The sequence below is a fragment of the Entelurus aequoreus genome, linkage group LG17 (assembly GCF_033978785.1).
Source record: "Entelurus aequoreus isolate RoL-2023_Sb linkage group LG17, RoL_Eaeq_v1.1, whole genome shotgun sequence".
NCBI classification, from domain to species: domain Eukaryota; kingdom Metazoa; phylum Chordata; class Actinopteri; order Syngnathiformes; family Syngnathidae; genus Entelurus; species Entelurus aequoreus.
Window position 1 is genome coordinate 21,563,188 of NC_084747.1, and position 72,089 is coordinate 21,635,276.

General features: G+C 42.0%; 3 protein-coding genes across 8 annotated transcripts in view; 2 read left to right on the forward strand and 1 right to left on the reverse strand.

The window, feature by feature from the left end:
- Window positions 1-7,123: 7,123 nt before the first annotated feature.
- Window positions 7,124-32,556, reverse strand: ntng2a (netrin g2a). Of its 3 annotated transcripts, XM_062024122.1 has the most exons (11): window positions 32,378-32,556; window positions 25,168-25,540; window positions 24,850-25,108; window positions 24,631-24,776; window positions 21,667-21,905; window positions 21,422-21,594; window positions 21,330-21,353; window positions 9,174-9,341; window positions 8,959-9,102; window positions 8,809-8,895; window positions 7,124-8,746 (listed from the first exon to the last, which is right to left on the reverse strand). In XM_062024122.1, the coding sequence occupies exons 2-11, from the start codon at window positions 25,384-25,386 to the stop codon at window positions 8,616-8,618; spliced, it is 1,590 nt and encodes a 529-aa protein (XP_061880106.1). In that variant the 5' UTR covers window positions 25,387-25,540; window positions 32,378-32,556; the 3' UTR covers window positions 7,124-8,615. The 3 variants fall into 3 exon arrangements, with proteins under 3 accessions (XP_061880106.1, XP_061880105.1, XP_061880104.1); XM_062024121.1 differs by lacking the exons at window positions 21,330-21,353; window positions 21,422-21,594; window positions 21,667-21,905; ... (2 more) ...; window positions 25,168-25,540; window positions 32,378-32,556 and adding exons at window positions 9,880-9,954; window positions 10,045-10,113; window positions 10,199-10,492; window positions 10,571-11,526; XM_062024120.1 differs by lacking the exons at window positions 21,330-21,353; window positions 21,422-21,594; window positions 21,667-21,905; ... (2 more) ...; window positions 25,168-25,540; window positions 32,378-32,556 and adding exons at window positions 9,880-9,954; window positions 10,045-10,113; window positions 10,199-11,526.
- Window positions 32,557-33,756: 1,200 nt separating this feature from the next.
- Window positions 33,757-45,655, forward strand: LOC133631930 (mediator of RNA polymerase II transcription subunit 27). Of its 2 annotated transcripts, none has more exons than XM_062024124.1 (8): window positions 33,757-34,007; window positions 37,410-37,554; window positions 37,794-37,924; window positions 37,986-38,079; window positions 43,407-43,455; window positions 43,533-43,574; window positions 43,635-43,712; window positions 43,775-45,655. In XM_062024124.1, exons 1-8 carry the CDS (start codon window positions 33,766-33,768, stop codon window positions 43,870-43,872), a joined length of 879 nt encoding a protein of 292 aa, XP_061880108.1. In that variant the 5' UTR covers window positions 33,757-33,765; the 3' UTR covers window positions 43,873-45,655. The 2 variants fall into 2 exon arrangements, with proteins under 2 accessions (XP_061880108.1, XP_061880107.1); XM_062024123.1 differs by having other exon boundaries at window positions 43,348-43,455; window positions 43,775-45,592.
- Window positions 45,656-57,014: 11,359 nt separating this feature from the next.
- Window positions 57,015-72,089, forward strand: part of LOC133632659 (noelin-like) — a 47,728-nt gene continuing 32,653 nt past the window's right edge. For 2 of the 3 annotated variants that reach the window (XM_062025217.1, XM_062025219.1), the window contains exons 1-14: window positions 57,015-57,166; window positions 60,568-60,683; window positions 60,753-60,803; window positions 65,132-65,279; window positions 65,443-65,505; window positions 65,593-65,688; window positions 65,782-65,796; window positions 66,990-67,118; window positions 69,326-69,472; window positions 69,531-69,707; window positions 69,763-69,954; window positions 70,037-70,051; window positions 70,121-70,230; window positions 70,294-70,426. In XM_062025217.1, coding sequence (XP_061881201.1) covers window positions 57,134-57,166; window positions 60,568-60,683; window positions 60,753-60,803; window positions 65,132-65,279; window positions 65,443-65,505; window positions 65,593-65,688; window positions 65,782-65,796; window positions 66,990-67,118; window positions 69,326-69,472; window positions 69,531-69,707; window positions 69,763-69,954; window positions 70,037-70,051; window positions 70,121-70,230; window positions 70,294-70,426 — 1,425 coding nt within the window. In that variant the 5' untranslated portion in view covers window positions 57,015-57,133. Of the gene's footprint in view, window positions 57,167-60,567; window positions 60,684-60,752; window positions 60,804-65,131; window positions 65,280-65,442; window positions 65,506-65,592; window positions 65,689-65,781; window positions 65,797-66,989; window positions 67,119-69,325; window positions 69,473-69,530; window positions 69,708-69,762; window positions 69,955-70,036; window positions 70,231-70,293; window positions 70,427-72,089 lie in introns of all 3 variants that reach the window. The other variant, XM_062025216.1, reaches the window with a different exon arrangement.

Below are 72,089 nucleotides of genomic sequence, written 5' to 3' on the forward strand. Positions count from 1 at the left end.
TTCTTGATACTAGGGATGTCCGATAATGGCTTTTTGCTGATATCCGATATTCCGATATTGTCCAACTCTTTAATTACCGATACCGATATCAACCGATACCGATATCAACCGATATATGCAGTCGTGGAATTAACACATTATTATGCCTAATTTGGACAACCATGTATGGTGAAGATAAGGTACTTTTTAAAAAAAATAATAAAATAAGATAACTAAATTAAAAACATTTTCTTGAATAAAAAATAAAGTAAAACAATATAAAAACAGTTACATAGAAATTAGTAATGAATGAAAATGAGTAAAATTAACTGTTAAAGGTTAGTACTATTAGTGGAGCAGCAGCACGCACAATCATGTGTGCTTACGGACTGTATCCCTTGCAGACTGTATTGATATATATTGATATATGATGTAGGAACCAGAATATTAATAACAGAAAGAAATGGGGGGAGGGAGGTTTTTCGGGTTGGTGCACTAATTGTAAGTGTATCTTGTGTTTTTTATGTTGATTTGATAAAAAAAACATTTAAAAAAAACCCTGATACAGATAATAAAAAAAACCGATACCAAAAATTTCCGATATTACATTTTAACGCATTTATCGGCCGATAATATCGGCAGGCCGATATTATCGGACATCCCTACTTGATACGGATATATACTATCATCATAATACAGTCATCACACAAGATAATCATCAGAGTATATACATTGAATTATTTACATTATTTACAATCCGGGGTGTGGAGGGGGGTTAGGTTTGGTTGATATCAACACTTCAGTCATCAACAATTGCATCATCAGAGAAATGGACATTGAAACAGTGTAGGTCTGACTTGGTAGGATATGTACAGCGAGCAGTGAACAAAGCATAAGAACAAGTTTATACATTTGATTATTTACATTTGGTTATTTACAATCCGGGGAGGTGGGATGTGGTGGGGGGAGGGTGTTAGTTTAGGGTTGAAGTTGACTGGAGGTGTTGTTTTAGTGCGGTTTTGAAGGAGGATAGAGATGCCCTTTCTTTTATACCTGTTGGGAGCGCATTCCATATTGATGTGGCATAGAAGGAGAATGAGTTAAGACCTTTGTTAGTTCGGAATCTGGGTTTAACGTGGTTAGTGGAGCTCCCCCTGGTGTTGTGGTTATGGCGGTCATTTACGTTAAGGAAGTAGTTTGACATGTACTTCGGTATCAGGGAGGTGTAGTGGATTTTATAGACTAGGCTCAGTGCAAGTTGTTTAACTCTGTCCTCCACCTTGAGCCAGCCCACTTTGGAGAAGTGGGTAGGAGTGAGGTGGGATCTGGGTTTAACGTGGTTAGTGGAGCTCCCCCTGGTGTTGTGGTTATGGCGGTCATTTACGTTAAGGAAGTAGTTTGACATGTACTTCGGTATCAGGGAGGTGTAGTGGATATTATAGACTAGGCTCAGTGCAAGTTGTTTTACTCTGTCCTCCACCTTGAGCCAGCCCACTTTGGAGAAGTGGGTAGGAGTGAGGTGGGATCTGGGGTGGAGGTCTAGAAGTAATCTGACTATCTTGTTCTGGGATGTTTGGAGTTTAGATTTGAGGGTTTTGGAGGTGCTGGGGTGTTTATATGTGCTATATAAATACAGTGGATTGGATGAAGTATTTCAAGACTCCACTACTAGTGACCATAACAAGGATTGAACAGAGGAAGTTGTGTATCAAACAAAACTATCGGACGTGTAATTATTATATTAATATTATTAAATCAATCAATCAAAGTTTACTTATATAGCCCCAAATCACAAGTGTCTCAAAGGTCTGCACAAGCCACAACGACATCCTGGGCTCGGATCCCACATCAGGGCAAGGAAAAACTCAACCCAATGGGATAACAATGAGAAACCTTGGCGAGGATACACCCCCATACCATCACACATGCTGGCTTTTACACTTTGCGCCTAGAACAGTCCAGATGGTTCTTTTCCTCTTTGGTCCGGAGGACACGACGTCCACAGTTTCCAAAAAACAATTTGAAATGTGGACTCGTCAGACCACAGACCACTTTTCCACTTTGCATCAGTCCATCTTAGATGAGCTCAGGCCCAGCGAAGCGTTTCTGGGTGTTGTTGATAAATGGCTTTGGTTTTACATAGTAGAGTTGTAACTTGCACTTACAGATGTAGCGACCAACTGTAGTTACTGACAGTGGGTTTCTGAAGTGTTCCTCAGCCCACGTGGTGATATCCTTTACACACCGATGTCGCTTTCTGATGCAGTACAGCCTGAGGGATCAAAGGTCACGGGCATTCAATGTTGGTTGCAGATTCCCTGAACCTTTTGATGATATTACGGAGCGTAGATGGTGAAATCCCTAAATTCCTTGCAATAGCTGCTTGAGAAATGTTGTTCTTAAACAATTTGCTCAGGCATTTGTTGACAAAGTGGTGACCCTCGCCCCATCCTTGTTTGTGAATGACTGAGCATTTCATGGAAGCTGCTTTTATACCCAATCATGGCACCCACCTGTTCCCAATTAGCCTGTTCACCTGTGGGATGTTCCAAATAAGTCTTTGATGAGCATTCCTCAACTTTCTCACTCTTTTTTGCCACATGTGCCAGCTTTTTTGAAACATGCTGCAGGCATCCAATTCCAAATGAGCTAATATTTGCAAAAAATACCAAAGTTTCTCAGTGTGAACATGAAATATCTTGTCTTTGCAGTCTATTCAATTGAGTAAAAGTTGAAAAGGATTTGTTGTATTCTCTTTTTATTTACCATTTACACAACGTGACAACTTCACTGCTTTTGGGGTTTGTATTTACATGTACATTTGGTACACTATAATAATAACAATATTGTGTTACAGACAAATGTTTGATGTTATCAAAATGTCAACAGACGCACACAAACACTTCGACATAATACAGGATGTACTTTATTTATACCACAATGTAGATGTGGTTGCAGTGCAGATAGAAAAACGCCACAAAAATGAAGGTTAAAGGCCTACTGAAAGCCACTACTACCGACCACGCAGTCTGATAGTTTATATATCAATGATGAAATCTTAACATTGCAACACATGCCAATACGGCCGGGTTAACTTATAAAGTGACATTTTAAAATTCCCGGGAAATATCCGGCTGAAACATCGCGGTATGATGACGTATGCGCGTGACGAAGTCCGAGTAACGGAAGTTATGGTACCCCGTAGAATCCTATACAAAAAGCTCTGTTTTCATTTCATAATTCCACAGTATTCTGGACATCTTTTGCAATTTGTTTAATGAACAATGAAGGCTGCAAAGAAGACAGTTGTAGGTGGGATCAGTGTATTAGCAGCGGACTACAGCAACACAACCAGGAGGACTTTGTTGGAGCGCTAGCCGCGCTAGCCGCCGACTTCACCTTGACTTCCTACGTCTCCGGGCCGCCAAACGCATCGGGTGAAGTCCTTCGTCCTTCTGCCGATCGCTGGAACGCAGGTGAGCACGGGTGTTGATGAGCAAATGAGGGCTGGCTGGCGTAGGTGGAGAGCTAATGTTTTTAGCATAGCTCTGTGCAGTCCGGTTGCTAAGTTAGCTTCAATGGCGTCGTTAGCACAGCATTGTTAACCTTCGCCAGCCTGGAAAGCATTAACCGTGTATTTACATGTCCACGGTTTAATAGTATTGTTGATTTTCTATCTATACTTCCAGTCAGGGGTTTATTTCTTTTGTTTCTATATGCAGTTAAAGCAAGATGCTATCACGTTAGCTCGTAGCTAAAGCATTTCGCCGATGTATTGTCGTGGAGATAAAAGGCACTGAATGTCCATTTTGCGTTCTCGACTCTCATTTTCAAGAGGATATAGTATCCCAGGTGGTGTAAAATACAAATCTGTGATCTACAATAGAAAAAGGAGAGAGTGTGGAATCCAATGAGCCAGCTTGTACCTAAGTTACGGTCAGAGTGAAAAAAGATACGTCCATCGCTGCCTCTCAAGTCCTTCACTGTAACGTTCCTCATCCACGAATCTTTCATCCTCGCTCAAATTAATGGGGTAATCGTCACTTTCTCGCTCCGAATCTCTCTCGCTGCATTGTAAACAACGGGGAATTGTGAGGAATACTAGCTCCTGTGACGTCACGCTACTTCCGCTACAGGCAAGGCTTTTTTTTATCAGCGAGCAAAAGTTGCGAACTTTATCGTCGATTTTCTCTACTAAATCCTTTCAGCAAAAATATGGCAATATCGCGAAATGATCAAGTATGACACATAGAATGGATCTGCTATTCCCGTTTAAATAAAAAAAAAAATCATTTCAGTAGGCCTTTAAAACATGAAAACAAGATAGATAACATCAAAGAACACAAATTACATTAAAAAAAAGCGCAGAGCTGACGCAACTTCAGCGGTGCCATTACTTCATACAGCTACAAATGTAAAACACGTTGAAACCCCCCCCCCCCAAAAAAAAATTGCAAATAATAATTTATATTATTGCACCCTGCTTAGAGAAAACACAAACTACATAGACCACGGTGGTCTCTGCACTGCTCTACGCCATCCTCTGCTGGGGCGGGGGCTTGCACGGGACAGGAACACACCCAACAAAGCAACCAAGAGAGCCGACTCCGTCCCAGGCTGCCCACTAGCCCAGCAGTGGCGCTCCTGCAACCAGCAGCCACTACGCATGTGCCATCTTAGAAAAACGATAAGCATAATAATATATATCAAGTATATTGTTATACATCAATGACGTGCTCGTAATAGTAGTAGTGTCTGTACTTTGTGGAGAATGCATATATGTTTAAGAGTTCTTTCTTTATTCATAGTCATGTTTGGAGCAGCTAGTACTTTTCCATTGTATACGCTGTGTACCAGTTTCTCTTTGTCTGCAGAGGTCTGTTTAGTGTTTTAGACTTTGCAATGTGAAGAGGATACATCCCCCTCCTTGCCTTATCAGTGTTGGGGAAAGGGGGGGGGGGGCATTCTCTTCTGGGGGGTGACTGCTTTCCTTTTCAAGAAGTAGTTTTTTTCCGTTTGAATGTTGGACCAATTTGAGATGTATTGGTCTGGGCTGGTCTCCTGAAGCTTCAGTAAAACTTGATAATATTCCTATTCTGTCCTGATGGTCCTTCTTACTCAGCATATATGTCATCGAAAGAACTTGGGATTGACCAGTGACTTTAATTCCCCGGGAGGAAAAGCTGGTCAACTTCCATGCTGTAAACAACTGAATTTGTTTGTGCTGTGTGTTTATATATTTGTTCATATAGACAGGTACATGTGTATACACTCACTGTATATAAAACACAACAAAAATGTAACAAACCGCAAAATAGGAAGGCAAATGGTAATAAACACCTACAATATGATATATCGTCACGTAATAATCTGCTTCCACATCTGTGTCTGACACGTGTGTTTGGGGCTGGCTGCTCTGAAAACAAGCCCCGCCCACTCTGCTTTGTTCCTGGTCCAAACTGCTATGACCTAGATCAGTGTTTTTCAACCTTTTTTGAGGCAAGGCACATTTTTGTCATAAAAAAAATCCGGAGGCACACCACCAGCAGAAAACTTAAAAAAATGAACTCCACCAAGTCGTCGTGTCTTATTTTGAGTGTGTTGGTGTCTTCCTGTGTGTAGTGCTTTAGTTCTTGTCTTGCTTATTTTGGTGGCCCTTCCTGTTTTGCCGGTGTTTTCCTGTAGTGGCTTCATGTCTTCCTTTGAGCGCTATTCCGCGCACCTGCTTTGTGTTAGCAAGCAAGGCTATTTACGTTGTTGCTATCCTTCTTTGTGTGGCCATTGTTGATTTTTATGTCACGTACGGATGTACTTTGTGGACACCGTAAGTTTTTGCTGTCGTCCAGCATTCTGTCTCTGTTTACTTTGTAGCCAGTTCAGTTTGACTTTTGTTTTGCATAGCCTTTTCCTTTCGTTCATTTTGGGTTTAAGCATTACATACCCTTTTTACCTGCACCCTGCCTCCCACTGTGGTCTGCATATCGGGATCACAACAAACCATCCTCGTCTCACCCGACACATTCCGACTTTTACAAAGCAATGCTGCCACCTACTGACATGGAGTATTACGTGGTTACCCTGCCGAGTTTTACACAGCGCAGACACTAAGCAACGGCACATTATTGGCAGATTATAATTATTGATTTGCCAAAAATATTTTTGGGATAAATTAGGTGAAGTTGCATAATTTCCCACGGCACACCAGACAATATCTCACGGCACACTAGTGTGCCGCGGCACAGTGGTTGAAAAACACTGACCTAGATTACCCTAATAACTCCTATAATACCAAAAAGCGCAGATTTCGACCATTGAAATACTTTGTATTGTTCCGGTCATTTAAAAACAACACCGCACATCATAATGGCGGCGACAGTTTTGATGTTAAAGGTCTAAAAAAATGATGTCGAACGTTCGGCGGGCTGGATTGAAAATCATAACGGGCCGTATTTTGCCCGGGTCCGTCTTAGACACGTAATAAATGTCACACCTGGGTGAAGTCTGGTCTGGGTTTCGTCTGGTTTCATGTTTTGTCATTTCCTGTTTTATTTTGAAATGCTGACTTTCCCTCTCATTTCTGGTCACTTGCCCTTCCTCCTGTTTCCCTGGTCTGACGTCTTTCCTGATTGCCTGATTGCGCCCACCTGCATCACCCTCCCTAATGCGAATGAGATGATAAGCATTGCGCAAGTCAAGCTTGGTGAAAACCTTTGCCTGCTGGAGCTGATCAAAGACTGATGACATTAATGGAAGGGGGTACCGATTCTTTATGGTTGTGTCGTTGAGAGGACTATAGTCTATACATGGTCGCAGGGTCCCGTCTTTCTTATTTACAAAGAATCTCCCGTGGATCAAAAGTACAAACAAAACGTGGCAATGGCTGAAGACAAGACTGTGGCAAGGAACGCTGGAGGTACGCACAAGACTCTGGCACAGGACAGAAGGAGGATGAGACATTTATACACATGAGGGAGGGTGACACAGGTGGGCGCAATCAGGCAATCAGGAAAGACGTCAGACCAGGGAAACAGGAGGAAGGGCAAGTGACCTGAAATGAGAGGGAGAGTCAGCATTTCAAAATAAAACAGGAAATGACAAAACATGAAACCCAGACCAGACTTCACCCAGGTGTGACAATAAAGGTGTTTGTGAAATCCCCTGAGAGTTTTGATGCTAAACTGCTTCGACCTTTCCTAGAAATATGTCAAAGAAAAACAACTTAAAGCCTTGTCCAATTGTTTGCTGAAAAAAACAATCCATGTTTAAATAACTTTTACTGCAAATGAATAAAATCTCCAAATATCGGTGATCGGCCTCCTTGACTTCTAATAATCGGTATTGGCCCTGAAAAACTCATATCAGTCGATGTCTACTTTGTACCGTAGCACTTTAAGATTTATTTCAATGAAAAGTGTGTCGCAAATCAAATCTAATATTATTATTTCTACCGGGCGTTGTGTCCTACGCTGTCCAGCGATTCTTGAACGCACCGTACAAGTCCGTCTCCTTTTCTCCGTGTATAGAACCATGGCTGTTTTAAGAGAGCGCAGCCTTTAGGTTCAATGTGTCACGGCGCATGCGCAATCCCAGAAGCGCGCCGGGACACGCCCCTGCTCGCTCTTCCCGCATCGCGGCCACGCACCTGCACGGCTGCAGGCCATCATCAATCCGCGCAGCTGAGTCTGATGAGGGCAGAGAGCATAAAGACCAGCGGACCCGAAGATCCAGTGCCGGAACGTAGTTCACTCCCCGTAGTAAGCATCCCGTCTCTGGCTTCCCTCCGCGTACTTGCTCTCTCTGTGCTTTCCCTCTGCCCTCGTCCTATGTCCTTTGTGATCCCCGCAGTGTTCCCTCTGTTTCCCGTGATCGAGCTGTGTGCCTCGACTTCCCACCGGACTTTGGGCTGCTTCCCTCGATCCTCGACCCCCGCTTGGACACGGACATCGTCGCCTCTCTCCAGCCCCCGACCTCTCCCTTGCCCATTGACTGTCCTCTTGCCTTGCCTCCTCTGGTCTGTCGAAGGACTCATCCAACACGCACACACAACAACCTCTGGTAACATTCACATTGGTAATTCCTCACATCGTCTTGCACCATCCACATAGAGTAGCATTCACACCAAGTAACAGCAGAGTCAGTTTCAATAAACCTATTGAGCTGATCCCTGCCGTTGCGTCGTCTCCTTCCCCCGCCGTACGTAACACAATGTGCACAATTTAATATCTTACTTGCTCAGACAGCAATGTGTCTGTACAAGTTTAGATTGGGGAACGTCATTAATGTCTCTTGTTTTCATGTTAGCATTTAAGCTAGCCAGCTGGCGCCAGTCAGTCTGTGAGTTTATTAAAGGGCAGTTATCAATCACGGTTTTTCGATATTTTTAATTTAAAACAGCAATACTATCATTATTGCCACTTATCTGTACGTCCATAGGGCTGGGCCGATCAATAAATATAGCGGTAGACACATCATACATAAATACACACATTCGACAACCCTTGATCCCAACACAATGACTAAGAGACCCGTTCATATTTTATTGTTTTTTTTTCTTATCACCTCTGCAGTCAACTTACGTTCCTGTAACCGTGGTTACGCAGCATCACCGGGTTACAACATCCTCAACGGTGGGCGGGTCATGAAAAGGCGAAGACCAGCAGGCCGAGGCTCAGCACGACGAGCCGTGAGGTCACGGGCGAGGCGGAGCTCCCGTCGTCGCCGAGGCAAGTGTTCTTCTTCAAGCAGACGTTCTGCTCACAGTACGCACCTGCATGCGGACACCACGTCACCACCGCGCCGTCGCTCCACCATCATCGTCTGCGTGTTTACCTTCAAAGTCTTTGGGGCACTCGCAGCTCACGAAGTCCACGCAGGTCCCGCCGTTCTGGCAAGTCCGAGTCTCGTCGCATACGTTGACTGTTTGGTGTTGATTGGTGTTAATTGCGATGTGAATTAGGCCCCTCCCCCTTCCGCACCTACCTGTGCATCCAACTCCGGCCCCTCTCCACATGTACCCGGGCAGACAAGAGTCGCAGCGCCTCCCGGCGGCGCCCTCTTTGCACTGGCACGATCCCGACTGAGAGCAGTGTGGAGACGAGCTGCCACTGGCGTCGCACTCGCACTCTGACCATGACACAAATGTTAGATCCGCGAGCCCCGCCCCCACCTCTGAACGCTGAGTGTTTGGTACTGACCCACACACACGTTCTGGTCCTCCAGGGCCAGCGATGCGTTTCTATAGTAACCCAATCGACAGTACTGGCACCTGTTTCCTCGCGTGTTGTGTTTACAGCTCACGCACGTCACCACGTTCAGGAAGTCGATGAAGCTGCAGCGGTTGGAGTGTGCGTTACACTCGCAGTCTGGCACACACACACACACACACACACACACACACACACACACAAGGCATCAGCAACGACGCTAACACGTTTGCTAAAAAACGGTTAGCCATAATATAATGCTAACACACCTGACGTGACGGTAACATGCTAACATACAGGTTTGAATGCTAAAAACACAGTAAGATAATAGCATGCTAACATAATGACACAATGCTAACAGAGTGGTACGAACTGTACTGATATAATAATAATAATAGTACCAATGTGAAATAACTTGCTAACAATGGTATTAATGTAATAACACAGTAATAAGCATGGTATTTAAATGTAACAACATGGTTGTGCCAGGCGAACATAATGGTAGTGACACCCTAATAAACATGGTAATAACATGTTAATGCACACCTCTAACTTATTAATAACCTCCTGATTAGTTGACAATCAGTAACGTGAACCACTACACAACTATGGACCTTGTCATGACATCCTTCTGGGGGGTCAGAACCACACGGGAGGGGTCTAATTGTGGAAGGGGGGGGGGGGGTGACAGTCTTACCCTGGAAGGTGACATAGGCAATTTTGGACAGTTGACTGGTCTTTGGTCCTCCCGGAATCAGAATCTTTTGGGTCGCTTGAGACGCAAAACAAGATGGTAACTATGGCGATGTGTCAGCAGGACTGCTATTTCTATAACTCGTGCTAATGCTACGTTTTGTGTTACCTTTTTTCTCATATTCTTTTTCATCTTTCTCTTTTTTCTTTGAAGCTTCTTTGCGTTTGGACTCGGCAGCTGTTAAAAGAATGAATCCAGTCTGTCCACTCATCGTGATGACATTTCATGGCATGTCTCAGGAAAACAACTTTATGTAAATCACCTTTTTTGTCTGTTTGCTCCTCTGTCCTCCGTTTGTCTTTGTCTTCTTCCTTCTTTTGATCTGGTGAAGGATCTAATTTTGGTTCATTGACTGTTGGAGGAGAATCAGGGCTGGGATCAAGCTCTTCTTTCTTCTGATCTGGTGAAGAATCTAATCTTGGTTCATTGACTGTTGGAGGAGAATCAGGGCTGGAACCTAGCTCTTTTGTCTTCTGACCTGGTGAAGAATCTAATCTTGGTTCATTGACTGTTGGAGGAGAATCAGGGCTTGAACCTAGCTCTTTTGTCTTCTGACCTGGTGAAGAATCTAATCTTGGTTCATTGACTGTTGGAGGAGAATCAGGGCTGGGATCAAGCTCTTTTGTCTTCTGACCTGGTGAAGAATCTAATCTTGGTTCATTGACTGTTGGAGGAGAATCAGGGCTTGAACCTAGCTCTTTTGTCTTCTGACCTGGTGAAGAATCTAATCTTGGTTCATTGACTGTTGGAGGAGAATCAGGGCTGGGATCAAGCTCTTCTTTCTTTTGACCTGGTGAAGAATCTAATCTTTGTTCAGTCACAGTTGGAAGAGAACCAGGGCTTGAATCCAGCTCTTTTGTCTTCTGACCTGGTGAAGAATCTAATCTTGGTTCATTGACTGTTGGAGGAGAATCAGGGCTTGAATCCAGCTCTTCTTTCTTCTGACCTGGTGAATAATCTAATCTTGGTTCATTGACTGTTGGAGGAGAATCAGGGCTGGGAGCCAACTCAGGAGCTTCAGGATTTATTTCCAAAGTGTCTGATCCAGCCAACCCAGGTCTTCCCTTATCTGTTTGACTTGTTCCTCCTTCTGCTAAGTCTGAATCCGAGCTACTGTCAACTGACTCAGAAGCAGGATCTGGATCGGAATCCTCTGTTCCAGGAGGTGCATCAGGGCCAGTCAAATCCAGTTCCTCTGGAAAAGGGAAGGTGAAGTCGACTGGAGCCAGGTCACCAGCCGGCTCAGACCAATCTGGACCAACCTGTGCATCTTCTCCAAATTTAAAAGTAGATATGTTCATAGGTACATCAGGAGCTTGGGGGAGCACTTCAAAAGGAGATACTTCAGATGGGAGTCTAGCAGAAGGAGATACTTCAGAAGGAGAAATATCAGAAGGGGGATTTTCTTCAGGAGATCTGTCAACAGCAATTTCATCACGAGTATCTCCTTCAAGTGGAGTTTCATCTTCACTAGGAGGTTGCATGGTGGTAGGTCTTTCAGGTGGACCATTTATATAGGTGGACTGAGAATCAGGGGTGACATCAAGAGAGGCTGAATCAGGCGTTGGTAACTTAAGAAGTGTTTCATTGGTGGAGGGTACATCAGCGGGTTCATCAGGAAGGAACCCATCAGGAGAAGGAGCAACAGCAGGAGGTACATTAGCAAGAGAAACATCAGGAGCTTCAATGGGGAGCAGGTCATCAGGAAAATATTCATCAGGAGGAGGTCCGTTAAAAGTTGGAACATCAAAAGTAGGTGGAGCATCTCCATCAGGAGAAGATAATTCAGTAGTTGCAATATCTCCAGAGAGGACCATGTTGTCAGACTTAGTTACTTCCCATGCCAATGTCGTGACTGGTGGAGCTCCACTAGAACGTAGAACTGTACGTATGATGCTGGATGCACCAGTCTCTGGGGGGACAAAGTCTGTGCTTTGCGGTGACAAGTTGGAGTTAGGGGAAGTCACTTGGTCAGAAATGACCTCAGAGTCAGTACTGCTCTTTGGACTGGCGTTGCTGTTTGTGGTACCGGAGGTACCGATCGTGGTCCTTAGAGCCAGGGTTTCTGCTAGAATAGAAAATGGATTGTCTGTCCTCTGTCCTGCGACACTGCCAAGGTCAAAAAGCCTATCAAGACCTGGGGTGCTAACTGTACTACTGACAGCACTAATGACAGGAGGCGCGCCCCCTGTTGTCCAAGAAGAAAAGTCACCAGAAACTTCCAAAGTAGTCGCTGACTTTGAATTATCAGAGTCCACAAGAATGGTAGTCTGCAAGCTAGAGCTAGAAGACTTTGTTGTAGTACTTCCCTCCTTTGTCATCATAGTGCTAGCGTCAGTTGAAGAACTGTCAATAATAGAACTGTAAGCATTTGAAGTAGAATCAGCTGTAGTCCAGCTAGAAAACATGTCGCTAGTAGAAGTCATCAAAGTATCAGTAGTGTCCTTGTTGGTAACAGTAGAAGTCCTTAAAGTGTCAGTTATGTCCTTAACGGTAATGGTAGAAGTCATTAAAGTATTAGTAGCGTCCGTAGGGATACTAGTAGAAGTCATTAAAATATCAGTAGTGTATATCTTGGTAATAATAGAAGTCATCAAAGTATCAATAGTGTCTGTATCAGTAATAGTAGAAGTAATCAAAGTATCTGTACTGTCCGTAGCAGTAATAGTAGAAGTCATCGAAGTATCAGTAGTGTCCGTAGCAGTAATAGTAGAAGTCATCGAAGTATCAGTAGTGTCCTCATCAGTAATAGTAGAAGTCATCGAAGTATCAGTAGTGTCCGTAGCAGTAATAGTAGAAGTCATCGAAGTATCAGTAGTGTCCTCAGCAGTAATAGTAGAAGTCATCAAAGTATCAGTAGTGTCCGTAGCAGTAATAGTAGCAGTAGAAGCAGTGTCAGTGGTAGAAGTAGTCCAAGTATCAGTCATGACGACAGTAACAGTAGTAGAAGCGTCAGTGATTCCACGTGATGAAGCAGAAGTTCTATCAGAGTTTGAGTCATCAGCCGCTGTCAGAGAAGAACATGTGCGTCTTTTTAGTCAATTTGTCTTTTCTGCAAAATGCACAAATAGAACACACAAAAACAAGATAAAATACACACAATTCCAAACAGAAAAATAAAACTAGATGTTTTTTTCTGTGATAAACACTAAGAGTTCATGTTGGGTTTTCAACGAGAAACTAAAGCTTTTTGCAGAAGTACAACCGCAAGTTGAAACCTGTTTTTGCTAAAACTCACCACCACATTAAACACTTCACCAAAGCTCCTTCACAACCTCTCGCATGACCCGTAACATCTTTTAGAACCTCCTACATTAACCTGAAACTTATTTTAGAACCTTGAACATCCTTTGGAATCTCATATAAAATATTGTAAATTATTGAGACCATCCATTTCAACATCTTACATGACCTGGGATATCATTTTAAAACACATATGTGACCTGGAACAATTAGAACCTCATTCATGACCTGGTAAGTTCCTTTAGAACCTCATGCGTGACCGTGTACATCCTTTAGAACCTCATGCATGACCGTGAACATCCTTTAGAACCTCATAAACAACCACATACGTGACTGGGAACATCCATTAGTACCTCATGCATGACCTGGAACATCATTTAGAACCTCATACACAACCACATACATGAATGGGAACATCCTTTAGAACCAGATACAAGACCTGGGACCTCCTTTAGAACCATATACACAACCACATACAGGAACTGAAGCAATCATTTAGAACTTAATACATGATCTGGAACCTCCTTTAGAACATTGTATAAAACCTTACAAATTATCGAGACCATACATTTGAACCTCATACGTGACCTGGAATATCATTTTAAAACACATATGTGACCTGGAACACTTAGAACCTCATTCATGACCTGGTAAGTTCCTTTAGAACCTCATGCATGACCGTGAACATCCTTTAGAACCTCATTAACAACCACATACATGACTGGGAACATCCATTAGTACCTCATGCATGACCTGGAACATCCTTTAGAACCTCATACACAACCACATACATGAATGGGAACATCCTTTAGAGCCACATTCATGACCAGGGACCTAATTTGGAACCCTATACACAACCACATATATGTCTGGGAACATCCTTTTCAACCAGATACAAGACCTGGGACCTCCTTTAGAACCATATACACAACCACATACAGGAACTGAAGCAATCATTTAGGACCTAATACATGATCTGGAACCTCCTTTAGAACATTGTATAAAACCTTACAAATTATCGAGACCATACATTTCAACCTCATACGTGACCTGGAATATCATTTTAAAACACATATGTGACCTGGAACACTTAGAACCTCATTCATGACCTGGTAAGTTCCTTTAGAACCTCATGCATGACCGTGAACATCCTTTGGAACCTCATAAACAACCACATACATGACTGGGAACATCCATTAGTACCTCATGCATGACCTGGAACATCCTTTAGAACCTCATTCATGACCTGGTAAGTTCCTTTAGAACCTCATGCATGACCGTGAACATCCTTTGGAACCTCATAAACAACCACATACATGACTGGGAACATCCATTAGTACCTCATGCATGACCTGGAACATCCTTTAGAACCTCATCCACAACCACATACATGAATGGGAACATCCTTTAGAGCCACATTCATGACCAGGGACCTAATTTGGAACCCTATACACAACCACATATATGTCTGGGAACATCCTTTTGAACCAGATACAAGACCTGGGACCTCCTTTAGAACCATATACACAACCACATACAGGAACTGAAGCAATCATTTAGAACTTAATACATGATCTGGAACCTCCTTTAGAACATTGTATAAAACCTTACAAATTATCGAGACCATACATTTGAACCTCATACGTGACCTGGAATATCATTTTAAAACACATATGTGACCTGGAACACTTAGAACCTCATTCATGACCTGGTAAGTTCCTTTAGAACCTCATGCATGACCGTGAACCTCCTTTAGAACCTCATAAACAACCACATACATGACTGGGAACATTCATTAGTACCTCATGCATGACCTGGAACATCCTTTAGAACCTCATTCATGACCTGGTAAGTTCCTTTAGAACCTCATGCATGACCATGAACATCCTTTGGAACCTCATAAACAACCACATACATGACTGGGAACATCCATTAGTACCTCATGCATGACCTGGAACATCCTTTAGAACCTCATACACAACCACATACATGAATGGGAACATCCTTTAGAGCCACATTCATGACCAGGGACCTAATTTGGAACCCTATACACAAATGCATATATGTCTGGGAACATCTTTTTGAAACAGATACAAGACCTGGGACCTCCTTTAGAACCATATACACAACCACATACAGGAACTGAAGCAATCATTTAGGACATAATACACGATCTGGAACCTCCTTTAGAACATTGTATAAAACCTTACAAATTATCGAGACCATACATTTGAACCTCATACGTGACCTGGAATATCATTTTGAAACATATACGTGACCTGGAACACTTAGAACCTTGTGCATGACCTGGTAACATCCTTTAGAACCTAATGAATGACAGTAAACATCCTTAGATCTTCATACACAACCACATACATGACTGGGAACAACCCTTCAGAACCTAATACATGACCTGGAAGATCGCTTAGAACCCCATATACAACCACATATTTAACAACCATTTAGAACCTTATACATGACCTGAAATCTCATTCAGAACCACATGCATGACTGTGGACATCCTTTAGAACCTTATAAACTATCCCATACATGACCTGGTACAACTCTTTAGAGCCTAATACATGATCTGCAACCTTCTTTAGAAAGACTTTCTGCACAGTCAGTTGCTACAGAGCTCCAAACTTAATGTGACCTTCCAATTAGCCCACGTACAGTACGCAGAGTGCTTCATGGAGTGGGTTTCCATGGCCGAGCAGCTGTATCTAAGCCATACATCACCAAGTCCAATGCAAAGCGTGGGATGCAGTGGTTTAAAGCACGTCACCACTGGACTCTAGAGCAGTGAAGACTCCTTCTCTGGAGTGATGAATCACTCTTTTCCATCTGGCAATCTGATGGACCAGTCTGGGTTTTCGGACTGCATTGTGCTGAGTGTGAAATTTGTTGGAGGAGGAATTATGGTGTGGGGTAGTTTTTCAGGAGTTGGGCTTTGCCACTTAGTTCCAGTGAAAGGAACTTTGAATGCTCCAGGATACCAAAACATTCCATGCTCCCAACCTTGTGGTAACAGTTTGGAGCAGGCCCCTTCCTCTTCCAACATGACTGTGCATCATTGCACAAAACATGGTCCATAAAGACATGGATGACATCGTGGATGAACTTGACTGGCCTGCACAGAGTCCTGACCTGAACCCGATAGAACACCTTTGGGATGAATTAGAACGGAGACTGAGAGCCAGGCCTCCTCGACAAACATCACCAATGCGCTTTTGGAAGAATGGTGGAAAATTCCTATAAACACACACTCCGCAACCTTGTGGACAGCCTTCCCAGAAGAGTTGAAGCTGTAATAGCTGCAAAAGGTCATATTGAACCCTATGGGTTAGGAATGGGATGGCACTTCAACTCCGTATGTGAGTCAAGGCAGGTGACCAAGGTAGATCACCCCCACTTGGTCATTTGAACAGTAGCTTGCCTGCTGAAAAGGTGTGGGCACCCCTGATCTAGAACACCCTTCAGAAGCTCGTACATGACCTTTAGAACAGGATGTCAAACATCCGGCCCGCAAGATGAGTTTGCTAAGTGTAAAATTGAGCTGCATTTTTGAATGAAGGAAACGCCTGTTCTTAATGTGTCCACTGGATGTCGCAATAGCTCTACCGTAGCGATCAAGTACACCAAGTAAGAGGTACACCAAGTAAGAGGTACACAGTAACGTGGGGCTGCGACTCCTCCCTATCGACATGATGTAAAACAAACAATCACTTCATGAGACACTGCACATTGATGTAGTTCTGTGACAATTATTGTCGTCTGTGCAAATTTAAAGAAAGTGAGCAGTGTGAGATTTACTGCAAAACTGTCACTCTTTTAAGTTTTTATTGTTGCTTTGTTGAAATTGTTCACACATCGCACATCTTGTATTGTTCTATGGATACACAGTGATGCCTAGAAGGCAGGGAGTAACTCAACCCTCTTCAACAGTTTCTACCTCAGTCTTGTTGGTATTTTATTTTTTTTGTCACAATAAAATACAATCATGTGTGCTTACGGACTGTATCCTTTGCAGACTGTATTGATATATATTGATATATAATGTAGGAAGCAGAATATTAATAACAGAAAGAAACAACCCTTTTGTGAGAATGAGTGTTAATGGGGGAGGGAGGTTTTTTGGGTTGGTGCACTAATTGTAAGTGTATCTTGTGTTTTTATGTTGATTTAATAAAAAATATTTATTTTTTTTACATTTCTTGTGCGGCCCGGTACCAATCGATCCACGGAACGCGGCCCAGTGGTTGGGGACCACTGATTTAGAACCTTATACACAACCACAACAAACTGAAATCTCATTCAGAACCACATACACATAAGTGTGGACATCCTTTAGAATATTATACACAATCTGGAACATCCTTTAAAAATCCACGTATGACCTGGAACTCCCTTTAGAACCTCCTACACAACCTGGAACATCCTTTAAAACTCCACATATGACCTGGAACTACCTTTAGAACCTCCTACACAATCTGGAATTTCCTTTACAGCTCCATATATGACCTGGAACTCCCTTTAGAACCTCCTACACAACCTGGAACATCCTTTAAAACTCCACATATGACCTGGAACTCCCTTTAGAACCTCCTACACAACCTGGAACATCCTTTAAAACGCCACATATGACCTGGAACTCCCTTTAGAACTTCCTACACAACCTGGAACATCCTTTAAACTCCACATATGACCTGGAACTCCCTTTAGAACCTCCTACACAACCTGGAACATCCTTTAAAACTCCACATATGACCTGGAACTCCCTTTAGAACCTCCTACACAACCTGCAACATCCTTTAAAAATCCATGTATGACCTGGAACTCCCTTTAAAACCTCCTACACAACCTGGAACATCCTTTAAAACTCCATATATGACCTGGAACTCCCTTTAGAACCTCCTACACAACCTGGAACATCCTTTAAAACTCCACATATAACCTGGAACTCCCTTTAGAACCTCCTACACAATCTGGAATTTCCTTTACAACTCCATATATGACCTGGAACTTCCTTTAGAACCTCCTACACAACCTGGAACATCCTTTAAAACTCCATATATGACCTGGAACACCCTTTAGAACCTCCTACACAACATGGAACATCCTTTAAAACTCCACGTATGACCTGGAACTCCCTTTAGAACCTCCTACACAACCTGGAACATCCTTTAAAACTCCACATATGACCTGGAACTCCCTTTAGAACCTCCTACACAATCTGGAATTTCCCTTACAACTCCATATATGACCTGGAACTCCCTTTAGAACCTCCTACACAACCTGGAACATCCTTTAAAAATCCACGTATGACCTGGAACTCCCTTTAGAACCTCCTACACAACCTGGAACATCCTTTAAAACTCCGCATATGACCTGGAACTCCCTTTAGAACCTCCTACACAACCTGGAACATCCTTTAAAACTCCACATATGACCTGGAACTACCTTTAGAACCTCCTACACAACCTGGAATTTCCTTTACAACTCCATATATGACCTGGAACTCCCTTTAGAACCTCCTACACAACCTGGAACATCCTTTAAAACTCCACATATGACCTGGAACTCCCTTTAGAACCTCCCACACAACCTGGAACATCCTTTAAAACTCCACATATGACCTGGAACTCCCTTTAGAACCTCCTACACAACCTGGAACATCCTTTAAAACTCCACATATGACCTGGAACTCCCTTTAGAACCTCCCACACAATCTGGAACATCCTTTAAAACTCCACATATGACCTGGAACTCCCTTTAGAACCTCCTACACAACCTGGAACATCCTTTAAAACTCCATATATGACCTGGAACTCCCTTTAGAACCTCCTACACAATCTGGAATTTCCCTTATAACTCCATATATGACCTGGAACTCCCTTTAGAACCTCCTACACAATCTGGAATTTCCTTTACAACTCCATATATGACCTGGAACTCCCTTTAGAACCTCCTACACAACCTGGAACATCCTTTAAAAATCCACGTATGACCTGGAACTCCCTTTAGAACCTCCTACACAACCTGGAACATCCTTTAAAACTCCACATATGACCTGGGACTACATTTAGAACCTCCTACACAATCTGGAATTTCCTTTACAGCTCCATATATGACCTGGAACTACATTTAGAACCTCCTACACAATCTGGAATTTCCTTTACAGCTCCATATATGACCTGGAACTCCCTTTAGAACCTCCTACACAATCTGGAATATCCTTTAAAACTCCACATGTGACCTGGAACTCCCTTTAGAACCTCCTACACAACCTGGAACATCCTTTAAAACTCCACATATGACCTGGAACTCCCTTTAGAACCTCCTACACAACCTGGAACATCCTTTAAAACTCCACGTATGACCTGGAACTCCCTTTAGAACTTCCTACACAACCTGGAACATCCTTTAAAACTCCACATATGACCTGGAACTCCCTTTAGAACCTCCTACACAACCTGGAACATCCTTTAAAACTCCATATATGACCTGGAACTCCCTTTAGAACCTCCTACACAATCTGGAATTTCCCTTATAACTCCATATATGACCTGGAACTCCCTTTAGAACCTCCTACACAACCTGGAACATCATTTAAAACTCCACATATGACCTGGAACTCCCTTTAGAACCTCCTACACAATCTGGAACATCCTTTAAAACTCCACATATGACCTGGAACTCCCTTTAGAACCTCCTACACAATCTGGAACATCCTTTAAAACTCCACATGTGACCTGGAACTCCCTTTAGAACCTCCTACACAACCTGGAACATCCTTTAAAACTCCACATATGACCTGGAACTCCCTTTAGAACCTCCCACACAACCTGGAACATCCTTTAAAACTCCACGTATGACCTGGAACATCCTTTAGAACCTCCTACACAACCTGGAACATCCTTTAAAACTCAACATATGACCTGGAACTCCCTTTAGAACCTCCTACATAATCTGGAATTTCCTTTACAACTCCACATATGACCTGGAACTCCCTTTAGAACCTCCTACACAACCTGGAACATCCTTTAAAACTCCACATATGACCTGGAACTCCCTTTAGAACCTCCTACACAATCTGGAACATCCTTTAAAACTCCACATGTGACCTGGAACTCCCTTTAGAACCTCCTACACAACCTGGAACATCCTTTAAAAATTCATGTATGACCTGGAACTCCCTTTAGAACCTCCCACACAATCTGGAACATCCTTTAAAAATCCACATATGACCTGAAACTCCCTTTAGAACCTCCTACACAATCTGGAATATCCTTTAAAACTCCACATGTGACCTGGAACTCCCTTTAGAACCTCCTACACAACCTGGAACATCCTTTAAAACTCCACATATGACCTGGAACTCCCTTTAAAACCTCCTACACAACCTGGAACATCCTTTAAAACTCCATGTATGACCTGGAACTCCCTTTAAAACCTCCTACACAACCTGGAACATCCTTTAAAACTCCACATATGACCTGGAACTCCCTTTAGAACCTCCTACACCACCTGGAACATCCTTTAGAACTCCACATATGACCTGGAACTCCCTTTAGAACCTCCTACCCAATCTGGAATTTCCTTTACAACTCCATATAGGACCTGGAACTCCCTTTAGAACCTCCCACACAACCTGGAACATCCTTTAAAACTCCACATATGACCTGGAACTCCCTTTAGAACCTCCTACACAACCTGGAACATCCTTTAAAAATCCATGTAAGACCTGGAACTCCCTTTAGAACCTCCTACACAATCTGGAATTTCCTTTACAACTCCATATATGACCTGGAACTCCCTTTAGAACCTCCTACACAACCTAGAACATCCTTTAAAACGCCACATATGACCTGGAACTCCCTTTAGAACCTCCTACAACAGACTGTTGATTTGGATCAGTCATTGTTCCAAATGTTTGTAGAACGTAAGATGAGATCACACTTGAAGTCCTGTGTGTGCGTGTGTGACATCTTTAAGCAGACTAACACAGATTAAACACAGACTCACGCCACCTGTCACTGACTTAAGATTTCTCCCTTAATGCACCTGGCCACGCCCACTTCCCACAATATAATGAGCTCCACCCCCCTCTCTAGAACGTACACACACTCACAAATGTAAATACTTACTACTGGCTGTTGTCTGTGCCGCTTCACCTAAAAGCAAACATCCAATGTAATTTAATAAACAAATATATATTGCTCTGTTATAAAATGTGACGTACAAGCGTTGGCCGTGCCCTTGGGCAGGGGCAGGAAGGTTCCGGGCCTCCAACTGCTGGGAGTGAACTCGGAATTGCAGCGCTCGCAGTCCTGTCCACCGGTGTTGTGTTCGCAGTCGCACATGAGTGTGGCGTCGCGCGGTGAACAACTCGATGCGTGCAGGTTACATTGACACCTGTTACCATGGAGACAGACAAACATGACGGACGCGGCGTGTGCGGGTGAGGCCGGTGAAGACTCGGCTGACCTGGCAGGTATGTCTATGTTGGAGATGGCGTAGAAGTACTTGAGCAGGTTGTCCCGCTGGACGTAGGTCCCGCCGAGCGCCGGGCGGAGGAGTCGCAGGCGGATGTTGGTGAAGGTGAAAAAGTCTCTCAGACCTTTGGTGGTTTCCATGCGGGTGTACAGGGCGTCCATGTTGATCAGCTTTGGCCCCGTAAACACTTGGAAGCGAGCTCGCACCTCAAACACCACCGTCTTCTCCTCCTGCCGGGTCAAACGGACGTGAGCGCCTCGGCTCTAGCTAGCAAACACTAACTATCAAGTGATAGGAATAACGGCGTTACGTTTTTTTAGTAACGAGTTCTCTAATTCAGTCATTCTTAACCATAGGGCCGCTGGAGGGCCCCCTAAAAATATCAGTTTCTCAGCTGTGGTCTACAGCGGTATTCAGTTGTAATACATTTTTCCACCACTTGTGGCAGTAATGACGATATCAAACAAAACAGAAGAAGTCTGGAGATAAAGTCAGACAAGATTGTTAAGCGCAAAAATGATGACTAAAGTGGTGAAGCTGCGTTTTCATTTGCCATGAAATTTTATTGACATTTAATTTAAGAAACATATTCATTATGAATTGTGTTTATTTATTCAGGCACAACATAATTGTATGTACATTTACTTTTGTTAATATTTGAGCGGGCCCCGGACCCCTCTGTGGTGGAAAAGCCCCTGAGGTCAAAAAGGTTAAGAACCCATGCTCTAATTAAATACTTGTACTTGCTCTAATGAAATACTTGTACTTGCTCTAATTAAATACTTGTACTTGCTCCAATTAAATACTTGTACTTGCTCTAATTAAATACTTGTACTTGCTCCAATTAAATACTTGTACTTGCTCTAATTAAATACTTGTACTTGCTCCAATTAAATACTTGTACTTGCTCTAATTAAATACTTGTACTTGCTCTAATTAAATACTTGTACTTGCTCCAATTAAATACTTGTACTTTCTCTAATTAAATACTTGTACTTGCTCCAATTAAATACTTGTACTTGCTCTAATTAAATACTTGTACTTGCTCTAATTAAATACTTGTACTTGCTCCAATTAAATACTTGTACTTTCTCTAATTAAATACTTGTACTTGCTCCAATTAAATACTTGTACTTGCTCTAATTAAATACTTGTACTTGCTCTAATTAAATACTTGTACTTGCTCTAATTAAATACTTGTACTTGCTCTAATTAAATACTTGTACTTGCTCTAATTAAATACTTGTACTTGCTCTAATGAAATACTTGTACTTGCTCTAATGAAATACTTGTACTTGCTCTAATTAAATACTTGTACTTGCTCCAATTAAATACTTGTACTTGCTCTAATTAAATACTTGTACTTGCTCTAATTAAATACTTGTACTTGCTCCAATTAAATACTTGTACTTTCTCTAATTAAATACTTGTACTTGCTCCAATTAAATACTTGTACTTGCTCTAATTAAATACTTGTACTTGCTCTAATTAAATACTTGTACTTGCTCCAATTAAATACTTGTACTTTCTCTAATTAAATACTTGTACTTGCTCCAATTAAATACTTGTACTTGCTCTAATTAAATACTTGTACTTGCTCTAATTAAATACTTGTACTTGCTCTAATTAAATACTTGTACTTGCTCTAATTAAATACTTGTACTTGCTCTAATTAAATACTTGTACTTGCTCTAATGAAATACTTGTACTTGCTCTAATGAAATACTTGTACTTGCTCTAATTAAATACTTGTACTTGCTCCAATTAAATACTTGTACTTGCTCTAATTAAATACTTGTACTTGCTCTAATTAAATACTTGTACTTGCTCTAATTAAATACTTGTACTTGCTCTAATTAAATACTTGTACTTGCTCTAATTAAATACTTGTACTTGACAACATGCTTACCTTTACTATTATGGCGATCTTTAACCAACAAGAGATGGTCAGAGACACGAGAACAAGGTTGTCCAAAGTGTGGCCCCGGGGCCATTTACGACCAGTTGCTATTTTTTTAACGTTAGCTTTCTAATATTAGCATGCTAGCTTCTTTGGTAATTTTACAAGTATACACTTCAAATATATTGTTACTTGACGAATAATACCTGTTAGCATGCGAGCGTTATTTTGCTAGCTTTTTTTTAAAGCTAATTTTGTAGGTACTGTATACACTCCAGTCATATTTTGGTTCTTGATGCACGCTAAAGTTAGTACTTAAGCATTTTAAACAATTTTGTTTGGTACTTGACTCATGTTACAGCTAGTATTTTAGCATGCTAACATTAACATGTTAGATTTTTTTTTAGTTAATTTAGCAGTTATACACCTCCAGTGTCATAATTTGGTATTTCACTAATGCTAACTGTTAGCATTTTAGCACAGTACTTTTAGCATGCTAGCTTTTTTAGCTCATTCTTTTGTTACTTTACGCAATCTGGCCCGTGTGCTAACTGTTAGCATTTAAGTACAACTTTGGCTCGTCAGCATACACACAAAATATCTACCGAAATTGCATTTTGTACTTGTTTGAACATTTTTTTTTAGTTGTGCTTGTTTTGAAGGAGAAAATTACCAAAATCATCAGTCTGTGGCCCTCAATGGAAACAGTTTGGGCACTCCTACACCAGAGCTTTGCTTTGAGAAATATGCTACTCGTTAGTGCTAACTAGGAACAGCTAACTCCACACCTGAAACAAACTTGACAATGCAGGACGTCATTATAACGGCCCACGCCAAATACTTTGAAAGATTTTCAAAAAGTAACGCAATAATTACTTTCCCTGGTAACTAATTACATTTGGTAAACAGTAATTCTGTTGGTAATTCAATTACTTTTTGGGGAAAGTAATCATGACTAATTACTTTTTAAAGAAACCTGGACTTAGTTAAGCCAGTGGTCCGTTTAGCTAACTACTTGAAGTCCTATGGTTTTGATCAAGATGAAGAATGGTCACCTTGGCCCCCACCCATCGGGAGTACTGCTCGGTACAGATGACCCGGGTCACGTTGCTGGGCGCCAAATCCGACACCCGTTTCGGTGGCATGCCGAACGTGTCCATGCAGTCGTCAGCATAGAACTGGTACGGCTGCCATGTGACACCTGGCACAGGTAGTACAAGAAACGTGAGTCCGCCCCCATGCATGAGCTGTACTTCCGCGTCACATGACCTCACCTTTGTCCAGTGACTTCTCCAGGACCATGCTGGTGGGGCGGCCATATTCAAAGGTCACCACCAGGTCATCAACTACCTCCAGACTCTTGTTCCACGACAGCGTGATGTTGGCCAATAGCGGCACCGGATACTTGGACCATGTGACCGTCTGCCAGTAGGTGATGAGCCCTCCTCTTTCCCGGTCCCCCATCAGCTGAGGGGGGTGAGACAGGTCGGGACTGGACGCGTCGCACTCGTCGCTGCAGAGGTACGGGTTATCCTACATGGACGGTGAAGACATGAGGACCACAGCCGGGGGGCAGACTGGCACGTACTCACCAGGGTACAGAAGCGTTCTGGGGGGTTTCCACAGGTGACTCCGGGTGGATCCACCCTGATCTGCATCACCTCTTTCATGTTTGTGGGCGGGGGCTGACAGGCGGCGAACTCCCATCTTGACTCCGCCTCCAAGTCTCCAAAAGTACGACACGTGTCATACTGACACTGACCCATCGCCACCAGCAGGAGGAGGAGTGGGAGGGGCTTTAGGCGCTCCATGGACGGGTCAGGTAGATGCCCACGTCAGTCCATTGGGTCTACGGGGGGCAGGCAGTCGTTCCTCAAGGACCCTGGCTACCATGGTTCCCCGCTGACTACCAAGGTATTTGAACGGTTGTCATGGTTACCAGATCCACCAGGCTCGTCGTAACTTCTGTCAATCAACACACACGGCACTCAACTCGTTAAGTTGGAGAGAGAAAAATCCAAGTAGAAAGTTTTGGAAGGATCCAATCACAGTCACAATATGTCTAATTCATACTTTATAATAATAATACACATTTAAAATCTTTGTCTAGCACTTTAAAAATCATTACTTTAACCAATAGTTTTGGTTAGAAGTGATGACATAAACATGCACATGCCAGACGGTCCGCCCCTTGTATGATCCGTGTCAGATCTTGGTCCGCATTGCCGGCAGTAAGTTGGACCCGTTTCCAGTGAGGGTTGGACTCCACCAAGGCTGCACTTTGTCACCCATTCTGTTCGTAACTTTTATGTACAGACTTTCTAGGCGCACTCTGGGTGCTGTGGGGATCCGCTTTGGTGGCTGCAGGATACTGGTACTAGTGCATTTGTGGCAGCTTAAAAAACTAGGCTGGGCCCGGGCCGAAAGCCCACTGCATGCAATGTAACTATATGTGTGTACATATATGATTACATATCATTATAATAATATAATGGATATATTATTAATAATTATTATAATTGGTTAATAAAAGTATGTGAAAATTGTACCCCTTCTTTGTTTATTTCCGTGACGACCTCCCTAAAGTTTTTTAATCAATCAGAAATATCAAACAGCTAAAATGAGCCTAACGTGGATAAGTGTGGAGAGACTGTTTTGCATTGTTCCCATCATCCTTTGTAATGAGTTTAAAGATTTTTTTCATATATCCATATTTAAGTGTTACTTCTTTATTTTCATAGTCATATTACAAAACAGCTTGTGTCTGCCTTGATAGTTTGGAATGCAGGAGTGCAGAGATAACTCAGGGAGTAGACATAACAACAGGAGTGGGAGCGAGGGAGAGATGGAAGAAAACAGCACTTCCGTGGGTTTGGGGGGGAGATCGATCTTGGCTGGGCTAGGGAACGCTTCTGTACTGGATTGGTCTCACGTTTGTTTTCAAAGCTTTGAGAATAAACCACAAAATACCAACTACTGCCTGGTGATCAATTTAAACTTCAGCTTATGTGCCATAGAAAGAACCTGGGAAAGACTAGCAATTTGAATTCCCCATTGGAGGAAGAGCTGGTCACACGTAACAATATATATATGTGATTTATTTCCACATAGGAAAGATGCCCGGGTGGGATATGAATCATTGGGAATGTTCACTGTTCACACAGACATGAAAAAATCCGATACAGGAGGCATATATGGGCAAAAAAATGGGAATTTAAAAAAAACATGTTTTATTCATCAACAAAATAATACACAATAATACCATAATAATGCAATTCCAATTCCAAAACCAAACCCGACCCAGCAACATTCAGACTAGCAACCAACAGAGCAATTGAGAGGACACACAAACATGACACGAAACAATCCAAAAGCAATCAAACAAAAAATGAATAATATCAACAACAGTATTAATATTAATAACAATTCAACATAGCAGTGATTACAAATCCCTCATTGACATTATCATCGCGGCCATTTATAACAAAAATTAAAACACTTAAAAAATGAACAATAGTGTCACAGTGCATCACATCTCATGAGCTTGACAACACACTGCGTCCAATATTCTACACAATGATAAAATAAGTCATATTTTAGGTTGATTTAATAGTTCAAACAAATTTAAATAATGGATCCCATATTCCAATACATGACTCATTATTATCTCAACTGAATGCAGTTTTTTCTACTGATATCATATCCATAGCTTGTGTGTACCAGTCAGTATGTATTATGTGTGTATACCAGTCAGTATGTATTATGTGTGTATACCAGTCAGTATGTATTATGTGTGTATACCAGTCAGTATGTATTATGTGTGTATACCAGTCAGTATGTATTATGTGTGTATACCAGTCAGTATGTATTATGTGTGTATACCAGTCAGGATGTATTATGTGTGCATACCAGTCAGTATGTATTATGTGTGTATACCAGTCAGTATGTATTATGTGTGTATACCAGTCAGTATGTATTATGTGTGTATACCAGTCAGTATGTATTACAGTATGTGTGTATACCAGTCAGTATGTATTATGTGTGTATACCAGTCAGTATGTATTATGTGTGTATACCAGTCCGTATGTATTATGTGTGTATACCAGTCAGTATGTGTTATGTGTGTATACCAGTCAGTATGTATTATGTGTGTATACCAGTCAGTATGTATTATGTGTGTGTACCAGTCAGTATGTATTATGTGTGTATACCAGTCAGTATGTATTATGTGTGTATACCAGTCCGTATGTATTATGTGTGTATACCAGTCAGTATGTATTATGTGTGTATACCAGTCAGTATGTATTATGTGTGTATACCAGTCAGTATGTATTATGTGTGTGTACCAGTCAGTATGTATTATGTGTGTATACCAGTCAGTATGTATTATGTGTGTATACCAGTCAGTATGTATTATGTGTGTGTACCAGTCAGTATGTATTATGTGTGTATACCAGTCAGTATGTATTATGTGTGTATACCAGTCAGTATGTATTATGTGTGTGTACCAGTCAGTATGTATTATGTGTGTATACCAGTCAGTATGTATTACAGTATGTGTGTATACCAGTCAGTATGTATTACGTGTGTGTACCAGTCAGTATGTATTATGTGTGTATACCAGTCAGTATGTATTACAGTATGTGTGTATACCAGTCAGTATGTATTATGTGTGTATACCAGTCAGTATGTATTACAGTATGTGTGTATACCAGTCAGTATGTATTATGTGTGTATACCCGTCAGTATGTATTATGTGTGTATACCAGTCAGTATGTATTATGTGTGTATACCAGTCAGTATGTATTATGTGTGTGTACCAGTCAGTATGTATTATGTGTGTGTACCAGTCAGTATGTATTATGTGTGTATACCAGTCAGGATGTATTATGTGTGTATACCAGTCAGTATGTATTATGTGTGTATACCAGTCAGTATGTATTATGTGTGTATACCAGTCAGTATGTATTATGTGTGTATACCAGTCAGTATGCATTATGTGTGTATACCAGTCAGTATGTATTATGTGTGTATACCAGTCAGTATGTATTACGTGTGTATACCAGTCAGTATGTATTACAGTATGTGTGTATACCAGTCAGTATGTATTACAATATTATGTGTGTATACCAGTCAGTATGCATTACAGTATGTGTGTATACCAGTCAGTATGTATTATGTGTGTATACCAGTCAGTATGTATTATGTGTGTATACCAGTCAGTATGTATTATGTGTGTATACCAGTCAGTATGTATTATGTGTGTATACCAGTCAGTATGTATTATGTGTGTATACCAGTCAGTATGTATTATGTGTGTGTACCAGTCAGTATGTATTATGTGTGTGTACCAGTCAGTATGTATTATGTGTGTATACCAGTCAGTATGTATTATGTGTGTATACCAGTCAGTATGTATTATGTGTGTATACCAGTCAGTATGCATTATGTGTGTATACCAGTCAGTATGTATTATGTGTGTATACCAGTCAGTATGTATTACGTGTGTATACCAGTCAGTATGTATTACAGTATGTGTGTATACCAGTCAGTATGTATTACAGTATGTGTGTATACCAGTCAGTATGTATTACAATATTATGTGTGTATACCAGTCAGTATGCATTACAGTATGTGTGTATACCAGTCAGTATGTATTATGTGTGTATACCAGTCAGTATGTATTATGTGTGTGTACCAGTCAGTATGTATTATGTGTGTATACCAGTCAGTATGTATTATGTGTGTATACCAGTCAGTATGTATTATGTGTGTGTACCAGTCAGTATGTATTATGTGTGTATACCAGTCAGTATGTATTATGTGTGTGTACCAGTCAGTATGTATTATGTGTGTATACCAGTCAGTATGTATTACAGTATGTGTGTATACCAGTCAGTATGTATTATGTGTGTATACCAGTCAGTATTATTACAGTATGTGTGTATACCAGTCAGTATGTATTATGTGTGTATACCAGTCAGTATGTATTATGTGTGTATACCAGTCAGTGTGTATTATGTGTGTATACCCGTCAGTATGTATTATGTGTGTATACCAGTCAGTATGTATTATGTGTGTATACCAGTCAGTATGTATTATGTGTGTGTACCAGTCAGTATGTATTATGTGTGTATACCAGTCAGTATGTATTATGTGTGTATACCAGTCAGTATGTATTATGTGTGTGTACCAGTCAGTATGTATTACAGTATGTGTGTGTACCAGTCAGTATGTATTATGTGTGTATACCAGTCAGTATGTATTATGTGTGTGTACCAGTCAGTATGTATTATGTGTGTATACCAGTCAGTATGTATTATGTGTGTATACCAGTCAGTATGTATTATGTGTGTGTACCAGTCAGTATGTATTATGTGTGTATACCAGTCAGTATGTATTATGTGTGTATACCAGTCAGTATGTATTATGTGTGTATACCAGTCAGTATGTATTATGTGTGTGTATACCAGTCAGTATGTATTATGTGTGTATACCAGTCAGTATGTATTATGTGTGTATACCAGTCAGTATGTATTATGTGTGTATACCAGTCAGTATGTATTGTGTGTGTATACCAGTCAGTATGTATTATGTGTGCATACCAGTCAGTATGTATTATGTGTGTATACCAGTCAGTATGAATTATGTGTGTATACCAGTCAGTATGTATTATGTGTGTATACCAGTCAGTATGTATTATGTGTGTATACCAGTCAGTATGTATTACGTGTGTATACCAGTCAGTATGTATTATGTGTGTGTACCCGTCAGTATGTATTATGTGTGTATACCAGTCAGTATGTATTATGTGTGTATACCAGTCAGTATGTATTACGTGTGTATACCAGTCAGTATGTATTATGTGTGTGTACCCGTCAGTATGTATTATGTGTGTATACCAGTCAGTATGCATTATGTGTGTATACCAGTCAGTATGTATTATGTGTGTATACCAGTCAGTATGCATTATGTGTGTATACCAGTCAGTATGTATTATGTGTGTATACCAGTCAGTATGTATTACAGTATGTGTGTATACCAGTCAGTATGTATTGTGTGTATACCAGTCAGTATGTATTATGTGTGTATACCAGTCAGTATGTATTATGTGTGTGTATACCAGCCAGTATGTATTATGTGTGTGTATACCAGCCAGTATGTATTATGTGTGTATACCAGTCAGTATGTATTACAGTATGTGTATACCAGTCAGTATGTATTATGTGTGTATACCAGTCAGTATGTATTATGTGTGTATACCAGTCAGTATGTATTATGTGTGTATACCAGTCAGTATGTATTATTACTGAAATGATGCAGATCACCAAGAATACAAAGTAAAGGGGAATTGATCTGCAGTGTGAAGGAGGTCCTGGTGTCATACTTGCAAATGTGACAATAAAACAAGATATAATAAATGGACAGCAGTTATAATTGCCATTCAAAAATCAAAAACAATGAATATTTATTAACACACACAAAGCGTAGCAAAAGTTGGTACTGTTCAATACCGGTGTCGACTCCCAGGTACCGTGTCTGTCAAATGGTACACATCCCTAACTATCAACAACAACAACAGTATTGAAACAACTTGATGATGATGATGATGATCAAGCGTAATGTAACTCTAGGTCAGGGGTCACCAACGCGGTGCCCGCGGGCACCAGCTAGCCCGTAAGGACCAGATGAGTAGCCCGCTGGCCAGTTCTAAAAATAGCTCAAATAGCAGCACTTACCAGTGAGCTGCCTCTATTTTTTTAATTTTATTTATTTACTGGCAAGCTGGTCTCGCTTTGCCCGACATTTTTAATTCTAAGAGAGACAAAACTCAAATAGAATTTGAAAATCCAAGAAAATATTTTAAAGACTTGGTCTTCACTTGTTTAAATAAATTCATTAATTTTTTTACTTTGCTTCTTATAACTTTCAGAAAGACAATTTTAGAGAAAAAATACAACCTTAAAAATGATTTTAGGATTTTTGAACACATATACCTTTTTACCTTTTAAATTCCTTCCTCTTATTTCCTGACAATTTAAATCAATGTTCAAGTAAATTTATTTTTTTTATTGTAAAGAATAATAAATAAATTGTAATTTAATTCTTCATTTTAGCTTCTGTTTTTTCGACGAAGAATATTTGTGAAATATTTCTTCAAACTTATCATGATTAAAATGCAAAAAAATTATTCTGGCAAATCTAGAAAATCTGTAGAATCAAATTTAAATCTTATTCCAAAGACTTTAGAATTTCTTAAAAAAATTTTGTTCTGGAAAATCTAGAAGAAATAACGATTTGTCTTTGTTAGAAATATAGCTTGGTCCAATTTGTTATATATTCTAACAAAGTGTAGATTGGATTTTAACCTATTTAAAACATGTCATCCAAATTCTAAAATTAATCTGAATCAGGAAAAATGACTAATGATGTTCCATAAATTATTTTTTTAATTTTTTTAAAAAGATTCGAATTAGCTAGTTTTTCTCTTCTTTTTTTCGGTTGAATTTTGAATTTTAAAAGAGTCGAAATTGAAGATAAACTATGTTTCAAAATTTAATTGTCATTTTTTTCGTGTTTTCTCCTCTTTTAAACCGTTCAATTAAGTGTAAATATCATTAATTATTAATAATAACATAGAGTTAAAGGTAAATTGAGCAAATTGGCTATTCTGGCAATTTATTTAAGTGTGTATCAAACTGGTAGCCCTTCGCATTAATCACTACCCAAGAAGTAGCTCTTGCTTTCAAAAAGGTTGGTGACCCCTGCTCTAGGTGCTGCTCCTCTGATCACTAACCTTACCTTCTTTTTGGTCCCCAGGTTAACCAGCTAATCCAATTCTTTTTCTTCCATCCAACTCTTTTTTTTTTTTCCTACAATGCTCCTCCTTTTCTTCTTTTGGACTTTTTGGTTCTCCTAATCTCCTTCTGTCTCATCCTCTTTACTGCTCCTCGTCTTGGTCTTAACCTTCTTCTGATGCTTCTGTCTCTTCTTACCTCGGCCCCGCCCCCCAACCACTTCGTGGCCACAGGAGAGCTCCTCTGATTGGAGGCCGTCCACTGCCAGTTTATTAGGAACCCTTCTGAGGTCTGTGTTTTCATTAAAGACACACACACACACACACACACACACACACACACACCTGTTAAAGCTCTTTATGTTAATCTTCCTTTTTCACACTTCGCTCGAATGTTTGGAGTAACTTCTTAAAGTGACAGGCCACGCCCCTTTCTGTGGGTGTCAAACTGATAAACTGTTGATAACATAGACACGGTGCAATATTCATTTATATTCCTTTATTATTATTCATTTGGTGCAACAAAGGGATATTGATACCTAAAAGGCATGATGCTTTCCAGTCTAATTATTAATTTTTACCCTGAAAAGACAATTAGTCAAATCTATTAGGACATATCTTCACTATGGAGAGAATTGAATAAATAATACATCTTTAAATATTGATTGAAATGTGTTATTATTCATTGAAGTTGAAATTAAATATTCAAATGTGTCATTAATTAATTTAATGTCATTGAACGCCTCCCTAGGGAGGTGTTTAGGGCACGGGGAGGACCCAGGACTTGTAGGGAAGACTATGTCTCCCGGCTGGCCTGGGAACGCCTCGGGATCCCCCGGGAAGAGCTGGACCAAGTGGCTGGGGAGAGGAAAGTCTGGGCTTCCCTGCTTAGGCTGCTGCCCCCGCGACCCGACCTCGGATAAGCGGAAGAAAATGGATGGATGGATTCTATATTTAACAATGTAATTAGTCATTTCAAAATGTGATTATATATACAAACGGCTTTTTGACGGCAGCCATTACTGCAGTGTCGCCCCAAATGAGTTTGACTCCCCTGAACTACAGGTAATTATCGAATTTATTGGAGTTATTTCCGCACTTTTGCACCAAAATATAGACCGATATTCATCCACTTCTCTGACGGCTCATTTTGCCCGGTGAAATAAGTCCATGAAATGCTGCCACACAGGTTCATGAAAGACATAAATAATTAATAACAATTAAACATTGTGAAATAGTTATATGAATATGTATAATTGACATGTAATTAATTATAGACACATTTGCGGGTTTATTTTGCAATTTTGATTAACTTACGAGACATGTAAGTCATTTATTTTACAAAAACAAACTTTCCCACAAGGACTTGAACGCAGCACCAGTGTGCCGGCTGATGACGTCACCAGCCCGCGGCGGAGAAGAAGAAGGCAACATGGCGGACGTGGTGAGTGTCGAAGTCAACCTGGACGCTTTCTCGCACGCTATCAGCGGGATTCAGGCGCTCCGCTCCAGCGTGAGCCGCGTCTTCGAGTCCCTGAAGGATGGCATGAAGAACCGGGATACCTTAGAAAACCGGGAGAAACAATTTATAGCCGAATTCCAGGACAATCTGCAGGCGGTCAACAGAGACCTGAAGTGAGCCTCCTCGCCCGTTTTTATTAGAAACACTCAAATACGTTAACCTTTCCCTGTTGGTCTTTATATTACATCAATTATCCTAACATATTTTCTAAATTCATTTTGAAGATTGATGTTGAAGACCGCATTGATAAATAATCTCTGAATTCTAGTACTTTAGTACTAAAGACATCCCAAAATGTTTTATTGGGAAATATTACAGTTTTATACGTATTTAAAAAATTCAAAATTCATTTAAATGACATTATCCGTTTTCCCGTTTGCATGTGGGGAGCAACGTTCAATCGATTAATTCCATTAGAAAAAAAAGCTTATTAGGGTTCGCATGTACAAAAGGAACCTATTGTTATTGTAAGGTTTATTATTAATATTCTGCCGCCACAAAAAACTCTAATTTGACCCACTTAACATGCTTCAAAACTCACCAAATTCGACACACACATCAGGACCTGCAAAAATTGCCATCTAATAAAAAAACCAAACCCCAAAAGTCAAAATTGCGCTCTAGCGCCCCCTAGGAAAAAACAAACTGCCTGTAACTCCCACCAGGAAGGTCGTAGAGACATGAAACAAAAACCTGTATGTAGGTCTCACTTAGACCTACAATTCATAATGACACATCCTCGGGCAAAAACCAACAGGAAGTTGGCAATTTCCCATTTAAGACAAAAATGTACTAAAAACACTAATTTTTGCCTCTTTGAGCTGTAATTTCACCCCCTTAACATACTTTAAAACTCACCAAACTTCTCACACACATCAGGACTGGTGGAAATTGCCATCTAAAAAAAAAAAAAAACGAACCCCAAAACGCAAAATTGCGCTCTAGCTAGGAAAACTCAGACAAAACTGCTTGTAACTTCCGGTAGGAACGTCTCTATGTAGGTCTCACCTAGACCTACATTTCATAGATTGACATCCTTCAGCAAAAATCAACAGGAAGTTTGCAATCCCTCCTTCAAAACAACATTTTTGTTAAAACCGGTCACCAAACATCAAACATTATCTCCTCTGAGCGCGTTTGTCGTTTCGGCTTCGAAACTACTACAGGAGAGACATTGAACCCTTCTGATTAAAAGTTGACGACGGCGTTTAGATTCGTGCTACAGTTTGGATTTTACGAGCCTTCAAAGAACCACTGCTCTGATGCTGCTCCGCTGCTGTTAATGACAACGTGAAATGGAATTGTTTCTTTTTTGTCCTCAAAATTCTACACACAAGACCCTATAATGACAATGTGAAATGGAATTACGACCACTAAAGCTGCTCCGCTGCTGTGATTTTACGCGCCTTCAAAGAAAACAACCACTGTGCCGCGACACCTAGGAAAAAGACACAGTAGGAATATCGTAGAGACATGAAACAAAAACCTCTATGTAGGTCTCACTCAGGACTACCACTGGACAAAAGTATTGGACACCTAGGACTAGCACCTGCCAGAAGGTGGACCCGACCAACGCTGCTTGCAGCTTTAATTATTTATTTGTATTCACTTTCCCAGTTAATTGGTGTGATATGTATAGTAGTTCAAGCATACACACACATTTTGTCATTTTTTTAATTCATATTTTCATTATGTCTAAAATTTAATTCCAGTTTTGTTAATACTTTTTATTCTTACTCAATATTTTGTGATTGCAACTTAAAAGGCGCTCTATTTTGTAATTATTTCTGCAGCCTGGAGTCCTTTCTTTATTGAGAAGAACAGCACAGCACCCCCACCCTCACAGTAGAACAGCACAGCACCCCCACCCTCACAGTAATAGCCCAGTGCACCACACTGATTGCGCTAACAAAATAAAGTTTAGTTTTTTTAAAAAGCATCCGACACAAGCATAATATACTTAAAGCACTTATTGATACGGGGACGGCGTGGCACGGTTGGGAGAGTGGCCGTGCCAGCAACCTGAGGGCTCCTGGTTCAATCCCCACCTTCTACCAACCTCGTCACGTCCGTTGTGTCCTTGAGCAAGACACTTCACCCTTGCTCCTGATGGCTGGTGGTTAGGGCCTTGCATGGCAGCTCCCGCCATCAGTGTGTGAATGTGGAAATAGTGTCAGAGCGCTTGGAGTACCTTGAAGGTAGAAAAGCGCTATACAAGTATAACCCATTTACCCCAGCACCCCCCCACGAACTTGAAAGGGACAAGCGGTAGAAAATGGATGGATGATACGTTTACACTATTATGCTCTGACTTAAAATATTGGTCAAAATTGTCCAAAGATGTATTGCACCAATAAATGTTTTGCATTTCATTAACAAAACCTTTTATATTTTTTTATTAGATGCAAAAATCAGTCAGTCTATGGTGATAAAATAAGTGTAAAAGGTAAAAAACGGAATTTTTTAAAATTTTTAAATATTATTATTTAAATGTATTACTTTTTATTTAATTGTTCTTGTGATTTATTCGTTACTAATTTGTATCCGTTTTTTTAAAAAAAAGTACATTTAAAGTTGAGTTTTGGTGGTACAATAAATACTAGAGATGTCCGATAATGGCTTTTTTGCCGATATTGTCCAACTCTTAATTACCGATACCGATATATACAGTGGTGGAATGAACACATTATTATGCCTAATTTTGTTGTGATGCCCCGCTGGATGCGTTAAACAATGTAACAAGGTTTTCCAAAATAAATCAACTCAAGTTATGTAAAAAAAAATGCCAACATGGCACTGCCATATTTATTATTGAAGTCACAAAGTGCATTCTTTTTTTGAACATGCCTCAAAACAGCAGCTTGGAATTTGGGACATGCTCTCCCTGAGAGAGCTTGAGGGGGTAGGGGGTGTATATTGTAGCGTCCCAGAAGAGTGAGTGCTGCAAGGGGTTCTGGGTATTTGTTGTGTTGTGTTTATGTTGTGTTACGGTGCGGATGTTCTCCCGAAATGTGTTTTGTCATTCTTGTTTGGTGTGGGTTCACAGTGTGGCGCATATTTGTAACAGTGTTAAACTTGTTTATGCGGCCACCCTCAGTGTGACCTGTATGGCTGTTGACCAAGTATGCCTTGCATTCACTTGTGTGCGTGAAAAGCCGTAGATATTATGTGCCTTTAAGGTTTATTGGCGCTCTGTACTTCTCCCTACGGCCGTGTACACAGCGGCCTTTTAAAAAGTCATACATTTTACTTTTTGAAACCGATACCGATCATTTTGAAACCGATACTTTCCGATATTAAATTTTAAAGCATTTATTGGCCGATAAATCGGACATCCTTAGTGATTACAATATCAATCAAAACATGGTGATTCTTATTTTTGCCGTAATCGTCCAGGCCTAGTTTGTACCGCGTATACCTAAGTGTTAGTGAAACATTCTTTATGCAACTTCATCATCACAAGTTAACAACGTGTCCTCAACAACTCCATAATATCACACTTGTGTGTCTGTCAGCGAGTTGGAGCGCCTCAGTGGTCTTGTTGGTCGACCATCCGAGTCTCACCCGCTCCACAACAGTGGACTTCTCAGTCTGGACCCTGTTCAGGACAAAACTCCTCTTTACTCTCAGCTGCTGCAGGCCTACAAATGGTCCAACAAGGTAATGCTAAAGGCTAGCATTAGCTTCAGTCCGGCTCTATTGACTTCTTTATTCCTATAATTGTTAACTCTGTACTTGTGTGTGTGTGTGTGTGTGTGTGTGTGTGTGTGTGTGTGTGTGTGTGTGTGTGTGTGTGTGTGTGTGTGTGTGTGTGTGTGTGTGTGTGTGTGTGTGTGTGTGTGTGTGTGTGTGTGTGTGTGTGTGTGTGTGTGTGTGTGTGTGTGTGTGTGTGTGTGTAGTTGCAGTACCACGCGGGCCTGGCCTCCGGTTTGTTGAACCAGCAGTCACTCAAGCGGTCAGCCAATCAGATGGGAGCGTCGGCCAAAAGACGGCCTAAGGTCCAGCCCAGCACGCTGGTCCTTCCCCCTCAGTGAGTGACTCCGCCCCCTGGCCCTGTATGAGCCCCGCCCACTATTGTTTTTGTTATTCAGGTATGTGGACGACGTCATCTCTCGGATCGGAAGGATGTTTCCCGACATGACAATTGAACTGTTCCGACCTAATGGAACGTCTGCCGTGCTGCTGGTACGTGTACAGACACACACACACACACACACACACACACACACACACACACACACACACACACACACACACACACACACACACACACACACACACACTCGTGTATTTGTCACCTTCTTGAGACCTGTGAATAATGCCTCCCTCTTTAGGACCAGCCTTTTTAGATATATAAAGAAGTGTATTTACAACATTAATAATATATACATACTATGCACATATAAAAAAGCTTGTTGTGTAAAATGAGTTCACAAGAAAAACTTAGAATTTTGGCAGTATTATAATAAAAGTCGTAATTGTATTCAACGCAAGTCAAAATTTTACAAGAAAAACTGAATATTTGTGCAATTTTATGATAAAGGTTGGAATTTTACTCCGTAGAAGTCGCAATTTTACAGGATAAGCTTAACATTTTGGCAATTCTATGAAAAGAGTCGTAATTTTACTCGACAAAAGGCACCATATTGTAAGAAAACCTTAAACTTTTGGCAATATTATAATAATAATTGTAATTTTACTTGGCAAAATGATGACAAAAATCATAATTTTACTCAAAACATGTCACTATTTTACTAGAACAACCCCAAAAAATTGGCAATATTGTAATAAAAGTCAGAATTTTTTATGACAAAAATGTCACCATTTTGCATTAAAAAGTCATAATTTTACGAGAAAATATTGCAGTATTACAGAAACAGAAAGAATATGAGAAATTGTTCCCAATTTGATAAGAAAAAAGCCAACACATTATGAGAAAAAGACTTTTAGTTCATTTAGATTTTTTTTGTTTGTAATTATTTTTTAATTTTCATTATTTATTTCAAGTTATTACAGTATGTCTCTAAATACATATTTATTTATTTATTTTTAAATTAATTTTGGCCAAAGGGGGCACATTTCAATTTCTTACACACACTTGTTATTTCATATGTTGACCAGAGGAGGGAGCACTTTTTTAAAAGCGACACACAGTCAATGTGAACAATCTTTCCTTTTTGGGAGCACCCTCATGTTGATAGATGTCACCACTAATGAGACATTGTCTATTAGATGCAATGTTATTGATTTATGTCATCACTTGTTCACACCTCCTCATATGGAAGATACTTTTCCTTCTTCATGTCTCAAGAAGGTGAGAAATACAAGAACACACACACACACACACACTCTTGTATTTTTTACCTTCTTGAGACCTGTGAATAATGCCTCCCTCTTTAGGACCAGCCTTTCTAGATGTATAAAGAAGTGTATTTACAACATTAAAGGCCTACTGAAATGAATTTTTTTTATTTAAACGGGGATAGCAGATCTATTCTATGTGTCATACTTGATCATTTCGCGATATTGCCATATTTTTGCTGAAAGGATTTAGTATAGAACAACGACGATAAAGATTGCAACTTTTGGTATCTGATAAAAAAAGGCTTGCCCCTACCGGAAGTAGCGTGACGTAGTCAGTTGAACATATACGCAAAGTTCCCTATTGTTTACAATGATGGCCGCATGAAGTGAGAGAGATTCGGACCGAGAAAGCGACAATTTCCCCATTAATTTGAGCGAGGATGAAAGATTTGTGGATGAGTAAAGTGCAAGTGAAGGACTAGTGGGGAGTTGAAGCTATTCAGATAGGGAAGATGCTGTGAGAGCCGGGGGTGACCTGATATTCAGCTGGGAATGACTACAACAGTAAATAAACACAAGACATATATATATACTCTATTAGCCACAACACAACCAGGCTTATATTTAATATGCCACAAATTAATCCTGCATAAAAACACCTGCGTGTTTGTTATGCTAGCTCCTAGCTCCTCTGCTAGCTCCTAGCTCCATAGAACACGCCAATACAATTCAAACACCTGATCAACACACACAATCACTCAGCCCAAAAGACCGTTTACCTAACCCAAGGTTCATAAAGCTTATATATTTTTAAAAAGTTACGTACGTGACGCGCACATACGGTCAAGTTATCGAATGTTTAGCAGCCAAGGCTGCATACTCACGGTACCTGATATTCAGCTAGGAATGACTACAACAGTAAATAAACACAAGACATATATTTACTCTATTAGCCACAACACAACCAGGCTTATATTTAATATGCCACAAATTAATCCTGCATAATAACACCTGCGTGTTTGTTATGCTAGCTCCTAGCTCCTCTGCTAGCTCCTAGCTCCATAGAACACGCCAATACAATTCAAACACTTGATCAACACACACAATCACTCAGCCCAAAAGACCGTTCACCTAACCCAAGTTTCATAAAGCTTATATATTTTTAAAAAGTTACGTACGTGACGCGCACTTACGGTACGGTACGTGTTATGCTAGCTCCTAGCTCCTCTGCTAGCTCCTAGCTCCATAGAACACGCCAATACAATTCAAACACATGATCAACACACACAATCACTCAGCCCAAAAGACCGTTCACCTAACCCAAGGTTCATAAAGCTTATATATTTTAAAAAAGTTACGTACATACGCAAAAAAAAGCCAAAGCTGCATACTCACAGTAGCACGTCTGCGTCTTTGTCATCCAAATCAAAGTAATCCTGGTAAGTGTCTGTGTTGTCCCAGTTCTCTACAGGCGTCTGTGTATCCAAATCAAAAGTCCTCCTGGTTAGAGTCTCTGTTATCCGAGTTCTTCCATCTTGACTGCATCTTTCGGGAATGTAAACAAAGAAGCGCCGGCTGTGTACTGTTGTGGCTGACTACGTTCGAAAAATACGTCCATTTCGCACCGACAACTTTCTTCTTTGCTTGCTCGGCTTCCTTCTCCATAATGCAATGAACATGATTGAAACAGATTCACGAACACAGATGTCCAGAATACTGTGGAATTATGAAATGAAAACAGAGCTTTTTCGTATCGGCTTCAATGTGGAAGGCATACCCGTGTTCGTCGGGCTACGTCACACGCATACGTCATCCTCAGAGGCGTTTCGAACCGGAAGTTTAGCGGCAAATTTAAAATGTCACTTTATAAGTTAACCCGGCCGTATTGGCATGTGTTATAATGTTAAGATTTCATCATTGATATATAAACTATCAGACTGCGTGGTCGGTAGTAGTGGGTTTCAGTAGGCCTTTAATAATATATACATACTATGCACATATAAAAAAGCTTGTTGTGTAAAATGAGTTGGAATTTCACAAGAAAAACTTAGAATTTTGGCAGTATTATAATAAAAGTCGTAATTGTATTCAACGCAAGTCAAAATTTTACAAGAAAAACTGCATATTTGTGCAATTTTATGATAAAGGTTGGAATTTTACTCCGTAGAAGTCGCAATTTTACAAGAAAAGCTTAACATTTTGGCAATTTTATGAAAAGAGTCGTAATTTTACTCGACAAAAGGCACCATTTTGTAAGAAAACCTTAAAATTTTGGCTATATTATAATAATAATTGTCATTTTACTTGGCAAAATGATGACAGGTCATCATTTTACTCAAAACATGTCACTATTTTACTAGAACAACCCAAAAAAATTGGCAATATTGTAATAAAAGTCAGAATTTTTTATGACAAAAATGTCACCGTTTTGCATTAAAAAGTAATTTTACATAAAAAATTAATTTTATGAGGAAAATATTACAGAAAACAGAAAGAATGAGAAATTGTCCCCAATTTATAAGAAAAAAGTCGACACAGTGTGACAAAAAGACTGCTTTTAGTTCATTTAGAGTTTTTTTGTTTGTAATTATTTTTTAATATTCATTATTTACTTGAAGTTATTACAGTAAGTCTCTAAATTTAAAAAAAAATTTTTTAATAAATTTTGGCCAAAGGGGGCGCATTTCAATTTCTTCCACACACTTATTTCATATGTTCACCAGAGGGGGCGCACTTCAAATTTTTACACACACTTATTTCATATGTTGACCAGAGGGGGCGCACTTCTAATTTTTACACACACTTGTTATTTCATATGTTGGCCAGAGGGGGAGCACTTCTACTTTTTACACACACTTGTTATTTCATATGTTGGCCAGAGGGGGAGCACTTCAAATTTTTGCACACACTTGTTATTTCATATGTTGACCAGAGGGGGAGCACTTCTAATTTTTACACACACTTGTTATTTCATATGTTGACCAGAGGGGGAGCACTTCTACTTTTTACACACACTTGTTATTTCATATGTTGACCAGAGGGGGAGCACTTCTAATTTTTACACACACTTGTTATTTCATATGTTGACCAGAGGGGGCGCACTTCAAATTTTTACACACACTTGTTATTTCATATGTTGACCAGAGGGGGCGCACTTCAAATTTTTACACACACTTGTTATTTCATATGTTGGCCAGAGGGGGCACACTTCTACTTTTTACACACACTTGTTATTTCATATGTTGACCAGAGGGGGCGCACTTCAAATTTTTACACACACTTGTTATTTCATATGTTGGCCAGAGGGGGAGCACTTCTACTTTTTACACACACTTGTTATTTCATATGTTGACCAGAGGGGGAGCACTTCTACTTTTTACACACACTTGTTATTTCATATGTTGACCAGAGGGGGAGCACTTTTAATTTTTACACACACTTGTTATTTCATATGTTGACCAGAGGGGGAGCACTTCTAATTTTTACACACACTTGTTATTTCATATGTTGACCAGAGGGGGAGCACTTCTAATTTTTACACACACTTGTTATTTCATATGTTGACCAGAGGGGGAGCACTTTTAATTTTTACACACACTTGTTATTTCATATGTTGGCCAGAGGGGGAGCACTTCTAATTTTTACACACACTTGTTATTTCATATGTTGACCAGAGGGGGAGCACTTCTAATTTTTACACACACTTGTTATTTCATATGTTCACCAGAGGGGGCGCACTTCAAATTTTTACACACACTTGTTATTTCATATGTTGACTAGAGGGGGCGCACTTCTAATTTTTACACACACTTGTTATTTCATATTTTGACCAGAGGGGGAGCACTTCTAATTTTTACACACACTTGTTATTTCATATGTAGACCAGAGGGGGAGCACTTCTAATTTTTACACACACTTGTTATTTCATATGTTGACCAGAGGGGGAGCACTTTTAAAAGCGACACACAGTCAATGTGACAAATCACCCTCATGTTGATAGATGTCACCACAAATGAGACATTGTCTATTGATTTATGTCATCACTTGTTCACACCTCCTCATATGGAAGATACTTTTCCTTCTCCGTGTCTCAAGAAGGGGAGAAATACAACACAAACACACGTGTGCTGATGTGTGACTTCCTGTCAGGTGACCCTGGGCAAGGTGCTGAAAGCGATCGTTGTGATGCGTTCACTGTTCATTGACAGAACGTTGGTCCGAGGCTTCAACGAGAACGTTTACACCGACGACGGAAAGGTCAGGGGTCGTCGCCGACTCGGAAGTGGACTTCGCCGTTTCCGTGGTAACGTGTCCTTGTTGTGTGTCCCTCCCAGCTGGACATCTGGACCAAGTCCCATCACCAAGTCTTCCAGAAGGTGAGTCCCGCTTGAGGCGCCTCCCAACGACAGCGCTGTGATTGGCTCTGTGGTTGCTAGGTAACGGACCACGCCACCACCGCCCTGCTGCACTACCAGCTGCCTCAGATGCCCGAGGTGGTGGTGCGCTCCTTCATGGTGAGGCTTCTTCTTCGCCTGGTGTGGTGTGGTGGTGGTGACGCCTGCTGTGTGTTGTCCAGACTTGGCTGAGGAGCTACATCAAACTCTTCCAGTCTCCCTGTCAGCGCTGTGGTCACTTCCTGCAGGACGGACTTCCGCCCACGTGGAGGGACTTTAGGACCCTGGAGGCCTTCCACGACACCTGCCGCATGTGACGCTCTTTTATTGCAATAAACTTCGACTATTTTTCTACACAGGGTGTTTGGTCACGTGACCTGATGAGCCAGTAGGATAGTCACATGACATAGAAAAGGACATTTTGACGACTCAAATGCATTTTTACGTCAAATATTCACGTAGAAAAGAATTTTGGCAGTATTATAATAAAAGTCGTAATTGTACTCAACGCAAGTCAAAATTTTACAAGAAAAACTGATTTGTGCAATTTTATGATAAAGGTTGGAATTTTACACAGTAAAAGTTGCAATTTTACAAGAAAAGCTTAACATTTTGGCAATTCTATGAAAAGAGTTGTAATTTTACTCGACCAAAGGCACCATTTTGTAAGAAAACCTTAAACTTTTGGCAATATTATAATAATAATTGTAATTTTACTTGGCAAAATGATGACAGGTCATCATTTTACTCAAAACATGTCACTATTTTACTAGAACAACCCCAAAAAATTGGCAATATTGTAATAAAAGTCAGAATTTTTTATGACAAAAATGTCACCGTTTTGCATTAAAAAGTCATAATTTTACATAAAGTAATTTTACGAGGAAATATTGCAGTATTACAAAAACAGAAAGAATATGAGAAATTGTTCCCAATTTGATAAGAAAAAAGCCAACACATTGTGAGAAAAAGACTTTTAGTTCATTTAGATTTTTTTTGTTTGTAATTATTTTTTAATTTTCATTATTTATTTCAAGTTATTACAGTATGTCTCTAAATACATATTTATTTTTAAATTAATTTTGGCCAAAGGGGGCACATTTCAATTTCTTACACACACTTGTTATTTCATATGTTGACCAGAGGGGGAGCACTTTTAAAAGCGACACACAGTCAATGTGACAAATCACCCTCATGTTGATAGATGTCACCACTAATGAGACATTGTCTATTAGATGACATAGAAAAGGACATTTTGACGACTCAAATGCATTTTTACGTCAAATATTCACGTAGAAAAGTCACATGACAATGATGTAGACTGGTACTACTGAGACGAGTCACATGACCTAGATCAGGGGTGTCAAAGTCATGTTAGATGGGGGGCCGCATGGAGACAAGTCTACTCCCAAGTGGGCCCGACTGGTCAAATCACGGCACGATAACTTCAAAATAAAGACAACTTCAGATTGTTTTTTGTTTAAAAATACAACAAGCACATTCTGAAAATGTACAAATAATATTTTTACATGTTGCGTTTAATAGTATTCTATCTTTCTGTATAAATGATGTAATAATGTTCATCAGTCAACTCATTGCTGTTCATTTTCAATCTATCAAGATACAAAATGAATATCAAAATCAAATGACAGGATGTTATTGATGTATTTTGCTCGTTTTCTTCGACTGGTGCACTGACATCATGCGGTTTATTTTATTTAACATATGTAACCTTTCCTGTGATAAAATGTCCCACAAGCTGTCCCACCACTCTGGTCGCTTTGGTGTAGAACACATTAAAGCCTTCTACAGAAAGCTAGAAGTATCCAACAATGATTTCAAATTAGAAATGGTCACAGCTGATGAGGTGTTTAAAAAATTGAGCGCGCTCCACCCTAACAAGGCCACCGGCCTGGATAATATTCCCTCCAGATTCCTCAGGGACTCTGCCTCCACCATTGCCCCGGTCATCACGCACATAATAAACCTATCAATTACACAAGGCCAAGTACCAAAAGATTTTAAGATAGCAAGAGTAACTCCCCTCTTTAAAAAAGGAAGCAAATTAGAACCTGGCAACTACAGACCTGTTTCTATTCTCAGTTCCATTTCCAAAGTAATGGAGAAAATAGTTTATGAACAGGTTGATAGTTACCTTGCCACTAATAAACTCATGTACAAATTCCAATCCGGCTTCAGAACTAACCACTCCACTGACACATGCCTTCTCTATCTGACTTCAGAACTAACCACTCCACTGACACATGCCTTCTCTATCCGACTTCAGAACTAACCACTCCACTGACACATGCCTTCTCTATCTGACTTCAGAACTAACCACTCCACTGACACATGCCTTCTCTATCTGACTTCAGAACTAACCACTCCACTGACACATGCCTTCTCTATCTGACTTCAGAACTAACCACTCCACTGACACATGCCTTCTCTATCCAACTTCAGAACTAACCACTCCACTGACACATGCCTTCTGGCGGGAACTCTCGTTCAACCCTTTTTCCATTACGCATGCACCTCCTGGTACCCTAGCACCTCCAAAACCCTCAAATCTAAACTCCAAACATCTCAGAACAAGCTAGTCAGATTACTTCTAGACCTCCACCCCAGATCCCACCTCACTCCTACCCACTTCTCTAAAGTGGGCTGGCTCAGGGTGGAGGACAGAGTTAAACAACTTGCACTGAGCCTAGTCTATAAAATCCGCTACACCTCCCTGATACCGAAGTACATGTCAAACTACTTCCTTAACGTAAATGACCGCCATAACCACAACACCAGGGGGAGCTCCACTAACCACGTTAAACCCAGATTCCGAACTAACAAAGGTCTTAACTCATTCTCCTTCTATGCTGCATCAATGTGGAATGTGCTCCCAACAGGTATAAAAGAAAGGGCATCTCTATCCTCCTTCAAAACCGCAATAAAAGTTCACCTCCAGGCAGCTACAACCCTAAACTAACACCCTCCCCGGATTGCTAATAATCAAATGTAAACAATCAAATGCAGATACTTTTTCTTTTTCTTATGCCTTCTGATCTCTCTCTCTCTCTCTCTCTCTCTCTCTCTCTCTCTCTCTCTCTCTCTCTCTCTCTCTCTCTCTCTCTCTCTCTCTCTCTCTCTCTCTCTCTCTCTCTCTCTCTCTCTCTCTCTCTCTCTCTCTCTCTCTCTCTCTCTCTCTCTCTCTCTATGTCCACTACTTGATGTCCATATCCACCCCCCCCCCCTCCACACCCCTGATTGTAAATAATGTAAATAATTCAATGTGATTATCTTGTGTGATGACTGTATTATGATGATAGTATATATGATAGTATATATCTGTATCATGAATCAATTTAAGTGGACCCCGACTTAAACAAGTTGAAAAACTTATTCGGGTGTTACCATTTAGTGGTCAATTGTACGGAATATGTACTTCACTGTGCAACCTACTAATAAAAGTCTCGATCAATCAATCAATCAGCATTATCTACAAACATACAAAGAATTGCTATTGTGACATCTAGTGGACACATTCAGAACAGCAGTTTCTTTCATTCAGAAATGTCGGCTCATTTTATACGTGACAAACTCATCCCGTAATAAAAACCTGTTGGCGAGCCGTACGTTTGACACCCCTGACCTAGAGGAAATGTTTACCAGAAGTCTCGCAGAATTTTTTTTTTTTACGTAGAAGTCACAACGTAGAAGAAATATTTACGGGATATTATCGGAATATTCTACAAAGACAACATATTTGATGTTCAAACTGATAAACATTTTTCATTAACTTTAGAATTTGATGGCAGCAACACGTGACAAAGAAGTTGGGAAAGGTGGCAATAAATACTGATAAAGTTGAGGAATGCTCATCAAACACTTATTTGGAACATCCCACAGGTGAACAGGCTAATTGGGAACAGGTGGGTGCCATGATTGGCTATAAAAGTAGATTCCATGAAATGCTCAGTCGTTCACAAACAAGGACGGGGCGAGGGTCACCACTTTGTCAACAAATGCCTGAGCAAATTGTTGAACAGTTTAAGAACAACCTTTCTCAAGCAGCTATTGCAAGGAATTGAGGGATTTCACCATCTACGCTCCGTAATATCATCAAAGAGAATGTGGAGAAATCACTGCACGTAAGCCATGATATTACGGACCTTCCATCCCTCAGGCAGTACCGCATCAAAAAGTGACATTAGTGTGTAAAGGATATCACCACATGGAACACTTCAGAAACCCACTGTCAGTAACTACAGTTGGTCGCTACATTTGTAAGTGCAAGTTAAAACTCTCCTATGCAAGGCGAAAACCGTTTATCAACAACACCCAGAAACGCCGTCGGTGTCCAAAGTGCGGCCCGGGGGCCATTTGTGGGCCGCAGGTCATTTTTTAACGGCCCCACGGCACAAATTTTAAAAATACGATTGAAAAAAATTCAAAACATGATAAGTAGTATAAAAGAGCAAACAGGGGAAATGTAACAAGAAAATGTCGCAATGTTGACTCTAATAACACAAAGCTGCCATGCAGGCTGTTTCTTTCTTTAAAAAATAATAATGAATCAAAATCAACGTCATTATGAATTATTGACCTATTCAAGGCTCCAATTACGTCACATTTGAGATATTTTTGGGGAAAATGTTGCATATTTTGTGTTTGCCGTATAAAAAACTGAGCTGTTTTTTTTTTTTTTGAAGGGCCTAAAACGAAAAACATAAACAACAATAAAACGTATAATTGACGGATGGATCTGAAGTTGATCTCGAGATTATTGTGTTAAAAGTAAACAGTAGAAAAAAATACATAATTAATTTTTTTACACTATAATTATTTGGATCCCCAATAATTTTAATGTGATTTGTTTTTAAGTGTCATTGCTCAAAAAATAATAATGAATCAAAATCAATGTCATTATGAATTATTGACCTATTCAAAGCTCCAATTACGTCACATTTGAGATATTTTTGGGGAAAATGTTGCATATTTTGTGTTTGCCGTATAAAAAACTGAGCTGTTTTTTTTTTTAAAGGGCCTAAAACGAAAAACATAAACAACAATAAAACGTATAATTGACGGATAGATCTGAAGTTGATCTCGAGATTATTGTGTTAAAAGTAAACAGTAAAAAAAATATATATATATTTTTTAACACTATAATTATTTGGATCCCCAATAATTTTAATGTGATTTGTTTTCAAGTGTCATTGCTCAAAAAATAATAATGAATCAAAATCAATGTCATTATGAATTATTGACCTATTCAAGGCTCCAATTATGTCACATTTGAGATATTTTTGGGGAAAATGTTGCATATTTTGTGTTTGCCATATAAAAAACTGAGCTGGTCTTTTTTTTTAAAGGGCCTAAAACGAAAAACAAACAACAATAAAACATATAATTGACGGATAGATCTGAAGTTGATCTCGAGATTATTGTGTTAAAAGTAAACAGTAAAAAAATATATATAATTTATTTTTTAACACTATAATTATTTGGATCCCCAATAATTTTAATGTGATTTGTTTTTAAGTGTCATTGCTCAAAAAATAATAATGAATTAAAATCAATGTTGTTATGAGTTATTGACCTTTTTAAGGCTCCAATTATTATATAATCTCAAATATTCCACTTGAAAATTTTATTGTGTGAAAATATTGCATATTTTGTATTTTTTCCATAAAAAAACTGTGTTTTCTTTGACAAAAAGAGCATACAACTTAAATCTTTAAAACCATTATATTGACAGATAGACCTAATGTTGATCTAGAGATTTAAAACTTGAATAATAATAAAAATAATAATTCTGAATAATGACACATTTTTTATATTTTTTTGACCAAAACCCTTTGGGGTCCCCAGGATCAAGCTTGAGTGGAGGCCTAAATGTATATTTTTTATACAAATATTGTATTGGTTTTTTAAATAAAAAAATATCAAAATGGCCCCCGCTTGCTTTGATTTTTCAGAATGCGGCCCTCCGTGGAGAAAGTTTGACGTAGAGGAAATGTTTACCAGAAGATCCGCAGAATATTTTTTTACGTAGAAGTCACGACGTAGAATAAATATTTACGGGACAAGTCACATGACGTAGAGGAAATGTTTACGAGAAGAGTCGTCACATGACGTAGAGCAGGGGTGTCCAAAGTTTTTCCAATGAGGGCCAAACACGGAACAATTAAAGCCATTTTGATATTTTTCCTTTTCAAACCATAACAAAATATATGGATTTAAAAAAAAAAAAATTTTTTTACCTTTAGGGCTCCCGGGGACCCTAAAGGGTCTAAGTCATTAAAATGTTAAAAACAAGTCAAATTATTATTTATTTATTTTTATTTAACGCTTACAGTAAATCTGTACAGTATATCGACTTCAGGTTGGTATAAAGTTAAATAAAATAAACAAAAAGGTTTTATGCCTTTTCTGTCAAAGACAACTTAGTTTTTTATAATAAAACTAAAATATGCAGTATTTCCCCCACTGCCCAAAACATTCAGAAAGCAATGTTTGATGTGAAGTCATTAGAGCCTTAAAAAGATCAATAATGCAGGACAACACTGATTTTAATTGATTATTATTTTGAGTAATCACAGTGAAAAGATAAATAAAATCCCATTGAATATATTTGGGATCCAAAAGGTGCCCCACTCAGAAAGTGATACATTTTTATGTTGTTTTTTTTACTTTCAACACTTAAGTTACGAGCTCAACTTCAGATATATCTGTCCATTTTACATTTGAACTATTATTTTGTTTGTTTCATGCTCTTTTGTCAAATAAAACGTTGATGTTTTTGTACGGCAACCACACAATATTTTCTGCAATATTTTCCGCATAAAACATTTTAAAGTGAAATATTTGAAATAATTGCAATAGGTCAATAATTCATTATAACATTGATTATTGAATTGTTGTTTTTTTTTAGCAATGGCAAACAAAGAAAAATAAAGATAGACATTTATTTATTTATTTACAAAAGAAAGAAAACAGCCTGGATGTTAACCAGACCAGACTGGACCAAAACCAGAGCAAGATAAAGACCACAATTCTGGCTAAAGACCAGAATGGTCTTTAGCCTAGCCTGGTTTAGGTCCAGTCTAGTCTTTTTCTTCATCTAGTTTACATCCATTTTTGTCTTTAGCCTAGTCTGGTTTAGGTCCAGTCTAGTCTTTTTCTTGGTCTAGTTTACATCCATTTTTGTCTTTTACGTGGTCTAGTTTAGGTGTGTCTAGTCTTTTTCTTGGTCTAGTTTACATCCATTTTGGTCTTTTACGTGGTCTAGTTTAGGTGTGTCTAGTCTTTTTCTTGGTCTAGTTTACATCCATTTTGGTCTTTTACGTGGTCTAGTTTAGGTGTGTCTAGTCTTTTTCTTGATCAATTTATGTCCATTCTGGTCTTTAGCGTGGTCTGGTTTAGGTCCATTCTGGTCTTTGGCTGTAGTCTTTTTCTTGGTCTAGTTTTTGTCCATTCTGGTCTTTATCCTGGTCTGGTTTAGGTCCAGTCTTGTCTTTTTCTTGGTCTAGTTTACATCCATTCTGGTCTTTAGCCTAGTCTGGTTTAGGTCCAGTCTAGTCTTTTTCTTGGTCTAGTTTACATCCATTCTGGTCTTTAGCCTAGTCTGGTTTAGGTCCAGTCTTGTCTTTTTCTTGGTCTAGTTTACATCCATTCTTGTCTTTAGCCTAGTCTGGTTTAGGTCCAGTCTAGTCTTTTTCTTGGTCTAGTTTACATCCATTTTTGTCTTTTACGTGGTCTAGTTTAGGTGTGTCTAGTCTTTTTCTTGATCAATTTATGTCCATTCTGGTCTTTAGCGTGGTCTGGTTTAGGTCCATTCTGGTCTTTGGCTGTAGTCTTTTTCTTGGTCTAGTTTTTGTCCATTCTGGTCTTTATCCTGGTCTGGTTTAGGTCCAGTCTAGTCTTTTTCTTGGTCTAGTTTAGGTGTGTCTAGTCTTTTTCTTGATCAATTTATGTCCATTCTGGTCTTTAGCGTGGTCTGGTTTAGGTCCATTCTGGTCTTTAGCTTTGTCTGGTTTAGTATTTTTCTTGGTCTAGTTTACATCCATTCTGGTCCTTTCCTTGGTTTAGTTTTCATCCATTTTGGCCCTTATCGTGGTCTGGTTTAGGTCCAGTCTAGTTTTTTTCTTGTTCAATTTATGTCAATTTTGGTCTTTATCGGTCTGGTTTAGGTCCATTCTGGTCTTTGGCTGTAGTCTTTTTCTTGGTCTAGTTTTTGACCATTCTGGTCTTTATCCTGGTCTGGTTTAGGTCCAGTGTAGTCTTTTTCTTGGTCTAGTTTACATCCATTTTGGTCTTTATCTTACTCTGGTTTAGGTCCAGTCTAGTCTTTTACTTGATCTAGTTCATGTCCATTTTAGTCTGGTGAAGCGGCTGGGATGAGAATCAGCACCTCCAAGTCAGAGTCCATGGTTCTCGCCCGGAAAAGGGTGGAGTGCCTTCTCCGGGTTGGGGAGGAGATCTTGCCCCAAGTGGAGGAGTTCAAGTACCTGGGAGTCTTGTTCACGAGTGAGGGAAGAGTGGATGGTGATATCGACAGGCGGATCGGTGCGGCGTCTTCAGTAATGCGGACGCTGTATCGGTCCGTTGTGGTGTAGAAGGAGCTGAGCCGGAAGGCAAAGCTCTCGATTTACCGGTCGATCTACGTTCCCATCCTCACCTATGGTCATGAGCTTTGGGTTATGACCGAAAGGACAAGATCACGGGTACAAATGAGTTTCCTCCGCCGGGTGGAGGGTCTCTCCCTTAGAGATAGGGTGAGAAGCTCTGCCATCCGGGGGGAGCTCAAAGTAAAGCCGCTGCTCCTCCACATGGAGAGGAGCCAGATGAGATGGTTCGGGCATCTGGTCAGGATGCCACCCGAACGCCTCCCTAGGGAGGTGTTTAGGGCACGTCCGACCGGTAGGAGGCCACGGGGAAGACCCAGGACACGTTGGGAAGAATATGTCTCCCGGCTGGCCTGGGAACGCCTCGGGATCCCCCGGGATTAGCTGGACCAAGTGGCTGGGGAGAGGGAAGTCTGGGCTTCTCTACTTAGGCTGCGACCCGACCTCGGATAAGCGGAAGAAGATGGGTGGATGGATGGAAAACAGCCTGCATGGCAGCTGTTGTGTCAACATTGCAACTTTTTCTAGTTAGATTTCACCGCATTCCACTTTTTTTCATGTTTTTTTTTAATTTTTGCAATAGCATTTCCAGAATGTGTGGCGGGCCGGTAAACAATTAGCTGCGGGCCGCCAATGGCCCGCACTTTGGACACCCCTGATGTAGAGGAACCAGACCAGAGGATTTAGTTTCTCATGGTCTGAGAGTCTTTCAGGTGCATTTTGGCAAACTTTTGACTTAAGTCTGGCCACTCTACCATACTGATTGGTGGTTTCCTGCATCTGGAAGGTTCTCTCTCCACAGAGGAATGCTGTAGCTCTGACAGAGTGACCATGGTCTTGGTGACCTCCCTGACTAGACTAAGATGAATGCAGCAAAGTACAGACGCATCCTGGATGAAAACCTTCCCATCCAACCTGGTGGAGCTTTTTTTGTTGTTTACTATGAACCAATTAGAGGAAAAACCCATTGTCATAGGGCAGTGGTCCCCAACCTTTTTGTAGCTGGGGACTATTGTCATAGGGCAGTGGTCCCCAACCTTTTTGTAGCTGGTGACCATTGTCATAGGGCAGTGGTCCCCAACCTTTTTGTAGCTGGGGACCATTGTCATAGGGCAGTGGTCCCCAACCTTTTTGTAGCTGGTGACCATTGTCATAGGGCAGTGGTCCCCAACCTTTTTGTAGCTGGTGACCATTGTCATAGGGCAGTGGTCCCCAACCTTTTTGTAGCTGGTGACCATTGTCATAGGGCAGTGGTCCCAAGCCTTTTTGTAGCTGGTGACCATTGTCATAGGGCAGTGGTCCCCAACCTTTTTGTAGCTGGTGACCATTTTCATAGGGCAGTGGTCCCCAACCATTTTGTAGCTGGTGACCATTGTCATAGGGCAGTGGTCCCCAACCTTTTTGTAGCTGGTGACCATTGTCATAGGGCAGTGGTCCCCAACCATTTTGTAGCTGGTGACCATTGTCATAGGGCAGTGGTCCCCAACCTTTTTGTAGCTGGTGACCATTGTCATAGGGCAGTGGTCCCCAACCATTTTGTAGCTGGTGACCATTGTCATAGGGCAGTGGTCCCCAACCTTTTTGTAGCTGGTGACCATTGTCATAGGGCAGTGGTCCCCAACCTTTTTGTAGCTGGTGACCATTGTCATAGGGCAGTGGTCCCCAACCTTTTTGTAGCTGGTGACCATTGTCATAGGGCAGTGGTCCCCAACCTTTTTGTAGCTGGGGACCATTGTCATAGGGCAGTGGTCCCCAACCTTTTTGTAGCTGGGGACCATTGTCATAGGGCAGTGGTCCCCAACCTTTTTGTAGCTGGGGACCACTGTCATAGGGCATTGTGTGTAGAATTTTGAGGACAAAAATGAATTTATTCCATTTTGGAATAAGGCTGCAACATAGTTGTACGTAGAAGAGTCAAAATAAGGTCAAATAAGAAAGGTTGAAAAGAGAAGAGTCACATGATGTAATGCACTAATGTTGAAGTATGAACTATTGTTCAGTTTGAACCAAACAGGTTTTGGACTTTGGATCTGTCAGCCCGCTAATGAAGAGCGGCGTTGGCGGCGGGTGGCCAACATGGCGCATCTCTAGACACCATCATCATCATCATTAACCTTCATCACTTATAGATGATGCCCAATTAGACAGCACCACGCTGTCTGGGGCCTTGGACCCTTTGTCCCTCAAGGACCCCTCACTATTAGTCCTTCAGCTTCTACCGGGACCAACCTAAGTGTCAGCATAAACCAGACCAAGAAAAGTACTAGACTGTAGACCCTAACCAGAGCAGACTGGACCAAAACCAGAGCAAGATAAAGACCAGAATGGATGTTAACCAAACCAGACTGGACCAAAACCAGAGCAAGATAAAGACCACAATGGACCTAAACCAGACCACGATAAAGACCAGAATGGATGTTAACCAAACCAGACTGGACCAAAACCAGAGCAAGTTAAAGACCAGACTGGGCCTACACCAGACTAAAATGGACATGAACTAGATCAAGTAAAAGACTAGACTGGACCTAAACCAGAGTAAGATAAAGACCAAAATGGATGTAAACTAGACCAAGAAAAAGACTAGACTGGACCTAAACCAGACCAGGATAAAGACCAGAATGGTCAAAAACTAGACCAAGAAAAAGACTACAGCCAAAGACCAGAATGGACCTAAACCAGACCACAATAAAGACCAAAATTGACATAAATTGATCAAGAAAAAAACTAGACTGGACCTAAACCAGACCACGATAAGGGCCAAAATAGACAAAAAATAAACCAAGGAAAAGACCAGAATGGATGTAAACTAGACCAAGAAAAAGACTAAACCAGACAAAGCTAAAGACCAGAATGGACCTAAACCAGACCACGCTAAAGACCAGAATGGACATAAATTGATCAAGAAAAAGACTAGACGGACCTAAACTAGACCACATTAAAAACCAAAATGGCTGTAAAATAGACTAAGAAAAAGACCATACTGGACCTAAACCAGACTAGGCTAAAGACCAGAATGGATGTAAACTAGACCAAGAAAAAGACTAGACTGGACCTAAACCAGACCATGATAAAGACCAGAATTGATGTAAACTAGACCAAGAGAAAGACTAGACTGGACCTAAACCAGACCACAATAAAAACCAAAATGGACATAAACTAGACCAAGATAAAGACCAAAATGGATGTAAACTAGAACAAGATAAAAACTAGACTGCACCTAAACCAGACCAAAATAAAGACCAGAATGGATGTAAACTAGATTAAGAAAAAGACTAGACTTGAGCTAAACTAGACCAAAATAAAGACCAGAATACATGTAAACCAGGCAAAGACCAAACTGGTTTTGAACTAGACCAATGATAAGACTAGACTGGACAAAAAAAGATTATTAGACTGGACTCAGACGGAACTGGACCCTAACTATACCGTACCTAGACCAGGCCAAGGCTGAACTTGACCCTAACTAAACCGTACCTAGACCAGGCCAAGACTGAACTTGACCCTAACTAAACTGTACCTAGTCCAGGCCAAGGCTGAACTTGACCCCAACCAAACTGGACCTAGACCAGACCAAGACTGAACTTGACCCCAACCAAACCGGACCTGGACCAGGCCAAGACTGACCTTGACCCCAACCAAACTGGACCTAGACCGGACCAAGACTGAACTTGACCCTAACTAAACTGGACCTAGACCAGACCAAGACTGAACTTGACCCTAACCAAACTGGACCTAGACCGGACCAAGACTGAACTTGACCCTAACTAAACTGGACCTAGACCAGACCAAGACTGAACTTGACCCTAACCAAACTGGAACTAGACCGGACCAAGTCTGAACTTGACCCCAACCAAACTGGACCTAGACCGGACCAAGACTGAACTTAACCTCAACCAAACTGGACCTAGAACAGACCAAGACTGAACTTGACCCCAACCAAACTGGACCTAGACCAGACCAAGACTGAACTTGACCCCAACCAAACTGGACCTAGACCAGACCAAGACTGAACTTGACCCCAACCAAACCGGACCTAGACCAGACCAAGACTGAACTTGACCCCAACCAAACTGGACCTAGACCAGACCAAGACTGAACTTGACCCCAACCAAACTGGACCTAGACCAGACCAAGACTGAACTTGACCCAAACCAAACTGGACCTAGAACAGACCAAGACTGAACTTGACCCCAACCAAACTGGACCTAGAACAGACCAAGACTGAACTTGACCCTAACCAAACTGGACCTAGACCGGACCAAGACTGAACTTGACCCCAACCAAACTGGACCTAGACCAGACCAAGACTGAACTTGACCCCAACCAAACTGGACCTATGCCAGACCAAGACTGAACTTGACCCCAACCAAACTGGACCTAGACCAGACCAAGACTGAACTTGACCCCAACCAAACTGGACCTAGACCAGACCAAGTCTGAACTTAACCCCAACTAAACTGGACCTAGACCAGACCAAGTCTGAACTTGACCCCCACCAAACTGGACCTAGACCAGTCCAAGTCAAAGAAGTGACTTGTCAATAAAGTGGTTCCAAAAGAAATGTTTCTGGCGCCTCCTGCTGGATGACGTAAGTAACACGTGACTCACAACGTGTCAGAAACAAGAGAACAATGTACTCTTGGCGGGAACTCCGAGCAGTGCGACATTGTGTCTGTGATTGATTGATTGATTGATTGACAGATGCCACGTGTTCTCCTCGGTCAGACTGCATGTGTGAGGAGCGGCACAATGAAGCTTGCACTGCGCATGCTCAGCGCGCTCACGTCCGGCAGCATCCCCTGGCTGATAACAAAGGCAGGCGCGTGCCCGCGGCCGCTGCGCCGTCGCCGCTCACGACTGGATGCGCGCGCACAGACGCACGGCGCTGCGGCTCGCCGCCATTGACGAGGAAGACGCAGAATGACGAGCAGCAACTGGGGCGCCGAGCTGTGGGTACGTAGTCACTATAGTCCCTAGTCCCTAGTCCCTAGTCACTATAGTCCGTAGTCCGCATCGCACCTGCCTCCGCGCGCGCACGTCACGTCCCAACACGCGCATTCCGTGCACGCGTGCTGATCAAGTTATTAGCGACGTGCACGCCAGTCACGTGACCGATGACGTCACTCACTCATTGTTACATGTTGCTGTGGTGGACCTTGAGGGAACCCGCCCTGGGTCTGCCCTGGGTCTGCACCACGGCCAGGCTGTCGTCCAGCGCGGCTCTTAAGGCGTGAGAGTCACACGTGTAGTACCACTCAGATGCACCAGGTGGCAGAGTCTTACATCCGTGGTCTACTCTTAAATCCATGGTCTCGTGGTCCAGGTCTAGTCTTAGGTTCCTAGTCCAGTGGTCCAGCGCGATGGTTAGATTTATGAATTAGTGGTCCATGTCTAGTCTAGTGGTGCAGGTCCAGACTTAGATTCAGCATCCTGTGGTCCAGGACTAGTCTTAGATTTATGGTTTAGTGGTCCGTGTCTAGTCTGAGATTCATGGCTCAGGTCCAGTCTGAAATTCATGGTCTAGTAGTCATTGTCAAATCTGATATTCATGGTCTCGTGGTCCAGGTCTAGTCTTAGGTTCCTAGTCCAGTGGTCCAGCGCGATTGTTAGATTTATGAATTAGTGGTCCATGTCAGATCTAGTGGTGCAGGTCCAGACTTAGATTCAGCATCCTGTGGTCCAGGACTAGTCTTAGATTTATGGTTTAGTGGACCATGTCTAGTCTGAGCTTCATGGTTCAGGTCCAGTCTGAAATTCATGGTCTAGTGCTCCTTGTCAAGTCTGATATTCATGGTCCAGTGATACAGTTCTAGTCTTAGATTTATAGTCCAGTGGTCCAGGTCTAGATTTTTTATAATGGTTTATTGGTCCATGTCTAGTGGTCAAAGGGCTAGTCTTAAATTCATGGTCCAGTAGTCTAAGGGCTAGTCTTAGATGCATGGTCTAGTGGTCCATGTCTAGTCTTAGATTCATGATCTAGTGGTGCAAGTCCAGGTTTAGATTCAGGAGCCTGTGGTCCAGGACTAGTCTTCGATTTATGGTTTAGTGGACCATGTCTAGTCTGAGATTCATGGTTCAGGTCCAGTCTGAAATTCATGGTCTAGTGCTCCTTGTCAAGTCTGAGATTCATGGTCCAGTGATACAGTTCTAGTCTTAGATTTATAGTCCAGTGGTTCAGGTCTAGATTTTTTATAATGGTTTATTGGTCCATGTCTAGTGGTCAAAGGGCTAGTCTTAAATTCATGGTCCAGTAGTCAAAGGGCTAGTCTTAAATTCATGGTCTAGTGGTCCATGTCTAGTCTTAGATTCATGATCTAGTGGTGCAAGTCCAGATTTAGATTCAGGATCCTGTGGTCCAGGACTAGTCTTCGATTTATGGTTTAGTGGACCATGTCTAGTCTGAGCTTCATGGTTCAGGTCCAGTCTGAAATTCATGGTCTAGTGCTCCTTGTCAAGTCGGATATTCATGGTCCAGTGATACAGTTCTAGTCTTAGATTTATAGTCCAGTGGTCCATGTCTAGTCTGAGATTCATGGTTTAGGAGTCCAAGTCTACTCTTTGAGCCATGGTCCAGTGGCCCAGGTCTAGAATTAGATACATGGTCCATGTCTAGTCCTAGATTCACAGCCCAATGGTCCAGGCCTAGTCTCAGATCTATGGTTTAGGTCTAGTCATAGATCCATGGTCTGGAGGTCTAGGCCTAGTCTTAGCTCCATGGTCCAGTGGTCAAAGGGCTAGTCTTAAATTCATGCTCCAGTAGTCAAAGGGCTAGTCTTAGATTCATGGTCTATTGGTCCATGTCTAGTCTTAGCTTCATGATCTAGTGGTGCAGGTCCAGACTTAGCTTCAGGATCCTGTGGTCCAGGACTAGTCTTAAATGTATGGTTTAGTGGTCCATGTCTAGTCTGAAATTCATTGTCTAGTGGTCCTTGTCAAGTCTGAGATTCATGGTCCAGTGACACAGTTCTAGTCTTAGGTTTATAGTCCAGTTGTCTAGGTCTAGATTTTTTATAATTGTCTATTGGTCCATGTCTAGTCCTAGATTCACAGCCCAAAGGTCCACGCCTAGTCTCAGCTCTATTGTTTAGGTGTAGTCATAGATCCATGGTCTGGTGGTCCAGGCCTGGTCTTAGCTTCATGGTCCAGTGGTCAAAGGGCTAGTCTTAGATTCATGGTCTAGTGGCCCATGTCTAGTCTGAGATTCGTGATCCAGTGATCCTGTTCCAGTCTTATATTTCGTGGTCCAGGTCGTCTTAGATTCACGGTCGAGTGGTCTGGTCCATGTCTAGTCTCAGATTCATACTCTAGTGGTCCAAGTCTAATCTTTGAGCCATGGTTGAGTGGTCCAAATCGAGTCCTAGATTCATAGCCCAATAGTCCAGTCTCAGACCTATGGTCTAGGTCTAGTCATAGTTCTATTGTCTAATGTTCCATGTCAAATCTGAGATTCATGGTTTAGTGATCCAGTTCTAGTCTTAAATTTGTGGTCCAAGTCCACTATTAGATTAATGATCTAGTGTTCCAAGTGTAATCTTTGAGCCAGGGTCCAGTGGTCCAGGTCTAGTCCTAGTTTCATACTCCAATGGTCCAGGGCTAGACTCAGATCCACGGTCTGGGTCTTGTCAAAGATCCATTGTCTAGTCGTCTAGGTTTAGTCTTAAATTAATTCTCCAGTGGTCCAGGACGAGTCTTAGATTCTTGGTCTAGTGGTCCATGTCTTATCTGATATCTATGGTCCACTGGTCCAGGTTTCATTTTAGAACTATGGTACTCCCCTGCAACCCCAAAAGGGACAAGCGGTGGAAAATGGATGGATGGATGGATGGATGGTCCAGTGATCCAGATCTAACATTAGATCCATGGTCCAGTGGTCCAGATCTAATATTAGATCCATGGTCCAGTGGTCCAGATCTAATATTAGATCCATGGTCCAGTGATCCAGGTTTCATCTTAGATCCATGGTCCGGGTCCAGTATTAGATTCAAGGTCCAGTGGTCGAAGTCTAGTCTTAGATTCATATTCATAGCCCATTGGTCCAGTTCTAGTCTTGGACTTATAGTCCAGGTCTAGTATATTCATGGTCTAGTGATCCAGGTGTGGTCTTAGATTCATAGTCAAGGTCTAAACTTAGATCTGTGGTCCAGGTCTAGTAACATATTCATGCTCTAGAGGTCCAGGTGTGGTGTTAGATTCATGGTCTATTTGTGCAGGTCTAATCTTAGATCCATGGTCCAGTGGATTGTAGATTCAGGATGCCGTGGCCCAGGTCTAGTCTGGATGCAACTCAGTGTTCAGACCAAGCTGAGGACAGAATGAAAGAACCCACACAAGCCATGAAGTTTCTTGTCCTCCAGGATCAGTTTGATAATTTGGAGAAGCACACCAGCTGGGGCATCGACTTCCTGGAGCGATACACCAAATTTGTGAAAGAGCGAGCCGACATCGAGCAGAGCTACGCCAAGCAGATCAGGTGACCTCTCAGTGACCCCACAGGTGATGACATCACAGCGCAGACTGACCTGTGCATGTGTGCCCGCAGGAACCTATCCAAGAAGTACCAACCCAAGAGGAGCAGAGAAGATGACAGCAGGTCAGTCGCCAGCAATCTTCTTTTATTCTGAAGGGAGGCTGGAGTCTATCCCAGCTCACCACCTGTCAATCACAGGGCACCTGCTGGGGGTAGGGGATGTGATTGACAGGTGTGGACCGCACAAACCAGGGTGAGCCGACAGCCAATAGCAGTTCAGTAGGCGGGACTTAAGGAGAAATGACGTCATGAAATTCAAATCTTGATTGAACATGTCAAGAAAAACATGATGACATCATCACGCAATGACAGTCAAGTTGCGTTGCGTTCAGGCACACAGCACCAGTGCAGTTGTGTTGCGTTCAGGTACGCACCATTGACAGTAAAGTTGTGTTGTGTTCAGGCACACAGCACCAGTACAGTTGTGTTGCGTTCAGGTACACACCATTGACAGTAAAGTAGTGTTGCGTTCAGGTACACAGTAAGTTATGTTCCATTCAGGTACGCACCATTGACAGTAAAGTTGTGTTGCGTTCAGGCACACAGCAGCAGCACAGTTGTGTTGCGTTCAGGTACGCAGGATTGACAGTAAAGTTGTGTTGCGTTCAGGTACGCAGGATTGACAGTAAAGTTGTGTTGCGTTCAGGTACGCACCATTGACAGTAAAGTTGTGTTGCGTTCAGGTACACAGCAGCAGTAAAGTTGTGTTGTGTTCTTGTACGCACCACTGACAGTAAAGTTGTGTTGCGTTCAGGCACACAGCAGCAGTAAAGTTGTGTTGCGTTCAGGTACGCACCATTGACAGTAAAGTTGTGTTGCGTTCAGGCACACAGCACCAGTACAGTTGTGTTGCGTTCAGGCACACACCATTGACAGTAAAGTTGTGTTGCATTCAGGCACACAGCAGCAGTAAAGTTGTGTTGCGTTCAGGTATGCACCATTTACAGTAGAGTTGTGTTGCATTCAGGTACACAGTAAGTTGTGTTGCGTTCAGGTAAGTACCATTGACAGTAAAGTTGTGTTGCGTTCAGGTACACACCATTGACAGTAAAGTAGTGTTGCGTTCAGGCACACAGCAGTAGTAAAGTTGTGTTGCGTTCACGTACGTTGCGTTCAGGTACACAGTAAGTTATGTTCCATTCAGGTAAGCACCATTGACAGTAAAGTTGTGTTGCGTTCAGGCACACAGCAGCAGTAAAGTTGTGTTTCGTTCAGGTACACAGTAAGTTGTGTTGCGTTCAGGTAAGCACCATTGACAGTAAAGTTGTGTTGCGTTCAGGCACATAGCAGCAGTAAAGTTGTGTTGCGTTCACGTACGTTGCGTTCAGGTACACAGTAAGTTATGTTCCATTCAGGTAAGCACCATTGACAGTAAAGTTGTGTTGCGTTCAGGCACACAGCAGAAGTAAAGTTGTGTTTCGTTCAGGTACACAGTAAGTTGTGTTGCGTTCAGGTACACACCATTGACAGTAAAGTAGTGTTGCGTTCAGGCACATAGCAGCAGTAAAGTTGTGTTGCGTTCACGTACGTTGCGTTCAGGTACACAGTAAGTTATGTTCCATTCAGGTAAGCACCATTGACAGTAAAGTTGTGTTGCATTCAGGCACACAGCAGCAGCAGTAAAAGTGTGTTGCGTTCAGGTATGCACCATTTACAGTAGAGTTGTGTTGCGTTCAGGCACACAGCAGCAGTAAAGTTGTGTTGCGTTCAGGTACGCACCATTGACAGTAAAGTTGTGTTGCGTTCAGGCACACAGCACCAGTAAAGTTGTGTTGCGTTCAGGCTCACAGCAACAGTAAAGTTGTGTTGCGTTCAGGTACACAGAGGCAGTGAAAGCAAAGTGGTGTTGCATTCAGGTATGCAGTGACGGTAATGTGCTGCATTCAGGTACAAAGTGACTAATGTTATGCTGCCTTCAGTTACACAGTGACGGTAAAGTCATGTTGCGTTCAGGTACACAGTCACAGCAAAGTGGTGTTGCATTCAGGTACACAGTGACAGTCAAGCTTCGTTCAGACACATGGTGACAGTCGAGTTGTGTTGCGTTTAGGTGCACAGTGACAGTAAAGTTGTGTTGCGTTCAGGTACTCAGTGGTGTAAAGTTGTGATGCGTTCAGGTTCACAGCAACAGAAAAGTTGTGATGCATTCAGGTTCAGAGTGGTGTAAAGTTGTGTAGCGTTCAGGCTCACAGCAACAGTAAAGTTGTGTTGCATTCAGGTACACACACAGTGGTGTAAAGTTGTGCTGCGTTCAGGCTCACAGCAACAGTAAAGTTGTGTTGCGTTCAGGTACACAGAGGCAGTGAAAGCAAAGTGGTGTTGCATTCAGGTATGCAGTGACGGTAATGTGCTGCATTCAGGTACAAAGTGACTAATGTTATGCTGCCTTCAGTTACACAGTGACGGTAAAGTCATGTTGCGTTCAGGTACACAGTCACAGCAAAGTGGTGTTGCATTCAGGTACACAGTGACAGTCAAGCTTCGTTCAGACACATGGTGACGGTCGAGTTGTGTTGCGTTTAGGTGCACAGTGACAGTAAAGTTGTGTTGCGTTCAGGTACTCAGTGGTGTAAAGTTGTGATGCGTTCAGGCTCACAGCAACAGAAAAGTTGTGATGCATTCAGGTTCAGAGTGGTGTAAAGTTGTGTAGCGTTCAGGCTCACAGCAACAGTAAAATTGTGTTGCATTCAGGTACACACACAGTGGTGTAAAGTTGTGCTGCGTTCAGGCTCACAGCAACAGTAAAGTTGTGTTGCGTTCAGGTACACAGAGGCAGTGAAAGCAAAGTGGTGTTGCATTCAGGTATGCAGTGACGGTAATGTGCTGCATTCAGGTACAAAGTGACTAATGTTATGCTGCCTTCAGTTACACAGTGACGGTAAAGTCATGTTGCGTTCAGGTACACAGTCACAGCAAAGTGGTGTTGCATTCGGGTACACAGTGACAGTCAAGCTTCGTTCAGACACATGGTGACAGTCGAGTTGCGTTGCGTTTAGGTGCACAGTGACAGTAAAGTTGTGTTGCGTTCAGGTACTCAGTGGTGTAAAGTTGTGATGCGTTCAGGCTCACAGCAACAGAAAAGTTGTGATGCATTCAGATTCAGAGTGGTGTAAAGTTGTGTAGCGTTCAGGCTCACAGCAACAGTAAAGTTGTGTTGCATACAGGTACACACACAGTGGTGTAAAGTTGTGCTGCGTTCAGGCTCACAGCAACAGTAAAGTTGTGTTGCATTCAGGTACACACACAGTGGTGTAAAGTTGTGCTGCGTTCAGGCTCACAGCAACAGTAAAGTTGTGTTGCGTTCAGGTTCAGAGTGGTGTAAAGTTGTGTAGCGTTCAGGCTCACAGCAACAGTAAAGTTGTGTTGCGTTCAGGTACACAGAGGCAGTGAAAGCAAAGTGGTGTTGCATTCAGGTATGCAGTGACGGTAATGTGCTGCATTCAGGTACAAAGTGACTAATGTTATGCTGCCTTCAGTTACACAGTGACGGTAAAGTCATGTTGCGTTCAGGTACACAGTCACAGCAAAGTGGTGTTGCATTCGGGTACACAGTGACAGTCAAGCTTCGTTCAGACACATGGTGACGGTCGAGTTGTGTTGCGTTTAGGTGCACAGTGACAGTAAAGTTGTGTTGCGTTCAGGTACTCAGTGGTGTAAAGTTGTGATGCGTTCAGGCTCACAGCAACAGAAAAGTTGTGATGCATTCAGGTTCAGAGTGGTGTAAAGTTGTGTAGCGTTCAGGCTCACAGCAACAGTAAAGTTGTGATGCATTCAGGTTCAGAGTGGTGTAAAGTTGTGTAGCGTTCAGGCTCACAGCAACAGAAAAGTTGTTGCGTTCAGGTACACAGTGGTGTAAAGTTGTGTTGCGTTCAGGCTCACAGCAACAGTAAAGTCGTGTTGCATTCAGGTACACACACAGTGGTGTAAAGTTGTGCTGCGTTCAGGCTCACAGCAACAGTAAAGTTGTGTTGCGTTCAGGTACACAGAGGCAGTGAAAGCAAAGTGGTGTTGCATTCAGGTATGCAGTGACGGTAATGTGCTGCATTCAGGTACAAAGTGACTAATGTTATGCTGCCTTCAGTTATACAGTGACGGTAAAGTCATGTTGCGTTCAGGTACACAGTCACAGCAAAGTGGTGTTGCATTCAGGTACACAGTGACAGTCAAGCTTCGTTCAGACACATGGTGACGGTCGAGTTGTGTTGCGTTTAGGTGCACAGTGACAGTAAAGTTGTGCTGCGTTCAGGTCCGCAGACGCAGTGAAAGAAAAGTGATGTTGCGTTCAGATACACGGAGACAGTCGAGTTGTGTTGCCTTCAGGTACCCACATGGGACAGTAAAGTTGTGTTGTTTTCAGGTACACAGTAACAGTGAAGCTGTGTTGCGTTCAGGTACACGTGGTGTTTGGCCTTCACCGCCACGCTTCGCCAACTCGGCGATCTGGCGTCGCAGCGAGAGGAAGTGGCCGAGAACTTGAGCTCGCAGGTGGCGTCGGAGTTGGGCAGATTCACTCAGGAGTTGAAGGCGGAAAGAAAGTCCGTGAGTGACGTGTACACACACACACACACACACACACACACACACACACACACACACACACACACGCACACACACACACACACACACACACACACACACACACACACACACATCCATGAGGACACAAAGACACGTGCACATGTTCTTTTTGCCCCCCCCCCAGCATTTCCAAGATGGCCGCCGTGCCCAGCAGCACATCGAGAGTTCCTGGAAGCAGCTGGAGTCTGTGAGTCTGACTCCGCCCACATGGGGTGGACCCGCCTCCTCTCCCCTGTGACATCATCAAGTTGTAACGCCGAGTGTTGTTGTTCAGACCAAGCGGCGTTTCGAGCGAGACAGCAAGGAGGCGGAGCGAGCGCAGCACTTGTCCAGCAGGATGGACATGGACAACAACATGGAGGCTGAGAAGGTGGGTCATCAAAGTGCTTCTAGAACCCTGAAGAATGTTCTAGAACCCTGAAGAATGTTCCAGCACTAAAAGCAACTTTCCTCTGCCTTGCAGCGCTGCTCCTTTAAGGTAACATCTCATTTCCTACCTGGACTCACCTGGGACACCTCAGTCTTGTAGCAAGTGATGGATTGTTGATAGTGCCACCTGCAGGACTGGAGTAGTTTGATTGTTGATAGTGCCACCTGCAGGACTGGAGTAGTTTGATTGTTGATAGTGCCACCTGCAGGACCGGAGTAGTTTGATTGTTGATAGTGCCACCTGCAGGACTGGAGTAGTTTGATTGTTGATAGTGCCACCTGCAGGACTGGAGTAGTTTGATTGTTGATAGTGCCACCTGCAGGACTGGAGTAGTTTGATTGTTGATAGTGCCACCTGCAGGACTGGAGTAGTTTGATTGTTGACAGTGCCACCTGCAGGACCGGAGTAGTTTGATTGTTGATAGTGCCACCTGCAGGACTGGAGTAGTTTGATTGTTGACAGTGCCACCTGCAGGACCGGAGTAGTTTGATTGTTGATAGTGCCACCTGCAGGACTGGACTAGTTTGATTGTTGACAGTGCCACCTGCAGGACTGGAGTAGTTTGATTGTTGATAGTGCCACCTGCAGGACTGGAGTAGTTTGATTGTTGATAGTGCCACCTGCAGGACTGGAGTAGTTTGATTGTTGACAGTGCCACCTGCAGGACTGGAGTAGTTTGATTGTTGATAGTGCCACCTGCAGGACCGGAGTAGTTTGATTGTTGATAGTGCCACCTGCAGGACCGGAGTAGTTTGATTGTTGATAGTGCCACCTGCAGGACTGGAGTAGTTTGATTGTTGACAGTGCCACCTGCAGGACCGGAGTAGTTTGATTGTTGATAGTGCCACCTGCAGGACTGGACTAGTTTGATTGTTGACAGTGCCACCTGCAGGACTGGAGTAGTTTGATTGTTGATAGTGCCACCTGCAGGACTGGAGTAGTTTGATTGTTGACAGTGCCACCTGCAGGACTGGAGTAGTTTGATTGTTGATAGTGCCACCTGCAGGACTGGACTAGTTTGATTGTTGATAGTGCCACCTGCAGGACTGGAGTAGTTTGATTGTTGATAGTGCCACCTGCAGGACTGGAGTAGTTTGATTGTTGATAGTGCCACCTGCAGGACTGGAGTAGTTTGATTGTTGATAGTGCCACCTGCAGGACTGGACTAGTTTGATTGTTGATAGTGCCACCTGCAGGACTGGAGTAGTTCCACACGCTCCTTCTAACAAACCTTCTTGCAGGCTCGTCAGACGGCGCAACAAAAACAACAAACTGCCGAAGAGTCAAAGAAGGAATATGTGAGCAGTTTAAACCAGTTTAACCAGGACCAGCACCAACATTACCACACCATGGTGCCCGTTATATACCAGGTAAAGTAGGAAGAGAATATCTACCTGGTGTACACGGTACAAAACCAGTTCAGGTGTATACCGTGTCTATACTAGTATGGCAGGTATGTAAACAGTTCAGGTGTATACCGTGTCTATACTAGTATGGCAGGTATATAAACAGTTCAGGAGTATACCTGGTCTATACTGGTATGGCAGGTATATAAACAGTTCAGGAGTATACCTGGTCTACACTAATATAGCAGGTATATAAACAGTTCAGGTGTATACCTGGTCTACACTGGTATGGCAGGTATGTAAACAGCTCAGGCATATACCGGGTCTACACTAATATAGCAGGTATATAAACAGTTCAGGTGTATACCTGGTCTACACGATATGGCATTCATGTAAACTAAGTGTATACATTATTATGAAAGGTATACAGTACGAACCAGTTTAAGTCAATGCACTAGTATGGCAGGTATATTAATCCGTTTAGGTGTTTACCTAGTCTATATTAGTATGGCAGGTATATAACAAGTTCAGGTGTATACCTGGTCTAGAATATATGGCAGGTATATTAACCAGTTGTAGTGTATACATTAGTATGGCAGGTATATAAACCAGTTGTAGTGTATACATTAGTATGGCAGGTATATAAACCAGTGTAGGTGTATACATTAGTATGGCAGGTATATAAACCAGTAAGTATACATTAGTATGGCAGGTATATAAACCAGTGTAGGTGTATACATTAGTATGGCAGGTATATAAACCAGTGTAGGTGTATACATTAGTATGGCAGGTATTGAAACCAGTAAGTGTATGTACATTAGTATGGTAGGTATATAAACCAGTGTAAGTGTATACATTAGTATGGCAGATATATAAACCAGTAAGTATACATTAGTATGGCAGGTATATAAACCAGTGTAGGTGTATACATTAGTATGGCAGGTATATAAACCAGTGTAGGTGTATACATTAGTATGGCATGTATATAAACCAGTGTAGGTGTATACATTAGTATGGCAGGTATATTAACCAGTTGTAGTGTATACATTAGTATGGCAGGTATATAAACCAGTGTAGGTGTATACATTAGTATGGCAGGTATATAAACCAGTAAGTATACATTAGTATGGCAGGTATATAAACCAGTAAGTATACATTAGTATGGCAGGTATATAAACCAGTGTAGGTGTATACATTAGTATGGCAGGTATATAAACCAGTGTAGGTGTATACATTAGTATGGCAGGTATATTAACCAGTTGTAGTGTATACATTAGTATGGCAGGTATATAAACCAGTGTAGGTGTATACATTAGTATGGCAGGTATATAAACCAGTAAGTATACATTAGTATGGCAGGTATATAAACCAGTGTAGGTGTATACATTAGTATGGCAGGTATATAAACCAGTGTAGGTGTATACATTAGTATGGCAGGTATATAAACCAGTGTAGGTGTATACATTAGTATGGCAGGTATATAAACCAGTGTAGGTGTATACATTAGTATGGCAGGTATTGAAACCAGTAAGTGTATGTACATTAGTATGGTAGGTATATAAACCAGTGTAAGTGTATACATTAGTATGGCAGGTATATAAACCAGTAAGTATACATTAGTATGGCAGGTATATAAACCAGTGTAAGTGTATACATTAGTATGGCAGGTATATAAACCAGTGTAGGTGTATACATTAGTATGGCAGGTATTGAAACCAGTAAGTGTATGTACATTAGTATGGTAGGTATTTAAACCAGTTGTAGTGTATACATTAGTATGGCAGGTATATACACCAGTGTAGGTGTATACATTAGTATGGCAGGTATATAAACCAGTGTAGGTGTATACATTAGTATGGCAGGTATATAAACCAGTTTAGGTGTATACATTAGTATGGCAGGTATATAAACCAGTGTAGGTGTATACATTAGTATGGCAGGTATATAAACCAGTGTAGGTGTATACATTAGTATGGCAGGTATATAAACCAGTAAGTGTATACATTAGTATGGCAGGTATATAAACCAGTAAGTGTATACATTAGTATGGCAGGTATATAAACCAGTGTAGGTGTATACATTAGTATGGCAGGTATATAAACCAGTAAGTGTATACATTAGTATGGCAGGTATATAAACCAGTGTAGGTGTATACATTAGTATGGCAGGTATATAAACCAGTGTAGGTGTATACATTAGTATGTAACCAGTGTTGTGTGGGTGTGTGTCAGCGTATTCAAGACATGGAGGAGCGTCGGATCGAACGGATCGCAGACGCCATGCGTTTGTCAGCGGAGGCAGAGAAGAAGTCACTTCCTGTGGTGAGTCGCTGCTTGGACGCCATGATGGACGCCGCAGAGAGCATTCAGGCCAGGATGGTGAGCGTGCGCGTGCAGCGGGCGTGTTGTCGCCATGGTAACCGAGGTCTACGCGCAGGACACGCGTCAGGTGGTGGAGGTGTACAAAACGGGCTTCGAGCCTCCGGGCGACGTGGACTTTGAGGACTACAGGGCCACCATGAGGAGGAGCATCTCAGAGTCCAGTTACCTCGACAACCAAATTGAAGGGCGGAGACAAAGCAGGAAATTGTGGCCTTTCCTGCGCAAGAACAAGGTACGCACGCACACACCATTGGACTGGCCTCCTGATGACCTGTCACTCCCAGCAGCTGTTGAATCTCCTGTCGTCGCCTCGGCAACCCCCGCCCCCACCCCCCACCTCACCTTCGCCCGGGGGCGTGGTCAACAGCCCCCAGTCCCCGCCCCCAGCCTCCAGAGAACCAATCGCCCAGCGCCTCAACGACCTGATGACGTCTGGCTCCCGAACCAGGAAGCAGTGCCTTCGCAGCTTGAAGAGAGGGGTACCACATTTCACAAACACCTTTAATGTTGGACTTGCAAACATCTGACACGCTTTCTTCAATTCTCCTTTTGGACGGACAGCTGTCACTCAAACTGGTAAGTGGAGAAAGCGTGCCTAACAAACTCTGGTGGCATCACCACAACGTGCTGTCGCCGTGGTTCCAGGGCTCCGCCCCCGCGGACTGCAGCCATCTTCCGGCAGAGCAGCGGCGGAAGAAACTTCAGAGCAGAATCGGCGACATCAGCCAGGAGATCCAACGCGAGCGCGAGCAGAGGTGACGTCAGCCCCACTTCCTGTGACGCCGGTGTTGTGTTGACGCCACGTTTGCTCACTGCAGGGACGCGCTGATGAAGATGCGGGAGGTGTACGAACGAAACCCTCAGATGGGCGACGCCGCCGCCCTGGAACCCCGCTTGGATGAAGTGAGGCGGAGCCTCCAGCGACTGGAGGAGGAGCTCAGGACAAACCAGGTTGACACAGTGTTCTTGTTGGTCCTTTTCAGGGTCTGATACGTTTTTGAGACGCTACTCAGGGGCGGTTGGACCTGGCAAGGGGCGCGGCCATCTGTCGGAGCTGATGCGTGACATCGTTGAGTTCCGCCTTGACCTTGCCCAGCTCCTGTCGCTGCTCGTTGATGATCTTGATCAGTTCGCCGCGGCACTTGTCCAGTTTCTGGATGCGTTTTTGGGTCTCTTCGTCCTTCTGCTCCAGTTGCCGCCGCAGACTCTGGATGGTTTTTTCAAAGTGGTCCGACTGCAGCTTGTTGGACTCCAGGAACTTGGAGATTTTTTCCTCGATGGCGTCCACGTTGACGCCCTCGTCTCCAGTGATGTACTTCCTCTTCAGGCTGGTGATGGCCTTGATGAAGGCTTTGGGCTGGTTGAGGAGGGAGATGGAGGTTTCCAGGTCTTCCTTAAACCTGCGGATGTAGGTGTCCTTGGTGAGGTGCACACATTCCAGGTTCTTGACACTGGCCTGGTAAGCCTTGACTCGGCCCTCGTGGAACTTGATCTTCTCTGCCAGGTCTGCCGCTTGCATTTTGTTCAGGGCCAAGTCCTTCCTGGTGCCCTTGTGGGACGCCTGCTCGCTGATGTACTCGCTCCGCAGAGCCTCCATGTCGATCTCCATCTGCCTGAGGGTCTCCCGCAGGCCAGCACAGCTGCGCTGCTCCCGCTGCAGTTGCTCGGTCACAATCTCTTTGTGCGCCTGCAGCTCGCTGATGTCGAAGTTCTTGGCCTTCAGATCTTTGCTCTTCTGCTCGTCAGACTTCTTCAGCGCCTCCTTCCTCTCCATCAGGTCGTCGTTGGTGTTGGTCAGGGCGGTCACCTTGTTGGACAGCGCGTTCTTCTGCATCTGGATCAGCCTCATTTCTACCTCGTGGTCATACTTCAGCTTGTCTCGGATACTCTTCTGGGCCTCCAGTTCTTCCTGGCGCTCGCTCTGCGCAACTTGCATCTTGCGCTTGTCCTCCGTCAGTTCCTCCACGAGCTTGCTGGCCTTTTCCATTTGAGCGCTAAGGGCGACGGCCTGCTTGGCGGAGGCCTCGTCTTTCTCACGCATCCTCGTGTTGAACTCTTCTTCCGCCTTCTTGAGGCGCTCGCTGTGCTGCTGGGACTGGGCTTCCAGATTCTTCTCCCAGGTGACCAACGATGCCTCCAGCTCGGCGATCTTATCTTGGAGTTGGCCCTGAATGGCTTTCAGGTCGTTAACTTCCATGTCGGACCAGTTTTTCTTCTGCTCCATGGAGAAGATCTTGGCTTGGTGCACCTTCACCTGGGTCAGCAGCTCCACCTTCTCCTTCTCTGCAGCGTTCAGCTTCTCCTGCAGATCCTGGTTCAGCGACTCCAGAGACTTGACCTTGGTGTCATGACTCAGGATGTCTCCCTGCCACAGCTTGTTGAACTCGTCTGACTTCTGGATCAGCCTCCTGATCTTCCACCCGCTCTTTTGGTCCGCCATTGTCACGATGTGTTGCCCAGTTGGTGTTCATCGGCCGAGAACTGTGAAAAGAACCAAGAACAAAAGTTTGCTGCCTTTGAGAAACAACTAACGAGAACAAATGTTTGCTACATTTAAGAGTAACGATTAACAAGAACTAAAGTTTCCTACGTTTAGGGGTAATGACTACGAGTA

Bases quoted from the DNA above. Each gene is read 5' to 3' on its own strand.
- LOC133631930 (XM_062024123.1), top strand. From the start codon at position 33,766: ATGACGTCACCAGCCCGCGGCGGAGAAGAAGAAGGCAACATGGCGGAC. The intron at 37,925-37,985 runs GTGAGTGACTCC...TTTGTTATTCAG, and splicing joins ACGCTGGTCCTTCCCCCTCA to GTATGTGGACGACGTCATCT. The intron at 43,713-43,774 runs GTGAGGCTTCTT...TGTGTTGTCCAG, and splicing joins TGGTGGTGCGCTCCTTCATG to ACTTGGCTGAGGAGCTACAT.
- ntng2a (XM_062024120.1), bottom strand. From the start codon at position 11,420: ATGCAACCTCCTAGTGAAGATGAAACTCCACTTGAAGGAGATACTCGT. The intron at 9,103-9,173 runs GTCAGTACCAAA...TGTCATGGTCAG, and splicing joins GGACCAGAACGTGTGTGTGG to AGTGCGAGTGCGACGCCAGT. The intron at 8,896-8,958 runs GTAGGTGCGGAA...AACACCAAACAG, and splicing joins GGCCGGAGTTGGATGCACAG to TCAACGTATGCGACGAGACT.